The sequence below is a fragment of the Bufo bufo genome, chromosome 3 (assembly GCF_905171765.1).
Source record: "Bufo bufo chromosome 3, aBufBuf1.1, whole genome shotgun sequence".
Lineage (NCBI taxonomy): Eukaryota > Metazoa > Chordata > Amphibia > Anura > Bufonidae > Bufo > Bufo bufo.
In genome coordinates, this window is record NC_053391.1 from 6313620 (window position 1) to 6384816 (window position 71197).

General features: G+C 47.3%; 1 protein-coding gene across 1 annotated transcript; it reads right to left on the reverse strand.

Annotated features, from left to right (window-relative positions):
* Positions 1 to 20228: 20228 nt before the first annotated feature.
* Positions 20229 to 43387, reverse strand: FSTL1 (follistatin like 1). Its single transcript, XM_040422831.1, has 11 exons — positions 43316 to 43387; positions 43188 to 43244; positions 26108 to 26212; positions 25318 to 25447; positions 25081 to 25113; positions 24855 to 24985; positions 23540 to 23658; positions 23282 to 23394; positions 21567 to 21677; positions 21328 to 21386; positions 20229 to 21236 (listed from the first exon to the last, which is right to left on the reverse strand). The coding sequence occupies exons 1-11, from the start codon at positions 43316 to 43318 to the stop codon at positions 21192 to 21194; spliced, it is 906 nt and encodes a 301-aa protein (XP_040278765.1). The 5' UTR covers positions 43319 to 43387; the 3' UTR covers positions 20229 to 21191.
* Between the last annotated feature and the right edge of the window lie 27810 nt (positions 43388 to 71197).

Consider the following 71197-nt stretch of genomic DNA (forward strand, 5'->3'; position numbering starts at 1 on the left):
CTACAACGAGAACGGAGCCGGGGAGAGTTGTGGCTGGAGGACCCCGAGTTTCCCAGGATCCGTCCACCACCAGGCGCAGCTCCCCGCCTCTCCCATTGAAGTGAATGGGAGCGCACCGCGCATGAGCCGTTTTTTGCAGGAAAAGTTGACGTTTTTATTGGTTCCCTTTTTGGGTACATATGATTTTTTGATCATTCATTATTACACTTTATGGGGCAAGGGGACCAACAAATTGGTTGTTTTGGCGGTTTTATTTATTTTTACAGCGTTTACCTGGGGGATTATGAGAATCATGTGACTTTTTTATAGAGCAGATCGTTACGAACGTGGCAATACCTAATATGTCTACTTTTTCTTATTAATTTAAGTTTTACACAATAATAGCATTTTTGAAACTGAATGTCACAGGGCGCCGGTGGCAGTCCCGCTCGCCGTGTTCTTCTGTTGCACCGAGCGAGAAGCCGCTCGGTGTCGTGGTTGCCGGGGTAACGGGGGGCGGAGCCCGCCCGGCCGCACGCTTCATCTCTGTTCGTCCCGCGCCCCTCCGTCCCTATAGCTCCTACACTCAAAGGGGCTGAGCGCCGAGCTGGCCACTCGGCACTCGGCTACACACAGGGGGGAGGTCATGTGGCGCTGGCCACGTCACATGACCTCTGCTCTTCACTATTTAAACAGGCAACCTGCTAGCCACAGGTTGCCTGTGATTCATAGTCCAAGGCTAGTTGTTACTTTGTTCCATAGAAACATAGAATGTGTCGGCAGATAAGAACCATTTGGCCCATCTAGTCTGCCCAATATACTGAATACTATGGATAGCCCCCGGCCCTATCTTATATCTTACCCAGTGCTATTTGGATTTTGACCCGTGCCCGTTTTTGACCCTCTACTGTTTGCTCCTTTGTTCTAGACGTGACCTCTTGGCTTGACCTTTGGCTTGTGACCTGACCTGTTTGTGTTTATTCCTCTGGTACTGATTTACTCTCCTGGTATTTGACCTCGGCTTCCCCTGACTATTCGCTGCTTTCTCCATCTGTACTTTGTTGCCCTCTCGGTATTGACTCGGTCCGTTCACTATCCGTTGTTTGTCTTGTCTGTCCTCCCAGCACGTATTTTAAGCTAGGGACTGCCGTCCAGTTGTCCCCTGTCATCAGGACTTGTGTGGTAAGTAGGCAGGGCCAGGGGTGAGGGTGGAGCGCAGTGGTCACTATCCTTCCCCCCTGTGTGTGCGTGAACGCGACCGTGACAGAATCACAGGCCTATATACAGTACAGACCAAAAGTTTGGACACACCTTCTCATTCAAAGAGTTTTCTTTATTTTCATGACTATGAAAATTGTAGATTCACACTGAAGGCATCAAAACTATGAATTAACACATGTGGAATTATATACATAACAAACAAGTGTGAAACAACTGAAAATATGTCATATTCTAGGTTCTTCAAAGTAGCCACCTTTTGCTTTGATTACTGCTTTGCACACTCTTGGCATTCTCTTGATGAGCTTCAAGAGGTAGTCCCCTGAAATGGTTTTCACTTCACAGGTGTGCCCTGTCAGGTTTAATAAGTGGGATTTCTTGCCTTATAAATGGGGTTGGGACCATCAGTTGCATTGAGGAGAAGTCAGGTGGATACACAGCTGATAGTCCTACTGAATAGACTGTTAGAATTTGTATTATGGCAAGAGAAAAGCAGCTTAGTAAAGAAAAACGAGTGGCCATCATTACTTTAAGAAATGAAGGTCAGTCAGTCAGCCGAAAAATTGGTAAAATTTTGAAAGTAAGGGCTATTTGACCATGAAGGAGAGTGATGGGGTGCTGCGCCAGATGACCTGGCCTCCACAGTCACCGGACCTGAACCCAATCAAGATGGTTTGGGGTGAGCTGGACCGCAGAGTGAAGGCAAAAGGGCCAACAAGTGCTAAGCATCTCTGGGAACTCCTTCAAGACTGTTGGAAGACCATTTCAGGGGACTACCTCTTGAAGCTCATCACCTCGTAACCTTTCTCCTAGTTCCTGAACGATTTGCGCCAGGTTTTGTACATGGTCAGTAAGACTCTGTAAAGGGTCCATGATGATATACAGTACAGACCAAAAGTTTGAACACACCTTCTCATTCAAAGAGTTTTCTTTATTTTCATGACTATGAAGGCATCAAAACTATGAATTAACACATGTGGAATTATATACATAACAAACAAGTGTGAAACAACTGAAAATATGTCATATTCTAGGTTCTTCAAAGTAGCCACCTTTTGCTTTGATTACTGCTTTGCACACTCTTGGCATTCTCTTGATGAGCTTCAAGAGGTAGTCCCCTGAAATGGTCTTCCAACAGTCTTGAAGGAGTTCCCAGAGATGCTTAGCACTTGTTGGCCCTTTTGCCTTCACTCTGCGGTCCAGTTCACCCCAAACCATCTCGATTGGGTTCAGGTCCGGTGACTGTGGAGGCCAGGTCATCTGGCGCAGCACCCCATCACTCTCCTTCATGGTCAAATAGCCCTTACTTTCAAAGTTTTACCAATTTTTCGGCTGACTGACTGACCTTCATTTCTTAAAGTAATGATGGCCACTCGTTTTTCTTTACTAAGCTGCTTTTTTATTGCCATAATACAAATTCTAACAGTCTATTCAGTAGGACTATCAGCTGTGTATCCACCTGACTTCTCCTCAACGCAACTGATGGTCCCAACCCCATTTATAAGGCAAGAAATCCCACTTATTAAACCTGACAGGGCACACCTGTGAAGTGAAAACCATTTCAGGGGACTACCTCTTGAAGCTCATCAAGAGAATGCCAAGAGTGTGCAAAGCAGTAATCCAAGCAAAATGTGGCTACTTTGAAGAACCTAGAATATGACATATTTTCAGTTGTTTCACACTTGTTTGTTATGTATATAATTCCACATGTGTTAATTCATAGTTTTGATGCCTTCATAGTCATGAAAATAAAGAAAACTCTTTGAATGAGAAGGTGTGTCCAAACTTTTGGTCTGTACTGTATATCATCAGAGACCCTTTACAGAGTCTTACTGACCATGTACAAAACCTGGCGCAAATCGTTCAGGAACTAGGAGAAAGGTTACTGGCCCAAGAATCCGCTCAGACGCTCCCAATACCTTCTCCGACCGCTCTGCAGGCAGAACCTCATGTCAAGTTGACGGATCAGTTTTCTGGAGACCGCAAGTGTTTCTTGGCTTTCAAGGAAAGCTGTAAGCTATATTTTCGCTTGCGGCCTCATTCGTCTGGTTCTGACCAACAGAGGATCAGAATAATTATCTCCCTCCTCCAGGGGGACCCCCAGGAGTGGGCATTCTGCTTGCCTCCTGACTCTCCTTGCCTTAGATCCGTTGACGCATTTTTTCAAGCACTGGGGGTTCTGTACGATGAACCCGACAGAGCGTCCGTAGCTGAGTCGCACCTGAAGGCCCTCACTCAGGGTGATCGGCCAATTGAGGACTACTGCACCCAGTTCCGTAAATGGTGCGTACCTTCCGGCTGGAATGAACCGGCTCTTAAGAGTCATTTCAGGTCAGGCCTGGCTGAGAATCTTAAGGATATGTTAGTATGCTACCCCTGTCCAGAGACTTTAGAGGAGACCATGACCTTGGCCATTAGATTGGACAGACGTTGTAGGGAGAGACAGCGGGAACATCTGTTTTCTCCACAGAGTATTTCCAAACCTGAACCCATTCCGGCAGGACTCAAGTTGGAGGCACAGATGGACAAACCAATGCAGCTCGGTATGACTCGTAGAGAGCAACGTCGCCGACGGGGCACCTGTTTCTACTGCGACGACTCCGAACATTGGGTTCGTCAATGTCCCAAGATTCCTCCTTCCAGAAGAGCGTCCAAGTTTGAGGGAGCTAAAGACAAGGTACTTCCGGAGGTGGTAAGGAAGAGGTTATCGTTACCCATTTCTGTTGCCTTTGAGACCTTCAAGGGGTCAGATAGAGCGTTCGTTGATTCTGGTTCTGCCTTTAGTTTTATGGATCTTAAGTTTGCAGTACAGGTGGGAATACCAGTGTTGGATTTGTCTACTCCTTTCTATATTGTCGCCATGGACTCCACTCCTTTGCTGGGAAGAACTGTCAAGCTTTGTACTCCTGAAATAACCCCGTCGGTAGGAGTGTGTCACACAGAGGTGTTTGTTTTTTATTCTTGTAAATCTGCCAGTAGAAGTGGTCTTAGGGATGCCTTGGCTTCAGCTACACAACCCGGTCATTAACTGGACCAAGGGTGAGTTAGAAAAATGGGGTCCCAATTGTAACTCCTTCTTGACCTTTGTCCAGGCAGGGGTTTCCTCCGATTCTATATCGGTCCCTCCGTACATTGATGAGTTCCAAGATGTTTTTTCCACGTCCGAGTTCGTGACTCTTCCTCCCCATAGACCCTACGACTGCGCTATAGATTTAGTGGCAGGGTCTAGATTTCCTAAGGGACGTGTTTACAACCTATCTGGTCCAGAGTGCAGCGCCATGAAGGAGTATATTAGAGAGAGCCTCAAAAAGAGACATATTCGACCCTCCACTTCTCCCATGGGTGCAGGGTTCTTTTTTGTTAAAAAGAAGGACGGTGGTCTCAGACCCTGTATCGACTACAGAAGGTTGAACAAGATTACCATCAGAAATCAATACTTGTTCAACCAAGTTTTGGGAGCATCACCAAACTTGATTTGAGAGGGGCATATAACCTGATACGTATTAAAGAAGGAGATGAGTGGAAAACTGCCTTCAACACCCCAGAGGGACACTTTGAGTATTTAGTCATGCCGTTTGGACTCAGCAATGCCCCGGCAGTTTTTCAGAATTTCATGAACGATATCTTCAGGGAGTTTATCGGCAGATTTATAATCGTGTATCTGTACGGTATTCGGAACTTCTCTTCTAATTAGGAGTCCCATGTCTCCCATCTCAGACTGGTACTCGGGATCCTCCGGGAGTATCAATTATCGGTCAAATTAGAGAAATGCGTGTTTGGAGTACAGGATATTTTATATCTAGGGTATGTCCTTACTCCACACTCATTTAAAATGGATCTTAAGAAGATTCAGGTAATTCAAGACTGGGTCAGACCATCCTCCCTAAAAGCATTACAACGCTTTTTGGGATTCTCTAATTACTATCGTAAGTTTATAAAAAAAAAATCTGTTATCGCTAAACCTTTGACCGACCTAACCAGGAAGGGGGCGGATCTTGTCAACTGGCCGCCTGAGGCTCTCAAGGCTTTTGAGACTCTTAAAATGTGTTTTCAGAATGCCTCAGTCTTAAATCAGCCGGATCCAGAAGAACCCTTTGTAGTAGAGGTTGATGCATTTGAGGATGGGGTGGGGGCTATTCTCTCTCAGGGGTCTCCCAAACTCACTAATTTAAGACCCTGCGCGTTCTTTTCACGTAAATTCTCTCCCACGGAAAGGAACTATGACATTGGGAACCGCAAACTACTGGCCATCAAGTGGGAGTTTGAGAAGTGGAGACATTTTTTAGAAGGGGCCAAACACTGTGTCACAGTACTTACGGACCATAAGAATTTAGTGTTCCTTGAAGCCGCCAAACGCCTTAATCATAGGCAAGCCAGGTGGGCCCTGTTTTTCACTCCTTTTAATTTTTCTATTACTTTCAGGCCAGGAAGTAAGAATGTCAAGGCGGACGCCTTGTCCCAAAGCTTTTGTGCCTTCCAGCATCCTGACACCTCTCCTGAACCCATCCTTCCGACTTATATTATTTTGGCATCAATATCTGCAGACCTCTCTTCTGAAATCGCTTCAGCACAACATCTTGCCATGACTCTGTTTTATGCGGTCATCCCGGTATCGATGCCACGAAGGAACTTGTCTCGAGGTCTTTCTGGTGGTCCACGTTATCTAGAGATGTCCGTTCTTATGTGTCTGCTTGTGAGGTATGTGCCAGATCTAAAACTCTGAGAACGTGTCCTGCTGGTGAATTACGACCCCTACCCATTCCATGCAGACCATGGTCACATATTTCCATGGATTTTATTACAGACTTGCCAACCTCCGAGGGAAAGTCAGTGGTTTGGGTAGTGGTCAACCGATTTAGTAAAATGGTGCACTTCGTTCCTCTAATTAAGCTCCCTAATGCCAAGACTCTAGCATCCTTGTTTATTGACCACCTTGTACGTTTGCATGGAGTCCCCGAAAATATTGTCTCTGACAGGGGTCTGCAGTTCGTTTCTAAGTTTTGGAAAGCATTTGTCCAAGGTGCGAAATTTCTTTGTCCTTTTCGTCAGCCTTCCATCCTAAAACCAATGGGCAGACGGAACAGTTGAATCAGGCAGTTGAACAATTTCTGAGATGTTATGTGTCTGACAATCAGTATCACAGGGCGAGGTACCTTCCGTTGGCGGAGTTCGCCATCAACAATCGGGTGAACTCGTCCACGGGGGTGTCTCCATTTTTCTGTAACCTGGGCTTCCATCCTCGTTTTAGTTAGAGTCCTTCAGTATCCTCACTGAACCCGGAGGCAGATAGTTTTACTTCAGAACTATGCACAGTCTGGGCCCAGGTTCAAACGAACCTGGAAAAGGCCCAGGAAGTTCAGAGGGAGCAAGCTGATAAGAGATGCTCCAAGGGAGTTAATTTTGAGGTCGGTGACAAGGTGTGGCTGTCCACCAAGAATCTTTCCTTGAAAGGGGTTTCCAGAAAGTTTGCGCCGCGTTTCGTTGGAACCTATGAGATTATTGAGATTATTAATCCCGTCTCTTTTAGATTGAAACTACCTGACTCCCTTCGCATCCACAATGTATTTCACAAATCACTGCTAAAAAGATACATTTCACCCGTGGTACCTTCACAGGGACCTCCTTCTCCTGTGGGGGTAGAGGGCCAAGACGACAGGAGGATTCAGAACTCTTTACAGTACTTGGTCCATTGGAAGGGTTTCGGACCTGAGGAGAGGTCCTGGGTACCAGTGCATAGGATGCATGCGACTAATTTGATTTAAAAATTCCACCGTGAACACCCGGAGAAGTCGCTCCCTTGCTCCTTGGGTCCAGAGGCCCCTCGTGCAAGAGGGGGTACTGTCACAGGGCGCCGGCGGCATGCTTCTCCCCTCCTGCGCCGCCGGCATCCTGGGATGACACACCGGCAGTCCCGCTCGCCGTGTTCTTCTGTTGCGCCGAGCGGGGAGCCGGCGTCCTGGTTGCTGGGGTAACGGGGGCGGAGCGCGCTCGGCCGCACGCTTCCTCTCTGTGCGGCCGGCGTCTCCCGTCCCCATAGCTACACTCAAAGGGGCTGAGCTCCGAGCTGGCCACTCGGCGCTCGGCTACACACAGGGGGGAGGTCATGTGGCGCTGGCCACGTCACATGACCTCTGCTCTTCACTATTTAAACAGGCAACCTGCTAGCCACAGGTTACCTGTGATTCATAGTCCAAGGCTAGTTGTTACTTTGTTCCCAGTTGTCATGCCACGCTCTGACGATGTGCGGAGGTCGGCCAGGATAGCAGCACGAGTTTAGTGTTTGTTTTGGAGCCGTGCTGGATCCGCCTCTCATCAAGTGCACTGGGTGGGGTCATTAGTTTAAATAGTACACCAGTCCAGTGCTCTGGGCGGATTATACTAATCATTGTGGTCTTGGAAGCTAGGAAGGAAGGTTGGCTGTCTGCTCCAGCTCAGGAAGATAAGTGTTATTTCTAGTTTGGTTGTTTTGTGTCATCTATCCCATCCAGGTTCTGTGCGAGCAGGCTGCTCCTATTTCCCTACTTCACCATCTCAGGGAATTCAGGGTTTTGTCAGCCCAGGCACGGGGACATCTCATACCTACCTTAAAGGTCTGTAGGTGGGCTGAGCAGTGCAGGGAAAGAGGTCAGGGATTAGTTAGGAGGTGACCCTTCCCTGTCTCTCGCCCAGAGCCTGGTTGGTTCGTTATCTGTCACACTGAGTGCACGCCCGCCGTGACATTATAATCCGCCCTACTGTGGCTACCATCACTCAGCGCTTTTGTGATGGCGTCAATTGATGCACTGGTTGACCGCATGCAGGGTTTATCCCTAGAGGTTGCGGATCTGCGTAGTTCGGTCACACAGTCCTCCACAGATCCCCCATAACAGCGTCCTCCACAGATCCCCCATAACAGCGTCCTCCACAGATCCCCCATAACAGCGCCCTCCACAGATCCCCTATATCTATGTCATACCCAGCCGCGTCAGCGGCTCATATGGGAAAATCCAAGAAAATAGACCTCTAGCACAATTCCCTTAAAATATCGCATCGCATATCGTTATCGCAATTTTTAGGGCCCTAATCGCAATCGCACAAAATTCCCATATCGTGCAGCCTTAGAGGGTTGGTATCATCATGTCTTTGCTTAAAGGGGACGCGCAATCCTGGGCTTTTTCTCTGCCGCCCGGTTCTCTGGCCCTCCGGTCGGTGGAGGAATTTTTCAAAGCCCTGGGATTGATTTACGATGACCCAGATTGGGTCTCGATGGCAGAATCGAGATTGCGTAACTTACTACAGGGTAAACATACTGCAGAGGGTTACTGCACAGAGTTTAGGAGGTGGGCTACTGAGTCGGGGTGGAACGACCCCGCGTTACGTAGTCAGTTTTGTCAGGGGTTATCTGAAAGGTTGAAGGATGCCCTGGCTTTTCATGAGTATCCGGATACTTTAGAGAATGCAATGTCTTTGGCTATACGGTTAGATAGACGTATCAGAGAGAGGTGTAAGGGTCCCTCCGTGCAGGGGATCCCTCCTGCGTGTGGTTTTGTTTCACCAGCTGCCCAGGGTGATATTACTTATAACTCTGGGGTAGGGGAGGAACCCATGCAGTTGGGTCAGGTTTCTTGCCATTCTAATAGTAGAGACTTTAGAAAAGTGCACAAACTATGTTACTATTGTGGAAAGAGGGGTCATTCTGTTTTTTCTTGTCCTTATGTTAAATCACAGGTGGAAGAGAAAAAGAAAAAAAAACTTCCCTCACACTTGGTTGTATGAATGGTGTGGTGGAGCAGACAGGTATGCAAGCTCCCTGCAGTTCCCGTTTTCTCCTTCCAGCCATGGTGGCGCTAGAGTCAAAAAATGTGTTTGTTGATGTATTCCTTGATTGTGGTGCTGGGGTAAACCTGATTGACTTTCTTTTTCTTCAAGGCCTGGGACTAAGTACTTGCACGTTAGAGAACGAGATTCGTGTTTTTGCAATTGATTCTTCCCCTCTTTCTCAAAGGAGTCTCACTCACATTGTTCATGGTATTCATTTAAGGGTGGGTGATTCACATGCTGAAATTATTTCTTATTTTGTCATGAAGGATTTGCCAGCTGCTATAGTTTTGGGGTTGCCATGGTTGACTAAACATAACCCAATTATAGACTGGCAAGCGAAGCAAATCATTGGTTGGAGCGAGTTTTGTTCGGATAATTGTCTTGGCACATCTATCTCTGGTGTGTCCATTACGGCTTTACCTCAGTACCTCTTGGATTTTGCGGATGTCTTTTCGGAGGGTGGGGCTCAGGAATTGCCCCCTCATCGAGACTATGATTGTCCAGTTAATCTCATTCCTGGCGCTAAGTTGCCAAAGTCTCGGCTTTACAACCTTTCTCAACCCGAAAGAGGTCATGCGAAAGTATGTCGCCGAGAGTTTGGCAAAGGGTCATATTAGACCATCTAAGTCTCCAGTGGCTGTAGGTTTGTTCTTTGTGAAGAAAAAAGATGGATCACTGAGACCGTGTTTGGATTTCCGGGAATTGAACTGCATTACAGTCCGGGATCCATATCCCCTGCCTTTGATCTCTGATCTTTTTGATCAGATTGTTGGAGCCAAGGTGTTCTCCAAGTTGGATTTGAGAGGAGCCTACAATCTGATCAGAATCAAGGAGGGAGATGAGTGGAAAACGGCCTTCAATACGCACGAGGGTCATTTTGAGAACCTGGTGATGCCTTTTGGGTTGACGAACGCGCCAGCGGTATTTCAGCGATTCGTCAATGACATTTTTCATCACTTGGTGGGGAGGTTCGTAGTAGTTTACCTGGATGACATTTTAATTTATTCTCCTGATCTGAAGACCCATGAGGATCATGTGAGACAGGTTTTGACGATCCTTCGGGAGAATAAGTTATATGCCAAATTGGAGAAATGTTTGTTTGCGGTGCAAGAGCTTCCGTTCTTGGGATATCTGCTTTCTGACTCTGGTTTTCGTAGGGACCCTGAAAAGGTCCGGGCGGTTCTGGAGTGGGACCGACCAGAGAATCAGAAAGCTTTGATGCGGTTCTTGGGGTTTACGAATTATTATAGAAAATGTATTTCGAATTATTCTACCCTAGTCAAACCTCTTACTGATATGACCAAGAAGGGCGCCGACGTCTCTGTCTGGTCGGATGAGGCATTGCAGGCCTTTTCGGCTGTTAAGGAGCGTTTTGCGTCTGCTCCCATTCTGGTGCAGCCGGATGTGTCTCAGCCATTCGTAGTGGAGGTTAATGCATCAGAGGTGGGGGTTGGGGCGGTGCTGTCACAGGGTTCATCTCCTGGCAAGTGGGTCCCGTGTGCCTTCTTCTCCAAGAAGCTCTCGGTCGCCGAGAGGAATTGTGATGTTGGTGATAGAGAGTTGCTGGCTATCAAGTTGGCCTTTGAGGAATGGCGTCACTGGTTAGATGGGGCGTCTCACCCCGTTACGGTGTATACTGACCATAAGAATTTGGCTTACCTGCAATCTGCCAAGCGTCTTAACCCTAGGCAGGCCAGATGGTCACTGTTTTTTACCAGGTTCAATTTCGTGGTTACCTTTCGCCCAGGAGTCAAGAACGTCAAGGCAGATACCTTGTCTCGCAGCTTTCCTGGGGGAGGTGATTCAGAAGATCCGGCGCCGATTTTGGCGGATGGGGTGGTGGTCTCCGCTCTGTACCCTGAATTGGAGATGGAGGTGTTGGGAGCCCAGGAGGGGGCTCCTGGTTCTTGTCCCCCAGGGAGGTTGTTTGTTCCTGAGGGCCTACGATACAAGGTGTTCAAGGAACATCATGATACTGTTCTCGCTGGACATCCTGGTGGTAAGTCCACCTGTGATCTAGTATCCCGGAGGTTCTGGTGGCCAGGGTTACGTAAGAGCATTGAGAATTACGTGACAGCTTGTGAAACCTGCGCTCGGTCAAAGGTTGCTCATACTCGACCGCCTGGTTCACTTCTTCCATTGTCTATTCCATCTCGTCCTTGGACGCATTTGTCTATGGACTTTATTACGGATCTGCCGAGTTCCTCCGGAAGAACTGTGATTTTGGTGGTAGTTGACCGTTTCAGTAAAATGGCTCACTTTATACCACTAACTAGTCTGCCTAATGCCAAGACTCTTGCGCAGATTTTTGTGGATAATATTGTGAAATTGCATGGTATTCCTTTGGATGTGGTCTCTGATAGGGGCACGCAGTTTGTCTCCAGGTTTTGGAGGGCGTTCTGCTCTCGGCTTGGCATTCAACTTTCATTCTCTTCGGCTTTTCATCCGCAGTCGAATGGTCAGACGGAGCGTACTAATCAAAACCTGGAGACCTACTTGAGGTGCTTTGTGGCTGAGAATCAGGAGGACTGGTCCTCATTCTTGTCCTTAGCAGAATTTGCGTTGAATAACCGTAGGCAGGAGTCCACGGGTAAGTCGCCATTTTTTGGCGCATACGGTTTCCATCCTCAGTTTGGTACCTTTTCTGGGTCTGGTTCCTCTGGGATGCCAGAGGAGGAGAGATTCTTTTCTGCCTTATCCTCTATCTGGCGGAGGATTCAAGGGAATTTGGAGAGGATGGGTGAGAGGTATAAACGAATGGCTGACAAGAGACGTATGACTGGTCCGGACCTGTGTGTGGGTGATCTGGTGTGGTTGTCCACTAAGAATATCAAATTGAGAGTCCCATCTTGGAAACTGGGTCCAAGATTTATTGGTCCGTATAAAATTTCTGCGGTGATCAATCCTGTGGCGTTTCGACTGGATCTTCTGCAGACTTGCAGGATCCATGATGTGTTCCACGGGTCTTTACTAAAAAAATACGTGAGACCGGTGGAACCATCGCCATTGCCTCCTCCTCCTGTTCTAGTCGAGGGAAACTTGGAGTTTGAGATCTCCAGGATTCTCGACTCGAGAGTTCTTTGGGGTTCCCTTCAGTACCTGGTGCACTGGAGGGGATACGGTCCTGAGGAAAGGATGTGGGTTCCGGCATCGGATGTCAACGCCAGCCGACTGGTGAGGGCCTTCCATAGGTCCCATCCGGATAAGGTTGGTCCGGGGTGTCCGGAGGTCACCTGTAGAAGGGGGGGTACTGTCATGCCCCACTCTGACGATGTGCGGAGGTCGGCCAGGATAGCAGCACGAGTTTAGTGTTTGTTTTGGAGCCGTGGGAATTCAGGGTTTTGTCAGCCCAGGCACGGGGACACCTTATACCTACCTTAAAGGTCTGTAGCTGGGCTGAGCAGTGCAGGGAAAGAGGTCAGGGATTAGTTAGGAGGTGACCCTTCCCCTGTCTCTCGCCCAGAGTCTGGTTGGTGCGTTATCTGTTAGACTGAGTGCACGCTCGCCGTGACATAGTGCTATTTGGATTTTGACCCGTGCCCGTTTTTGACCCGCTACGGTTTGCTCCTTTTTTCTAGACGTGACCTCTTTGCTTGACCTTCGGCTTGTGACCTGACCTGTTCATGTTTATTCCTCTGGTACTGATTTACTCTCCTGGTATTTGACCTCGGCTTCCCCTGACTATTCGCTGCTTTCTCCATTTGTACTTCGTCGCTGTCACGGCGGACGTGCACTCAGTATAAAAGATAACACACCAACCAGGCTCTGGACGAGAGACAGGGGAAGGGCCACCTCCTAGTTTATCCCTGACCTCTTTCCCTGCACTGCTCAGCCCACAGGCAGACCTTGAAGGTAGGTGTGCTGTGTCCTCCAGCCTGGACTGACAAAACCCTGAACTCCCTGAGATGGTGAAGTGGGGAGATAGGAGCAGCCTGCTCGCACAGAACCTGGATGGGAAAGATGACACAAACAACCAAACAAGAAATGACACTTATCTTCTGAGAGCAGGAACTGACAGCCAACCTTCTCTCCAAACTTCCCAGACCAGAATGATCAGTATAATCCGCTCAGAGCACTTAGCTGGAGACCATTTAAACTAATGACTCCCCCCAGTGCACCTTATGAAAGGCGGATCAAGCACGGCACCAAAACAAATACTAAACTCGTGCTGCTATCCTGGTCGACCTCCGCACATCGTTAGAGTGGGGCATGACAGTCGCCCTCTCGGTATTGACTCGGTTCGTTCACTATCCGTTGTTTGTCTTGTCTGTCCTCCCAGCACGTATTTTAAGCTAGGGACTGCCGTCCAGTTGTCCACTGTCATCAGGACTTGTGTGGCAAGTAGGCAGGGCCAGGGGTGAGGGTGGAGCGCAGTGGTCACTATCCTTCCCCCCTGTGAGTGCGTGAACGCGACCGTGACGCCGTAATAATTATATTTTAGTGTATCCATAGTCTGAGAGCCATAGCTTTTATATTTTTTGACCAATTGTCTTAGGTAAGGACTCATTTTTGCGGGATGAGGTGACGGTTTGGTTGGTACTAATTTGTGGGATATATGCCTTTTTGATCGCTTGGTGTTTTTGGGATGTAAGTTGACAAAAATAGCTTTTTTTTTTACACATTTTTTTTTTTTTTACGGTGTTCATCTGAGGGGTTAGGTGATGTGATATTTTTATAGAGCTGGTTGTTACGGATGTGGCGATACCTAATATGTATAATTTTGTATTTATTTCACTTTAGCACAATAACAGCCGTTTTGAAGCAAAAAATAATCATATTTTAGTGTCTCCATTGTCTGAGAGTGATAGCTTTTTTATTTTTTGACCGATTCTCTTAGGTAGGGTCAAATTTTTTGTGGGATGAGGCGACGGTCTGATTGGTACTATTTTGGGGGGCATATGCCTTTTTGATCATCTGCTGTTGCAATTTTTGTGATATAATTTGACAAAAATGCCTTTTTTTATACATTTTTTTTTTTTTTTTTTACGGTGTTCACCTGAGAAGTTAGGTCATGTGATATTTTTATAAAGCTGGTTGTTACGGACGTGGCGATACCTAATATATATATTTTCTTTTATGTATTTCACTTTAGCACAATAATAGCAGTTTTGAAACAAAAAAATTACTGTATGTTTTAGTGTCTCCATGTTCTGAGAGCTATAGTTTTTTATTTTTTGGGCGATTATCTTAGGTAGGGGCTCATTTTTTGCGGGATGAGGTGACTGTTTTATTGATACCATTTTGTGGGACATAAGCCTTTTTGATCGCTTGGTGTTGCACTTTTTGTGATGTAAGGTGACAAAAATGGCTTTTTTTTTTGCACCGTTTTTATTTATTTATTTTTATGGTGTTTATCGGACAGGGTGGATCATGTGATATATTCATAGAGCCGGTCATTACGGATATGGCGATACCTAATATGTGTGTTTTGTTTTTTTTCAGTTTTTTATTATAAAATAAGGGGAAAGGGGTGTTTTTTTTTTCTTTTTTTACTTTATTAATTTTATTAAAAACACTTTTTTTAAACTTTTTTTTCTTTACTTTATTTCTGATGTTCACTTTTGGGGATCTGATCCCCTCTGCAATGCATTACAATACATCTGTATTGTAATGCATTGCCTGTTCGTGTACTACAGTGAGTAATACACTAACAGGTTGCCTAGGAGACGGGCCTGAGGCTGGACAGGTTGCCTAGGAGACGGGCCTGAGGCTGGATCTCCTCGGCACCCGTAGAAGGCAGGTCCCGATGCCGTGCAAGGCATTGGGCAGCCTCTGCACGGCATCGGGCTGCCTTCTGACACATCGAGTCCCCGCCACAGCAGCGCTATCCTATCAATCTTATTCCCGGAGCGAAGTTGCCCAAATCTAGGTTAAATAACCTTTCTGAACCCGAAAGAGCGGCCAAGTTTGAGTATATTGCTGAGAGTTTGGCTAAGGGACATATTAGACCTTCCAAGTCCCCAGTGGCTGCAGGGTTTTTCTTTGTAATGAAGAAAGCCGGAACTCTTAGGCCCTGTCTGGACTTCCGTGGGCTCAATCGGAATACGATCCGTGATCTGTACCCCCTTCCTTTGATTCCTGACTTGTTTAACCAGATTGTTGGTGCCAAAGTGTTCTTCAAGTTGGACCTAAGGGGGGCATATAATCTGGTCAGGATCAAGGAAGGGGATGAATGGAAGATGGCGTTTAATACCCCAAGAGGGTCATTTTGAGAGTCTGGTTATGCCCTTTGGATTAACTAATGCTCCTGTGGTTTTCCAGCATTTTGTTAATGACATCTTTCATCTGGCGGGCGGGTTTGTTGTTGTGTATCTGGATGACATACTAATTTATTCTCCAGACATGGAGACGCATCAGGATCACGTGAGACAAGTGTTACAGATCCTAAGAAAGAATAAACTGTATGCTAAGATGGCGAAGTGTGTATTTGCAGTTCAGGAAGTACAATTCCTGGGGGAACCTACTCTCATCTTCAAGTTTTCGTATGGATCCAGAGAAGTTTCTGTGCTGTGTTGGACTATGATCGACCCAAAAATCTGAAAGCGTTTATGCGTTTTTTGGGATTCACCAACTACTACCGTAAATTCATTTTGAACTACTCGACTGTGGTCAAACCTTTAACGGACATGACTAGGAAACGTTTGGATGTCTCAGTCTGGTCTGATGAGGCATTACAAGCCATTACAGCGGTGAAGGAATGTTTCGCTTGTGCTCCTATACTGGTGCAACCTGATGTGTCTCAGCCATTCATTGTGGAAGTTGACGCATCCGAGGTAGGGGTAGGAGCAGTCTTGTGGCAGGGCCCTTCACCTAGTAAATGGCGCCCTTGTGCTTTTTTCTCTAAAAACTCTTGGCTGCAGAAAGGGAATTATGACATGGGTAATAGAGAGTTGCTGGCCATTAAGTTGGCTTTTGAAGAATGGCGCCATTGGTTGGAAGGAGCAATTCATCCTATTACTGTAATTACCGATCACAAAAATCTGGATTACCAGGAGTCGGCTAAATGACTGAACCCAAGGCAGGCCAGATGGTCGTTGTTTTTTTACCAGATTTAATTTCATTATCACCTATTGCCCTGGGGTTAAGAACGTCACGGCTGAGGCTTTGTCGCGTAGCTTTCCTGGCGGGGGTTATTTGGAAGATCCTGGTCCGATATTGTCTGAGGAGGTGGTAATATCTGCCCTATATCCCAACCTTGAGGTAGAGGTGTTGGAGGCCCAGGGAGATGCACCGGATTCTTGTCCTCCGGGGAAGTTGTTTGTTCCTTCTGAATTATGACACAAGGTGTTTGAGGGACATTACTGTACGGTTCTCACAGGACACCCTGGGAGCAGATCCATGGTCGATCTCATCTCTCGTAGATTCTAGTGGCTGGGATTGCGTAAGTGTCTTGAGGACTATGTGTCGGCTTGTAGTAGTTGTGCACGTGCTAAGGTGACACATACTCGGCCTTCCGGAGCTCTACTTCCGTTGTCCATCCCCTCCAGACCATGGACTTATTTATCCATGGATTTTATCACAGATTTACCTAATTCTTCAGGTAAAACTGTGATTCTGGTGGTTGTTGATCTCTTCAGCAAGATGTCGCACTTTATAGCATTGCCAGGTCTACCTAATGCTAAAACTCTTGCACAAGTGTTTGTCGATAACAGTGTGAAATTACATGGTATTCCTTCTGATGTGGTGTCTGATAGGGGGACTCAGTTTTCAGATTCTGGAAGGTGTTCTGTACTCGTCTGGGGGTCCAATTGTCTTTTTCTTTGGCCTTTCATCCTCAGTCGAACGGCCAGACTGAACGCACTAATCAGAATCTGGAGACTTATTTGAGATGTTTTGTCTCGGACAACCAGGAGGAGTGGTCTTCATTTTTGTCTTTGGCCGAGTTTCCATAAATAACCGTAGAGAGGAGTCCACTGATAAGTCGCCGTTTTTTGGGGCATATGGGTTCCATCCGCAGTTTGGCACATTTTCTGGTGCTGAGACTTCTGGTATACCTGAAGAGGAAATATTTTCCTCTTCTTTGTCATCTATTTGGCGGAAAATTCAAAATAATCAGAAACAAATAGGCAACAAGTATAAACGTATGGCTGACAAGAGACGTATGAGTGGTCCGGACCTGAGAGTGGGTGATTCTGTGTGGCTGTCCACAAGAAACAGTAAGTTTCTCCCACGAGTGTTATACCTCTTTCAGACCCTTCCCATCAAACTACCCGCTAGTTTCTTCAACAGGATTCATGGGGACATATTTAGGTTTATTTGGGCAAAGGGTAGCCCGAGACTCGCCAGATCTCTCTTACACATACCGAGGGACAAAGGAGGGCTAGGTGTACCTGACTTACGTAAATATCATTCAGCCTCCCTGCTCCAAAGGATAGTGGATTGGTGTAGGCATTCACAGCTCAAGCAGTGGGTATCAATTGAACAACTATGCTCGAACTGTCCGTTAGCGTCCCTGCCCTGGGTGGCTTTGAAACCACCTTCAGCCCTGGATAATCATCCCACAATCGGACCCACTATCTCACAGTTCCATAGAATTAGAGATAATCCCCTGATCTCCCCCTCCCCCTCACATTTATTTCCCATCTTGGGGAATCCCACTTTCCCAGCGGGTTGCAAGGGCGGACCGTTCTTGCAGTGGAGGACTAATGGTAGGTCCTGCGCTCCCTTCTTCAGAACTTCAGGCAGATGGCGCACCTATGACGAGATTTTGAGTATAACAGATCCCTGCTCTTTGGGTTTCTGGAGATCCAGGCAACGGACGCATTTTTTATCCTCTATTCCGACCTCCACGTGGTATGACAGGGCTCTCACCTCGTTTGAAAAAATTTGTGTTGGGGTGGGCACCTATAGACATTCCCTTTCTGAATGTTATCAGTCCTTGGTAGCCCCTCGACAGGACTTTCTTCCACCGTTTGTGGCTAAATGGTCCCAAGACCTGGGAGTGAACAATCCCCCCCCCCCGATCACTGGTCAAAACTCTGCAGTCTGCTATACAGGTCATCCATAGCGAGTAGGTTCCAGGAGGCGGGTTATAAGATAATGTCCAGATGGTACTATGTTCCAACCAGATTGCAGAAAATGTTCCCATCCGCGTCTCCTATTTGCTGGCGCTGTGACTCCGGTATGGGCTCCATGATGCACATTTTCTGGGATTGCCCAAAAATTTGTCCTTTTTGGCATTTGGTCCATAAGACCTTTTCCTCAATTTTCCGATTTACGATACCACACACCCCTGGTTTCTTCTTATTATTTCTCTCGGATCTGCCAATCAATGCGCTCCGGAAGTCATGTTTGTGCTCCCTGGTGATAGCGGCTAGATCATGTATCCCTGCGAGATGGAAGCTCTCTGCGCCTCCGACTATCAGTTGTTGGATCCAAAAGGTGGAGGAGATCCGGAGAATGGAGGAACTCACCTCGCAGCTGAGAGCCAAGCATAAAGCCTTCCTTGATTCATGGGCCCCCTGGTTTTCTTTTCAGGAGTCTCAGGAGTTTCAGGACCTTTTGGCCTAAGCTGCGGATTTTACTCTGTACTCTTTAGGTTGCTCCTTCTAGTCTGTGTGCATTTATGCGCTTTACTCTTCCTGGTAACTTTGTTTTAATGCCAGGATTATGTTCTTATTTTTTTAGCCTGATGTGGTTATGGATCAGTCGAAAGGGTTCCTGCTCAGGCGAGGTTCCTATCATTATACCACAAGTGCCATCAGATATTGTTATGTTAGTTGATGTATAAGGTGATATCGTTGATGTGCTATATCTCTGATACAATGGTTGTACTGTATGACTTTGCTAATGCACGGTTGGACTTCCGTATTCATTTAAATAAAGAATAAAAAAAAATAAAAAAAATAAACAGTAAGTTGAAGACACCTTCTTGGAAGTTGGGTCCAAGGTTTATTGGTCCATATAAGATCTCTGCCATTATTAGCCCGGTAGCCTTTCGTCCTGAACTTCCTCAGGCTTTGAAGATTCATAATGTGTTCCATAAGTCGTTGTTGAAGAGAGATGTCCAACCTGTTGAACCGTCCTCCCTGCCTCCCGCTCCTGTCATGGTGAACGGTAATCTGGAATTTCAGATCGCCAGGATAGTGAACTCACGTATTCTCTGTAGATGCCTCCAGTATCCCGTTCACTGGAGGGGTTACGGACCAGAGGAGAGGAAGTGGGTCTCCAGCGGCCGACGTTAATGCTAGTCATCTTGCGAAAACCTTTCACAAAGTTCATCCGGATAAAGTCGGTCCTAGGTGCCCGGAGGCCACCCGTAGAAGGGGGGTACTGTCACGGTCTCTCCTGTGACAGGGGTCAGAAGATCTAAGAGACTGGCTGCACGTGATGTGATCTGACAGCCTCTTTGGTTTCACTTACTTCTGTGTTGTTGCTGGTAATGACCTCTGTCCTCAGGTGTAGCTTCAGTGGTCATTCCTTCTCGTTTCGTCTTTCCTCATCCATCATGCTATGCGGTTGACAGCTCCTTTCTGGTTTTGAAGTGTTGGTGTTTGGTTCTCCATTGAGTTCCTGCTCGTCCGCGTACTTCGGAGTTAAGTGTCTTTTCCTATTTTCTAGTTTGTTGTATTCCCCTATCTTTTGGTATTAGGCCTGACCTGAGGGAGACTCCTGTTCCTTCTGTTGGGAAGGAACAGGTCCTCTGTTGTCCTGACACTATCTCCAGGGCCCTTTAGGGTCAGATAGGGCTCTAGGTTACGGCATGTGAACATTCCTACCATTGAGGTCTGTTAATACTGATAGTAGTCAGGGCTCGGTCTAGAGATTCACTAGGTGGTGACTTTTCCCTAATCTCCAGGCCTAGTACCTTTTCCCTTCCCTCCTGTGTTTGGTGTGGAGTTTACTACCCCACACCGTGCCGTGACACTCACCTCCCACAGGATCAGCACACTCCTCTCCTGAAATACTCTGTGCTGCTGGGAGAATCCTGCTCCTTCCACTATGTAACTCTCATCCTGTGACCTCCACAGGATCAGCACACTCCTCTCCTGAAATACTCTGTGCTGCTGGGAGAATCCTGCTCCTTCCACTATGTAACTCTCATCCTGTGACCTCCACAGGATCAGCACACTCCTCTCCTGAAATCCTCTGTGCTGCTAGGACCCTGTTCCTTCCACTATGTAACTCTCATCCTGTGACCTCCACAGGATCAGCGCACTCCTCTCCTGAAATCCTCTGTGCTGCTGGCGATGCTGCGCCCTCCAGTGGCGATGACTGAATAACGACTCGTGGATCTTTTTTGTTTTTTATTTGGTTGTTACAGAATAAAAAAATACTGATATAAAACACGTTATGGGTGCAGAATACGCAGGATTGGGCAGCGCTCGGCAAACGGTGCGGCGGGTGGTAATACAATATTATCTATATATGTGTGCACTGGTCATAAGGGGGTGCCATAGGGGAGGGGCGGGGGGGCACCTAAAAGGAGAACCATGTCTGGTGGCTGCTCACTCCCAGGGACATACAGGAAGATGGAGCCCCCACCACCCCAGCATCACGGATTATAGCGCCCTCCCCTGCCAGGCGTGGGTATAATGACTGGACTATGCCAGAAGCCGAGCCGCGTGACGCCCAAAGCGCAGAGTGATACAGGGAGAGCTTGTGCCGCTACGTCTACAATATCACACCTAAATATAACACACAACATAAAATACAGTGTGGCCCCGGGGCCCGAAATCATAGCACCTTAAAGGGAGAGTCCAATGGGGGGATGAAACTATGAAATGTGGAGGAAGGGGTTAACCGGGTGCTGGAACGCTCATCGTAAAATATTCTGGTCTTTGGCAAAACGGAACAATCAAAGGGCTCCAAAGCGGCCGGTCTGTACCCAAAGCACATACCGCCCGGACACCCACCATCTATAGACTCCGCCCATGGACACGCCTCCTGCAACCTCGCGTATTACTGTAGGAGTAAAAGGGAGGAGGCGATAAGGCACTCAGTACTGGAGTCATGGCCGCCGGGCGCCTTATTACCCGCTACCTCAGGGAAGGAGACGGTCGTGATGTATCGGGAGAGTTTTTGGCGGGGGTCAGGGTCGCGGTTACACTCATAAGCCCCGCCCCCTTGCTTATTCTTTGCACCTATGCCCTACATATGGTTGATTGTTTCTCACTGATAAAAGATAAGAAGAGAATCTCCTGCCCGTCCGATGGCGGCGCGCGGGCCGAGCGGCGGGGGTCCGCTTCTCCTCCTTAGATGTCCTTGCTGCTCACAGACTTGGCTTTCACGGCCGTTTCCTGGAGGAAGAAGAGGAGGCGTCAGTATACATGTATACAGGAGGAGTGCTACCATATACTGAGTACATGACTGCGCAGGCGTTCTGTGTACCTGGTGCTTCCTCAGCTCATCCACATATCGGCTCACATCTCCATGCTGGTCGTCTTCACCTGGGAAACAGACATGACTGATGAGCAGAAGCCGACGAGGACACGCCCCCACCCCGCCAACACCCAGAGTGAACCGCCACATAGTGCACAGGACTGGACGGATCACACACATATCACATATCCCCTGTAAAGGTGGACACATATGTATCATGTGACTTCACTGCCTCCCGTGGCGCTCACCTTCACAGGACATGGCAGTGCACACCCAGTTCCCACAGGCGCAGACGCAGCGGTTGCACTGGACTTGTGTCTCTGCTCCGTCCTCGTAATTCTCATCTTCAAGGGCGCACTCTGTGGAACAGAAATGGGGTGAGAATACCGCAGTCACAGGGCGAATATACCGCAGTCACAGGGCTAATATACCGCAGTCACAGGATTAATATACCGCAGTCACAGGGCTAATATACCGCAGTCACAGGGCTAATATACCGCAGTCACAGGACCAATATACCGCAGTCACAGGACCAATATACCGCAGTCACAGGGCGAATATACCGCAGTCACAGGGCCAATATACCGCAGTCACAGGGCCAATATACCGCAGTCACAGGACTAATATACCGCAGTCACAGGGCTAATATACCGCAGTCACAGGGCCAATATACCGCAGTCACAGGATTAATATACCGCAGTCACAGGACTAATATACCGCAGTCACAGGGCCAATATACCGCAGTCACAGGATTAATATACCGCAGTCACAGGACTAATATACCGCAGTCACAGGGCTAATATACCGCAGTCACAGGATTAATATACCGCAGTCACAGGGCTAATATACCGCAGTCACAGGGCTAATATACCGCAGTCACAGGGCTAATATACCGCAGTCACAGGGCCAATATACCGCAGTCACAGGGCCAATATACCGCAGTCACAGGGCTAATATACCGCAGTCACAGGGCTAATATACCGCAGTCACAGGGCTAATATACCGCAGTCACAGGATTAATATACCGCAGTCACAGGGCCAATATACCGCAGTCACAGGATTAATATACCGCAGTCACAGGACTAATATACCGCAGTCACAGGACTAATATACCGCAGTCACAGGACTAATATACCGCAGTCACAGGACTAATATACCGCAGTCACAGGGCTAATATACCGCAGTCACAGGGCTAATATACCGCAGTCACAGGACTAATATACCGCAGTCACAGGGCGAATATACCGCAGTCACAGGGCTAATATACCGCAGTCACAGGGCTAATATACCGCAGTCACAGGGCCAATATACCGCAGTCACAGGGCCAATATACCGCAGTCACAGGGCCAATATACCGCAGTCACAGGACTAATATACCGCAGTCACAGGGTCAATATACCGCAGTCACAGGGCTAATATACCGCAGTCACAGGATTAATATACCGCAGTCACAGGATTAATATACCGCAGTCACAGGGCTAATATACCGCAGTCACAGGGCTAATATACCGCAGTCACAGGATTAATATACCGCAGTCACAGGGCCAATATACCGCAGTCACAGGGTCAATATAACGCAGTCACAGGGCTAATATACCGCAGTCACAGGATTAATATACCGCAGTCACAGGATTAATATACCGCAGTCACAGGGCCAATATACCGCAGTCACAGGGCCAATATACCGCAGTCACAGGGCCAATATACCGCAGTCACAGGGTCAATATACCGCAGTCACAGGGCTAATATACCGCAGTCACAGGATTAATATACCGCAGTCACAGGATTAATATACCGCAGTCACAGGGCTAATATACCGCAGTCACAGGGCTAATATACCGCAGTCACAGGGCCAATATACCGCAGTCACAGGGCTAATATACCGCAGTCACAGGGCTAATATACCGCAGTCACAGGATTAATATACCGCAGTCACACGATGAATCAATAGGGTTCCCCTTACTTTTCTCTGCGGGTCTGAATGAGGGGTTCAGACACTTCAGGAACTCATTGAAGCTCAGTTTCCAGTCGGCATTTTCGTCGGACAGCTCGATCAGCGCCTCCACACACAGACCCCTGAGAAGAAACGACCGAGGTTATTATATGTCCTCCTGTAATACTGTATTACACTACGGTGGACTACATGGTCCTCAGTGTGGGGACACCCACTAGAATTGGGGGCGTCACTGGCGTTTCCACATCCAGATTACAAGGCTCTTACTTGAGGATCCTGTTGGTCTCCTGGTCCTTGAAGGTGGTGATGTTAATGGCGGTCTGGTTCTGCTCCAGGAATTTCAGGAACTCGGAGGAGTCCAGCCGGGAGTCCCCATCGTCGTAGCTCTAACAGCAGAAAACACCAGAGAAAATACAGATTTACAACCAATAGAGAATTCCTCTAATCTGACAACTGCAGGTCCAATGAGACTCCTGACAAAAGCCTCATGGCTCCATCCCCCCTCTCCACCAGCCATGTCTTGTAATTTGGGCAACTAAGAAAGTGCAAGCTCTGAGGCCGAGTGTTCTTCATGTCTCAGCGTCTACCAGAATCCTTCACCTGCTCTTCTATGGACATCATGTTAGGGTCGCCACCTTTCCCAACAAAACTTCAATGAGGTTTGTCAGCAATGACTTAGCATTGAGCTCTAAAGCCTAGTGGTTAAGGTTTTTACCTGTAATGTAGAAGGTTGTGAGTTCGAATCCCCACAGAAACATTTTAAAAATACTGATTACACAAGTTAAAAAGGTTGGTGTGGGTTAATACGGGTGTTATTTGATCATATTTTACATTTTGCTCAATTTTTTTTCTCAATAAAATAAAACTTTTCACTGTTGGGGACACCCTGTGTATTTAAGTTTTATTTAGCCTGTATTTTTAAAATGTTTATGTGGGGATTCGAACTCACAACCTTCTACATTAAAAGCAAAAACCTTAACCACTGGGTAGAGCTCAATACATTGTTATTGCTGAAAAACCTCATAGAAGTTTCTTTTGATTTATACAAGAGAAACTTCTATGAGGTTTTTCAGCAATGCTTTAGCATTGAGCTCTATAGCCCAGTGGTTAAGGTTCTTGCCTTTAATGTAGAAGGTTGTGAGTTTGAATCCCCACAGAAACATTTTAAAAATAGAGTCTAAAATAGATTTATATACACAGGGTGTCCCTAAGCATAATGACCATGCTTGGGAATACCCCCTTCATGTTCATAACACTGACTTGATATATGGAGTCAGAGCAGGGACTCCTCTGGAGTCCTGACTGTTCAACCTTCTGCAGACTGAAGCAGGGGGCCCCTTAGAGGATCCGGGCCCTGGGCAATTGCCCAGTTTGCCCCCCCTAACTCTGGCTCTGACTATCAGAGGGATCACCCAAAAATCACTAGAGGTGGGGTTAGAATGGCGTATTGAGGGTGCTGCTGGAGACTAGATAGGCAGGATTACAGCACATAATGTGAATGCTCCTCTGTTGCTGTAGTGCGGTAGGGGACACTTCGGTACGCAGCTCCCTGCCGCTCCGTTGTCCGCAGAGCTGTCCGTACCTTGAAGTATTTTTCCAGGATCTCGCTGTAGTTGTTGCCCTTGGAGAACCAGCCGTCTGGGATGATCTCGGCCTCCAGCCACTGGATGACGCGTCTGCGCAGCTCATCGCGATCAGACTGGTAACACACGACTGGGCGGAGGGCACAGTAATAAGGGAAAGGGTTAATGAAAAGCTATTACAAGCAGAAAGAAATAACAGCTTGTGCGCAATAAAGAGGCCGGTACCTGGGCTGCTGGCGGCCGTGTCAGACGTCTTTTCTGTGCGAGAGAATAAAGTCACAAGTTTATAGGAGGAGCGATGATCTGCAGATTTATTATAATGCTACAGTCCATATGAGCATGAGGAGTATGATAAGAATTATAATCAGCCCAATGTCACCTTATAATGAATCCAGCAATAACAAGAACCCATCACAACACCACAAAAACATGGAGACTGGAAGGACATTATGTTCTTCGTACCTTTGCAGTGTCCATCATAGTCCACCTGTATCTTGGACCCCGTCAGACAGGCATCACGGTGAAGCTCGCAGTGGTTCAGGTAAGTCTTCCCATTGCTGCCGCAAACTGGTCTCTTGTGAGACTTACATTTCTGGAGAAGAAACAAGAACATCCATGAAAAAAACTGCAGATTCAGGAGAACATCCATGTATCATACACCAGACCAGAACATCCATGTATCATACACCAGACCAGGAGAACATCCATGTACCATACACCAGACCAGGAGAACATCCATGTACCATACACCAGACCAGGAGAACATCCATGTACCATACACCAGACCAGGAGAACATCCATGTACCATACACCGGACCAGGAGAACATCCATGTACCATACACCGGACCAGGAGAACATCCATGTATCATACACCAGACCAGGAGAACATGCATGTATCATACACCAGACCAGGAGAACATCCATGTACCATACACCAGACCAGGAGAACATCCATGTATCATACACCAGACCAGGAGAACATCCATGTACCATACACCAGACCAGGAGAACATCCATGTATCATACACCGGACCAGGAGAACATCCATGTATCATACACCAGACCAGGAGAACATCCATGTACCATACACCAGACACCAGACCAGGAGTACATCCATGTATCATACACCAGACCAGGAGAACATCCATGTACCATACACCAGACACCAGACCAGGAGTACATCCATGTATCATACACCGGACCAGGAGAACATGCATGTGCTGTATGTGCCATGTAATGGTGATGACTCACCTCGATGCACAGGCAGGTTGGTTCCCCCTTTTCGGTCACAGCACATTCTCTGCCCGCTCCACAGAACACATTGGCGCACACCTTCGATTTGCTTTTGGGCTCTTCCTGTTTGAAGAGAGAAATATGATGAGAATGAGAAATACCCTCCTGAGCCCCCAGGATGCAGTACCAGGAGCAGCCAGTGTGTGGCAACGGTGGGCCAGTATGTGCACAAGCAGTGCAGGGAATAGGGAGTGGAGCCGCCGAGGAGCAGGCGCCGCCTCTCACGGACTTCTTCCAAGAACTGCACTAGGACTTGCGTAATTTTCCCAGAGCCGAACAGAATGGACGCTGGAGCGGTTTTATACTGACCCAAGAATCTATACTGGGGGGCATCAGCGAGAGATGGTGGAAAACCTGGGGGAGGGGCTGAATATAACCGGTCTCCAAGGAGATTAGATTGTGAGCTCCTGGGGCAGAGATGATAGGAGTGATACAATGTGTCAGGGAGATTAGATTGTGAGCTCCTGGGGCAAAGATGATGGGAGTGATACACTGTGTCAGGGAGATTAGATTGTGAGCTCCTGGGGCAAAGATGATGGGAGTGATACAATGTGTCAGGGAGATTAGATTGTGAGCTCCTGGGGCAGAGATGATGGGAGTGATACAATGTGTTAGGCTGGGTTCACACTTGAGCGTTTTACAGCTCGTTTGAACGCGCTGAAAAACGCCCTACGCTCAAAAAAGTTCTTGAGCGTCTTTGGGGCGTTTTGTCGCGCGTTTGCGGCCATAGGATTGCATAGGAATGCGCAAATATGTTCTGTCAATCACACAAACGCGCGTAATACGCGCGTTGACTATGGACAAAAACGTGCGCAAAAACGCGCATATCAAATACGCTCAAGTGTGAACCCAGCCTTAGGGAGATTAGATTGTGAGTTCTTGGGGCAGAGATGATAGGAGTGATACAATGTGTCAGGGAGATTAGATTGTGAGCTCCTGGGGCAGAGATGATGGGAGTGATACAATGTGTCAGGGAGATTAGATTGTGAGTTCCTGGGGCAGAGATGATGGGAGTGATACAATGTGTCAGGGAGATTAGATTGTGAGCTCCTGGGGCAGAGATGATAGGAGTGATACAATGTGTCAGGGAGATTAGATTGTGAGTTCCTGGGGCAGAGATGATGGGAGTGATACACTGTGTCAGGGAGATTAGATTGTGAGTTCCTGGGGCAGAGATGATGGGAGTGATACACTGTGTCAGGGAGATTAGATTGTGAGTTCCTGGGGCAGAGATGATGGGAGTGATACACTGTGTCAGGGAGATTAGATTGTGAGTTCCTGGGGCAGAGATGATGGGAGTGATACACTGTGTTAGGGAGATTAGATTGTGAGCTCCTGGGGCAGAGATGATGGGAGTGATACACTGTGTTAGGGAGATTAGATTGTGAGCTCCTGGGGCAGAGATGATGGGAGTGATACAATGTGTCAGGGAGATTAGATTGTGAGTTCCTGGGGCAGAGATGATGGGAGTGATACAATGTGTTAGGGAGATTAGATTGTGAGCTCCTGGGGCAGAGATGATGGGAGTGATACAATGTGTTAGGGAGATTAGATTGTGAGCTCCTGGGGCAGAGATGATGGGAGTGATACACTGTGTCAGGGAGATTAGATTGTGAGCTCCTGGGGCAGAGATGATGGGAGTGATACAATGTGTCAGGGAGATTAGATTGTGAGCTCCTGGGGCAGAGATGATGGGAGTGATACAATGTGTTAGGGAGATTAGATTGTGAGCTCCTGGGGCAGAGATGATGGGAGTGATACACTGTGTCAGGGAGATTAGATTGTGAGCTCCTGGGGCAGAGATGATGGGAGTGATACAATGTGTCAGGGAGATTAGATTGTGAGCTCCTGGGGCAGAGATGATGGGAGTGATACATTCATACAGTCTTTTCCCGTCTCCCTGACGACAGGCGGTTATCGGGGAAGAATTCCCAGGAATCTGTAATGGGTTCCAGCTGCAAATACAACCCTGGGAAACAGGGGGACGTGGACCAATCAGAGCGCTGCGATCCGCCAGGATGTGACCAATCCCAAACTGCCAGCTGCAGACGCCATAAACGCCAGCACAGGAAGCAGACATTAACCCCTGCACTGCTGGGGGGACAGCGAGAACGAAATGTAACCCCCCCAAGAAACCAGATCCCAAGTGTCCTGCACCGGCCATAGAGAATTACCCCACATGTGGGCAGTTACACTTAAAGGGCCGGTAGCCTCCTGTCCTACTGTCAATGCCCCGAGCCCTGGCATCAGTGTAGTTAGGGGTCCCGATGGAGTTTACTGCCCTAACTCTGTAGCTAAATACCCCGGCCAGGGCAGAGGGGCCCTCAGTGCTCTAATCGAGCCCATATAATACTGCCACACTGTGCCCTGTACTGCTGACATCTAGAGAACACCCAACAGTACCATGCAGTGCCCAGTAAGACCCCTTGTGCGCTCTGCAGGGGGGGCTGTGGCCCCCCAGACACAGGGGCCCAGGTATGATTGTCACCCCCCCACAAGGTGACAAGGCTGAGGTCCCCATAAAGATTGGGTGGGGGGCAGGTGACACAGTGCAGACCCCCGGTGACACCGTGCAGACCCCCGGTGACACCGTGCAGACCCCCGGTGACACCGTGCAGACCCCCGGTGACACTGTAGCTCATTGTCTGGACTGAGCCGCAACCTGCGGCGCCACAAGACGTGAGATCATGGAAAACGTGAAGGACTCGGAAGCCGCCATGGAAGTGAAGGGTTAACCATTTACTGCCTGGACTGAATAAACCGAACTGTGCGGACCATCTGACCGTAAAAAAATGTCCCAGATGGCCGATCGGGATTGTGACGATAATTGCAGCAAACATCTTTCGATCGCAGATGAATCTGCAATAAAGGGGGGAGGGGCGGTGGGGGGTTACACCGCCATATGTGTGCACAAATTAGTCAGCGACCGACTATAGTGACAAAGTCCTGCAATCGGGTCACCTACAGGATGTACGCCAATCAGAAAAAGGCGACCGGTGACATGTCCCCGCCAATCCAGCGTTATCTTACATGCCCCCCCCCCCCATTATCTGCCGAGCGCCAGAATAGAACAGGAATCGCGGTGAGACCTCTCCACCATAATGGGCCTCCTCCGTCTAGACGTGGGGGAGGGGAGCGGCTCCAGAACTGTACATGCAGGATTGTTACAAAGTATCAGAATGTTGAAATGTGTCCGACATCCAGTAACAGTGTAACCTCTGGCGCTGAGTCCGCGGTGTCACCCAGCTTTGCCAGGGGCAGATGGGCCCGAATACTACCCCTGTGCCCCTATAGCTACCCCCCTGTGGGGGAGGATAAGATATATTACAATCAGAGCCCCCTCCCCCACCACCACATTACACGGGCGAGGGCCCAACATCACCACCCTGGGAAAACACTGCAACTTATAATGATGGAATGCTGAAGGAACATTAGCTCAAGAGCTGACAATCTACTAGTCAGCCTGGACACTAGACAGACCTCACTGTGCTGCCAATAGGTTTACTATAGGTGGAGGTTGTAAAGGGGGTCTCTGAATCCAGCAAATCTGTATGTAGTAATCTCCTGAGCTCCCTCTAGTGGTGGCTGTATATATTTGTATGTAGTAATCTCCTGAGCTCCCTCTAGTGGTGGCTGTATATATCTGTATGTAGTAATCTCCTGCGCTCCCTCTAGTGGTGGCTGTATATAGTTGTATGTAGTAATCTCCTGAGCTCCCTCTAGTGGTGGCTGTATATATCTGTATGTAGTAATCTCCTGAGCTCCCTCTAGTGGTGGCTGTATATATCTGTATGTAGTAATCTCCTGAGCTCCCTCTATTGGTGGCTGTATATATCTGTATGCAGTAAGCCCCTGAGCTCCCTCTAGTTGTGGCTGTATATATCTGTATGCAGTAATCTCCTGAGCTCCCCCTAGTGGTGGCTGTATATATCTGTATGTAGTAATCTCCTGAGCTCCCTCTAGTGGTGGCTGTATATATCTGTATGTAGTAATCTCCTGAGCTCCCTCTAGTACTGGCTGTATATATCTGTATGTAGTAATCTCCTGAGCTCCCTCTAGAGGTGGCTGTATATATCTGTATGTAGTAATCTCCTAAGCTCCCTCTAGTGGTGGCTGTATATATCTGTATGTAGTAATTTCTTGAGCTCCCTCTAGTGGTGGCTGTATATATCTGTATGTAGTAATCTCCTGAGCTCCCTCTAGTGGTGGCTGTATATAGTAAACTCCTGAGCGCCCTCTAGTGGTGGCTGTATATATCTGTATGTAGTAATATCCTGAGCTCCCCCTAGTGGTGGCTGTATATATCTGTATGTAGTAATCTCCTGAGCTCCCTCTAGAGGTGGCTGTATATATCTGTATGTAGTAATTTCCTGAGCTCCCTCTAGTGGTGGCTGTATATATCTGTATGTAGTAACCTCCTGAGCTCCCTCTAGTGGTGGCTGTATATATCTGTATGTAGTAATCTCCTGAGCTCCCTCTAGAGGTGGCTGTATATATCTGTATGTAGTAATCTCCTAAGCTCCCTCTAGTGGTGGCTGTATATATCTGTATGTAGTAATTTCCTGAGCTCCCTCTAGTGGTGGCTGTATATATCTGTATGTAGTAATCTCCTGAGCTCCCTCTAGTGGTGGCTGTATATAGTAAACTCCTGAGCGCCCTCTAGTGGTGGCTGTATATATCTGTATGTAGTAATCTCCTGAGCTCCCCTAGTGGTGGCTGTATATATCTGTATGTAGTAATCTCCTGAGCTCCCTCTAGAGGTGGCTGTATATATCTGTATGTAGTAATTTCCTGAGCTCCCTCTAGTGGTGGCTGTATATATCTGTATGTAGTAACCTCCTGAGCTCCCTCTAGTGGTGGCTGTATATATCTGTATGTAGTAATCTCCTGAGCTCCCTCTAGAGGTGGCTGTATATATCTGTATGTAGTAATTTCCTGAGCTCCCTCTAGTGGTGGCTGTATATATCTGTATGCAGTAATCTCCTGAGCTTCCTCTAGTGGTGGCTGTATATATCTGTATGTAGTAATCTCCTGAGCTCCCTCTAGAGGTGGCTGTATATATCTGTATGCAGTAATCTCCTGAACTCCCTCTAGTGGTGGCTGTATATATCTGTATGTAGTAACCTCCTGAGCTCCCTCTAGTGGTGGCTGTATATATCTGTATGTAGTAAACTCCTGAGCTCCCTCTAGTGGTGGCTCTATATATATCTGTATGTAGTAATCTCCTGAGCTCCCTCTAGTGGTGGCTGTATATATCTGTATACAGTAATCTCCTGAGCTCCCTCTAGTGGAGGCTGTGTATATCTGTATGCAGTAATCTCCTGAGCTCTCTCTAGTGGTGACTGTATATATCTGTATTCAGTAATCTCCTGAGCTCCGCTCCTCCTAGTGGTGGCTGTATATATCTGTATGTAGTAATCTCCTGAGCTCCCTCTAGTGGTGGCTGTATATATCTGTATGTAATAATCTCCCGAGATCCCTCTAGTGATGGCTGTATATATCTGTATGTAGTAATCTCCTGAGCTCCCTCTAGTGGTGGCTGTATATATCTGTATGTAATAATCTCCCGAGATCCCTCTAGTGGTGGCTGTATATATCTGTATGTAGTAATCTCCTGAGCTCCCTCTAGTGGTGGCTGTATATATCTGTATGTAGTAATCTCCTGAGCTCCCTCTAGTGGTGGCTGTATATATCTGTATGTAGTATTCTCCTGAGCTCCCTCTAGTGGTGGCTGTATATATCTGTATGCAGTAATCTCCTGAGCGCCCTCTAGTGGTGGCTGTATATATCTGTATGCAGTAGTCTCCTGAGATCCCTCTAGTGGTGGCTGTGTATATCTGTATGCAGTAATCTCCTGAGCTCCCTCTAGTGGTGGCTGTATATATCTGTATGCAGTAATCTCCTGAGCTCCCTCTAGTGGAGGCTGTGTATATCTGTATGCAGTAATCTCCTGAGCTCCCTGTAGTGGTGGCTGTATATATCTGTATGCAGTAATCTCCTGAGCTCCCTCTAGTGGAGGCTGTATATATCTGTATGCAGTAATCTCCTGAGCTCCCTGTAGTGGTGGCTGTATATATCTGTATGCAGTAATCTCCTGAGCTCCCCTAGTGGTGGCTGTATATATCTGTATGTAGTAATCTCCTGAGCTCCCTCTAGTGGTGGCTGTATATATCTGTATGTAGTAATCTCCTGAGCTCCCTCTAGTGGAGGCTGTGTATATCTGTATGCAGTAATCTCCTGAGCTCTCTCTAGTGGTGACTGTATATATCTGTATTCAGTAATCTCCTGAGCTCCGCTCCTCCTAGTGGTGGCTGTATATATCTGTATGTAGTAATCTCCTAAGCTCCCTCTAGTGGTGGCTGTATATATCTGTATGTAGTAATTTCCTGAGCTCCCTCTAGTGGTGGCTGTATATATCTGTATGTAGTAATCTCCTGAGCTCCCTCTAGTGGTGGCTGTATATAGTAAACTCCTGAGCGCCCTCTAGTGGTGGCTGTATATATCTGTATGTAGTAATCTCCTGAGCTCCCCCTAGTGGTGGCTGTATATATCTGTATGTAGTAATCTCCTGAGCTCCCTCTAGAGGTGGCTGTATATATCTGTATGTAGTAATTTCCTGAGCTCCCTCTAGTGGTGGCTGTATATATCTGTATGCAGTAATCTCCTGAGCTTCCTCTAGTGGTGGCTGTATATATCTGTATGTAGTAATCTCCTGAGCTCCCTCTAGAGGTGGCTGTATATATCTGTATGCAGTAATCTCCTGAACTCCCTCTAGTGGTGGCTGTATATATCTGTATGTAGTAATCTCCTGAGCTCCCTCTAGTGGTGGCTGTATATATCTGTATACAGTAATCTCCTGAGCTCCCTCTAGTGGAGGCTGTGTATATCTGTATGCAGTAATCTCCTGAGCTCTCTCTAGTGGTGACTGTATATATCTGTATTCAGTAATCTCCTGAGCTCCGCTCCTCCTAGTGGTGGCTGTATATATCTGTATGTAGTAATCTCCTGAGCTCCCTCTAGTGGTGGCTGTATATAGTAAACTCCTGAGCGCCCTCTAGTGGTGGCTGTATATATCTGTATGTAGTAATCTCCTGAGCTCCCCCTAGTGGTGGCTGTATATATCTGTATGTAGTAATCTCCTGAGCTCCCTCTAGAGGTGGCTGTATATATCTGTATGTAGTAATTTCCTGAGCTCCCTCTAGTGGTGGCTGTATATATCTGTATGTAGTAACCTCCTGAGCTCCCTCTAGTGGTGGCTGTATATATCTGTATGTAGTAATCTCCTGAGCTCCCTCTAGAGGTGGCTGTATATATCTGTATGTAGTAATCTCCTAAGCTCCCTCTAGTGGTGGCTGTATATATCTGTATGTAGTAATTTCCTGAGCTCCCTCTAGTGGTGGCTGTATATATCTGTATGTAGTAATCTCCTGAGCTCCCTCTAGTGGTGGCTGTATATAGTAAACTCCTGAGCGCCCTCTAGTGGTGGCTGTATATATCTGTATGTAGTAATCTCCTGAGCTCCCCTAGTGGTGGCTGTATATATCTGTATGTAGTAATCTCCTGAGCTCCCTCTAGAGGTGGCTGTATATATCTGTATGTAGTAATTTCCTGAGCTCCCTCTAGTGGTGGCTGTATATATCTGTATGTAGTAACCTCCTGAGCTCCCTCTAGTGGTGGCTGTATATATCTGTATGTAGTAATCTCCTGAGCTCCCTCTAGAGGTGGCTGTATATATCTGTATGTAGTAATTTCCTGAGCTCCCTCTAGTGGTGGCTGTATATATCTGTATGCAGTAATCTCCTGAGCTTCCTCTAGTGGTGGCTGTATATATCTGTATGTAGTAATCTCCTGAGCTCCCTCTAGAGGTGGCTGTATATATCTGTATGTAGTAATTTCCTGAGCTCCCTCTAGTGGTGGCTGTATATATCTGTATGCAGTAATCTCCTGAGCTTCCTCTAGTGGTGGCTGTATATATCTGTATGTAGTAATCTCCTGAGCTCCCTCTAGAGGTGGCTGTATATATCTGTATGTAGTAATCTCCTGAGCTCCCTCTAGTGGTGGCTGTATATATCTGTATACAGTAATCTCCTGAGCTCCCTCTAGTGGAGGCTGTGTATATCTGTATGCAGTAATCTCCTGAGCTCTCTCTAGTGGTGACTGTATATATCTGTATTCAGTAATCTCCTGAGCTCCGCTCCTCCTAGTGGTGGCTGTATATATCTGTATGTAGTAATCTCCTGAGCTCCCTCTAGTGGTGGCTGTATATATCTGTATGTAATAATCTCCCGAGATCCCTCTAGTGATGGCTGTATATATCTGTATGTAGTAATCTCCTGAGCTCCCTCTAGTGGTGGCTGTATATATCTGTATGTAATAATCTCCCGAGATCCCTCTAGTGGTGGCTGTATATATCTGTATGTAGTAATCTCCTGAGCTCCCTCTAGTGGTGGCTGTATATATCTGTATGTAGTAATCTCCTGAGCTCCCTCTAGTGGTGGCTGTATATATCTGTATGTAGTATTCTCCTGAGCTCCCTCTAGTGGTGGCTGTATATATCTGTATGCAGTAATCTCCTGAGCGCCCTCTAGTGGTGGCTGTATATATCTGTATGCAGTAGTCTCCTGAGATCCCTCTAGTGGTGGCTGTGTATATCTGTATGCAGTAATCTCCTGAGCTCCCTCTAGTGGTGGCTGTATATATCTGTATGCAGTAATCTCCTGAGCTCCCTCTAGTGGAGGCTGTGTATATCTGTATGCAGTAATCTCCTGAGCTCCCTGTAGTGGTGGCTGTATATATCTGTATGCAGTAATCTCCTGAGCTCCCTCTAGTGGAGGCTGTATATATCTGTATGCAGTAATCTCCTGAGCTCCCTGTAGTGGTGGCTGTATATATCTGTATGCAGTAATCTCCTGAGCTCCCCTAGTGGTGGCTGTATATATCTGTATGTAGTAATCTCCTGAGCTCCCTCTAGTGGAGGCTGTGTATATCTGTATGCAGTAATCTCCTGAGCTCTCTCTAGTGGTGACTGTATATATCTGTATTCAGTAATCTCCTGAGCTCCGCTCCTCCTAGTGGTGGCTGTATATATCTGTATGTAGTAATCTCCTAAGCTCCCTCTAGTGGTGGCTGTATATATCTGTATGTAGTAATTTCCTGAGCTCCCTCTAGTGGTGGCTGTATATATCTGTATGTAGTAATCTCCTGAGCTCCCTCTAGTGGTGGCTGTATATAGTAAACTCCTGAGCGCCCTCTAGTGGTGGCTGTATATATCTGTATGTAGTAATCTCCTGAGCTCCCCCTAGTGGTGGCTGTATATATCTGTATGTAGTAATCTCCTGAGCTCCCTCTAGAGGTGGCTGTATATATCTGTATGTAGTAATTTCCTGAGCTCCCTCTAGTGGTGGCTGTATATATCTGTATGTAGTAACCTCCTGAGCTCCCTCTAGTGGTGGCTGTATATATCTGTATGTAGTAATCTCCTGAGCTCCCTCTAGAGGTGGCTGTATATATCTGTATGTAGTAATTTCCTGAGCTCCCTCTAGTGGTGGCTGTATATATCTGTATGCAGTAATCTCCTGAGCTTCCTCTAGTGGTGGCTGTATATATCTGTATGTAGTAATCTCCTGAGCTCCCTCTAGAGGTGGCTGTATATATCTGTATGCAGTAATCTCCTGAACTCCCTCTAGTGGTGGCTGTATATATCTGTATGTAGTAATCTCCTGAGCTCCCTCTAGTGGTGGCTGTATATATCTGTATACAGTAATCTCCTGAGCGCCCTCTAGTGGTGGCTGTATATATCTGTATGCAGTAGTCTCCTGAGATCCCTCTAGTGGTGGCTGTATACATCTGTATGTAGTAATCTCCTGAGCTCTCTCTAGTGGTGACTGTATATATCTGTATTCAGTAATCTCCTGAGCTCCGCTCCTCCTAGTGGTGGCTGTATATATCTGTATGTAGTAATCTCCTGAGCTCCCTCTAGTGGTGGCTGTATATATCTGTATGTAATAATCTCCCGAGATCCCTCTAGTGATGGCTGTATATATCTGTATGTAGTAATCTCCCGAGCTCCCTCTAGTGGTGGCTGTATATATCTGTATGTAGTAATCTCCTGAGCTCCCTCTAGTGGTGGCTGTATATATCTGTATGCAGTAATCTCCTGAGCTCCCCTAGTGGTGGCTGTATATATCTGTATGTAGTAATCTCCTGAGCTCCCTCTAGTGGTGGCTGTATATATCTGTATGTAGTAATCTCCTGAGCTCCCTCTAGTGGAGGCTGTGTATATCTGTATGCAGTAATCTCCTGAGCTCTCTCTAGTGGTGACTGTATATATCTGTATTCAGTAATCTCCTGAGCTCCCTCTAGTGGTGGCTGTATATATCTGTATGTAATAATCTCCTGAGATCCCTCTAGTGATGGCTGTATATATCTGTATGTAGTAATCTCCCGAGCTCCCTCTAGTGGTGGCTGTATATATCTGTATGTAGTAATCTCCTGAGCTCCCTCTAGTGGTGGCTGTATATATCTGTATGTAGTAATCTCCTAAGCTCCGCTCCTCCTAGTGGTGGCTGTGGATGGACAGAGTTTGGAGCAGGGTATTTGGAGCTCTGTATCAGAACGTGTCACATATTTAGATTTGTAAAACAAAGTGGCAGTGTAGGAGAGAAAACTCACGTTATAACAGTCGCAGACATTATAATAATTCTGCTGGTCTGCACAGCTATAAGATTGCCATCATACAAGTTAGAACAGGAAATGACACAATGTGGGATCACAGACGCCGCCCGCCATCACCCTCAGGCCGCTCCTGCTCCGCATTCCTCTCCATCAACATCTGGTTGTAGTTAAAAGACTGTAATTAACCCCTTCACTCCCTGCTGCATTGCTTCGTGGGAGATGCTGTCTTTCATACATTAGGCTATTGTGCTCAGCACAGATCCTAAACCGGCAGGGGTAGCAGTACTGATGCTGAATTACATCATGTCTTCTGCTACAGTCACATCCAAAGCAGCATTTACAATTTCTGCAGGATCTGTCAGGAATGTGCTGACATGTGCAGCCCCTGAAATGCTGAGACCCCATAATGCATACATTTCATAGCACTACGGCAGATGTCATTTTGGGTCTTCCCCATCAGTGTTACACGAGCAGATGAATTATCGAGCAGTGAAAAAGCAATGAACAGTCGAACCAGCAGAATAAAGAATGCAACTTTGGATGTGACTGGAGTACAGGACATGACGTGCAGCAGAATAGTGACTACAGCTCTGGATGTGACTGGAATATAGGACACGACGTGCAGCAGAATAATGAATGCCGCTCTGGATGTGACTGGAGTATAGAACATGACGTACGGCAGAAGAGTGAATGCAGCTTTGGATGTGACTGGAGCATAGGACATGAATCTTGCCCCTGAGGTAAATGTATTCTTTTGTGACTGAGGCCGGATTAGAGCTGGAATGAGGGGCAGCCCCTGCTCGTCTCCTCCTGTCCCTGTCCACCCGCATGTGAGACCACAGGATACATTACATGTAGGACTACAAGTGACAGCAGGCCCAGGAGTGCACTTAGCTGTACACAGGGATGATATCAGGGCTGGAGAATGCGGACCCCCTGGAAGTGACGCCATCTCTGAGTCTGCTCGTGAGGCCCCATCCGGGAGAGGGAGCGGAGATACCCAGAGCCTGCCGATTATACAGGGACGAGCGGCGCCAAAAGCACTGCTTATCTCCATCTGATCTCCTGAGCCAAACACTCTACATATAAGAAGAGGTTCTGCAGCATCTGCAGCGTGCATTATACAGTATGCTTTATGAGAGGGCACGGGAAGCTCCTTCTGCCCTTCAAAAAGATGTTCTGCAGCAGCTGATGAATGTAATGGCCACCTCAGTGCTGTACACAGGTGACATGACCTCACAGGGACTGCTGCTGCCGCCAGGGCTGAGGACCATCCCCAGGTGTCCTCCTCTTGTACCGCTCCATTATAACTGGACATAATTAGGTTTCTGCCCCTTTAAGCAGGCTGTGGGGTGACAGCTGTGTTTGGAGGGCGACGCCTGGGCAGGAATTCCACACAATTACACGTTATACGGGTGACCACCCGGGGGTATTGACTCTGTAAACAGGTGTGAAGCCCCTTCAGATCCGGCATTAACCCCTGCACCACCAGATGGCTCTCAATGGGTTAACACGGCAGATTCCAGGCATACCCATGTACAGTGGACGCAATACCCAGGTGGGCAAACAGGCCTGTGCATCTGGGGTGGGCTGGAACCGCACCCTCCCGATGTCCCCCATCTGCGCAGAACGCAGGCCAGCGGCTGAGTCATCGGGAGAGGGGGATGGAGCCGGGGACACCCCACCCTGCGCTGTTATGTACAGATGTAGCAGAGCCCAGAACACAGGACACAATGATCATGAACTGAAGAGCTTACAGTCTAGCGGAGATGTAGCAGAGCTGAGAGCGCAGGACACAATGATCATGAACTGAAGAGCTTACAGTCTAGCGGAGATGTAGCAGAGCCCAGAACTCAGGACACAATGATCATGAACTGAAGAGCTTACAGTCTAGCGGAGATGTAGCAGAGCTGAGAGCGCAGGACATAATGATCATAACCTGAAGAGCTTACAATCTAGCGGAGATGTAGCAGAGCTGAGAGCGCAGGACATAATGATCATAACCTGAAGAGCTTACAATCAAGTGGAGATGTAGCAGAGCTGAGAGCGCAGGACATAATGATCATAACCTGAAGAGCTTACAATCAAGTGGAGATGTAGCAGAGCTGAGAGCGCAGGACATAATGATCATAACCTGAAGAGCTTACAATCTAGCGGAGATGTAGCAGAGCTGAGAGCGCAGGACATAATGATCATAACCTGAAGAGCTTACAATCAAGTGGAGATGTAGCAGAGCTGAGAGCGCAGGACATAATGATCATAACCTGAAGAGCTTACAATCTATTGGAGATGTAGCAGAGCTGAGAGCGCAGGACATAATGATCATCATGACCTGAAGAGCTTACAATCTAGTGGAGATGTAGCAGGGCTGAGCGCGCAGGACATAATGATCATCATGACCTGAAGAGCTTACAATCTAGTGGAGATGTAGCAGAGCTGAGAGCGCAGGACATAATGATCATAACCTGAAGAGCTTACAATCTATTGGAGATGTAGCAGAGCTGAGAGCGCAGGACATAATGATCATCATGACCTGAAGAGCTTACAATCTAGTGGAGATGTAGCAGGGCTGAGCGCGCAGGACATAATGATCACCATGACCTAAAGAGCTTACAATCTATTGGAGATGTAGCAGAGCTGAGAGCGCAGGACATAATGATCACCATGACCTGAAGAGCTTACAATCTAGTGGGGTGTAGAGCAGTTTTGCACACTCTTATGAGCATCTCTATTGCATACAATGGGATTCATGCTACGCAGGGTGTGAGGACTTTTGCACTGCCCTAGCTGCATACAATCGACCCTGCCAGCCTGTACACATTTATATTCTGCACAGAAAGAGTTACAGGGTGTGAGGAGTTTGTCACTGGTCTGCAGAGCTTACACTCTAATAGGACGCAGATACAGCGCAGGAGGAGCAGACTGTGGTGACACCGTTTATGGGGGCAGAGGACAGCTATTGTAAATCCCATATTGAGGGCCCTTATTAAAGGTAGTCGTGGGGCCCGAGGGCTTCATACTCCACCTCGGATGCTGATCACCAGGATCGGTACCGCTCATTAACCCTTCCTATGCTGCAGCTATGGACCGGGTGTCCTGAGTGCACTGTGTGTACAGCTGGGTGCACGCCCCCACTACAATGTCCCCGCTGTGTATATAACCCCCCTCCCATGACTACAGTCTGAGCTCACCTCCCCTCCCCCACTCCCTCCAGGTGGGAGGGGGTCTGTGCTGCACTGAGGGCCCCTCCATCACACAATGTTCTGCTGTTTTATGTTAATAGAAGTTTTGGTTATTCTTTTTCACGTTTTCGGTCACTATGTGTGTGCTGCCCCCGAGACGGACACTAAGGATCACTTCTCAGCAGTCTCTCATTATCATCACAGGCAAGATCACCTATATATAGATAATACACAAGCCACCATTCATAATTGTCACTGCTTATCTACTCCCCCTCCCTGCACAGGACACAGAGCATGCCCACCATACTCCCCAATAGAAGTCAATGAGCAACCTCCAGACTACAGGTTCCTATGGTCCGTGCAGCTGGGGCCCCGCCATGTTCTGTGCAATAACGGTATACAGAATTAACCCTCCACCTGCCAGAGAAAGGACACAATCCCCACAATATCTGGGCATCCTGTACATATATCCTAGGGTTAATGTAGATCACATGTAAAAATCACACATACAGGAGGTAATACACATCACATGTAACCTTCATACATACAGGGGGTAATACACATCACATGTAACCCTCATACATACAGGGGGTAATACACATCACATGTAACCCTCATACAAACAGGGGGTAATACACATCACATGTAACCCTCATACATACAGGAGGTAATACACATCACATGTAACCTTCATACATACAGGGGGTAATACACATCACATGTAACCCTCATACATACAGGGGGTAATACACATCACATGTAACCCTCATACATACAGGGGGTAATACACATCACATGTAACCCTCATACATACAGGGGGTAATACACATCACATGTAACCCTCATACATACAGGAGGTAATACACATCACATGTAACCTTCATACATACAGGGGGTAATACACATCACATGTAACCCTCATACATACAGGAGGTAATACACATCACATGTAACCCTCATACATACAGGGGGTAATACACATCACATGTAACCCTCATACATACAGGGGGTAATACACATCACATGTAACCTTCATACATACAGGGGGTAATACACATCACATGTAACCTTCATACAAACAGGGGGTAATACACATCACATGTAACCCTCATACATACAGGAGGTAATACACATCACATGTAACCCTCATACATACAGGGGGTAATACACATCACATGTAACCCTCATACATACAGGGGGTAATACACATCACATGTAACCCTCATACATACAGGAGGTAATACACATCACATGTAACCCTCATACATACAGGAGGTAATACACATCACATGTAACCTTCATACATACAGGGGGTAATACACATCACATGTAACCCTCATACATACAGGGGGTAATACACATCACATGTAACCTTCATACAAACAGGGGGTAATACACATCACATGTAACCCTCATACATACAGGGGGTAATACACATCACATGTAACCTTCATACATACAGGAAGTAATACACATCACATGTAACCTTCATACATACAGGAAGTAATACACATCACATGTAACCTTCATACATACAGGGGGTAATACACATCACATGTAACCTTCATACATACAGGGGGTAATACACATCACATGTAACCTTCATACATACAGGGGGTAATACACATCACATGTAACCTTCATACATACAGGGGGTAATACACATCACATGTAACCCTCATACATACAGGGGGTAATACACATCACATGTAACCCTCATACATACAGGGGGTAATACACATCACATGTAACCCTCATACATACAGGGGGTAATACACATCACATGTAACCCTCATACATACAGGAGGTAATACACATCACATGTAACCCTCATACATACAGGGGGTAATACACATCACATGTAACCCTCATACATACAGGGGGTAATACACATCACATGTAACCCTCATACATACAGGGGGTAATACACATCACATGTAACCTTCATACATACAGGAAGTAATACACATCACATGTAACCTTCATACATACAGGGGGTAATACACATCACATGTAACCTTCATACATACAGGGGGTAATACACATCACATGTAACCTTCATACATACAGGGGGTAATACACATCACATGTAACCTTCATACATACAGGGGGTAATACACATCACATGTAACCCTCATACATACAGGGGGTAATACACATCACATGTAACCTTCATACATACAGGGGGTAATACACATCACATGTAACCCTCATACATACAGGAGGTAATACACATCACATGTAACCTTCATACATACAGGGGGTAATACACATCACATGTAACCTTCATACATACAGGAGGTAATACACATCACATGTAACCCTCATACATACAGGGGGTAATACACATCACATGTAACCTTCATACATACAGGAAGTAATACACATCACATGTAACCTTCATACATACAGGGGGTAATACACATCACATGTAACCTTCATACATACAGGGGGTAATACACATCACATGTAACCCTCATACATACAGGGGGTAATACACATCACATGTAACCCTCATACATACAGGGGGTAATACACATCACATGTAACCTTCATACATACAGGGGGTAATACACATCACATGTAACCCTCATACATACAGGGGGTAATACACATCACATGTAACCCTCATACATACAGGGGGTAATACACATCACATGTAACCCTCATACATACAGGGGGTAATACACATCACATGTAACCCTCATACATACAGGGGGTAATACACATCACATGTAACCTTCATACATACAGGGGGTAATACACATCACATGTAACCCTCATACATACAGGGGGTAATACACATCACATGTAACCCTCATACATACAGGGGGTAATACACATCACATGTAACCCTCATACATACAGGGGGTAATACACATCACATGTAACCTTCATACATACAGGAGGTAATACACATCACATGTAACCTTCATACATACAGGAGGTAATACACATCACATGTAACCTTCATATAATCTGTGTGTGTGTGTGGGGGGGGTGATATATTTTACATGTAGTTGGGGGGGGTCTTTTACATGTAGTTGGTGCTGCTGGTGTCCTGAGGGGCAGATTCTGGGGTCCTTGCTACATCTCATCTGATTATACCCCCCACCTCCTATGTTTACACACAGCGGCTTCTCCGCTACAATGTATCAGTTCGAGCCCCAGGCGGTACTTACCAGAGCCTGGGAGCAGGCCAGGGCCAGCAGCAGCAGCAGGGGGGCAGTCCTCAGGAGCTGGGGGCAGACAGCAGGTTAGTGGGGGGCTCAGGCAGGGTGGGGGGCAGTAATGGGGGAGCAGCTCTTACCATGGCGGCCGATCTGTATCCTGCAGAGGAGAAGACTGAGGCTGTGGGGCTGAGCCGGCTCCTAAATGTCCCCCCTCCCCCAGCCTTGCTGTGTGCCGCCCCTCATCATCCTGCTGCCAGCCCCCAGTCTACACCTCACCTCCTCCAACCAGCACCCTCATCCTCCGCTAACAATCCACCATCACTCTCATCCTCCCCTGTCCCCCCCCCCCCCTTACTATCCACCATCACCCTCATCCTCCCCTGCCCCCCCCTTACTATCCACCATCACCCTCATCCTCCCCTGCCCCCCCTCCTTACCATCCACCATCACCCTCATCCTCCCCTGCCCCCCCCCCTTACTATCCACCATCACCCTCATCCTCCCCTGCCCCCCCCTTACCATCCACCATCACCCTCATCCTCCCCTGTCCACCCCCTTACTATCCACCATCACCCTCATCCTCCCCTGTCCCCCTTACTATCCACCATCACCCTCATCCTCCCCTGTCCCCCTTACTATCCACCATCACCCTCATCCTCCCCTGTCCCCCCCCCTTACTATCCACCATCACCCTCATTCTCCCCTGCCCCCCCTTACTATCCACCATCACCCTCATTCTCCCCTGCCCCCCCTTACTAACCACCATCACCCTCATTCTCCCCTGTCCCCCTTACTATCCACCATCACCCTCATCCTCCCCTGTCCCCCCCCCTTACTATCCACCATCACCCTCATTCTCCCCTGCCCCCCCTTACTATCCACCATCACCCTCATTCTCCCCTGCCCCCCCTTACTAACCACCATCACCCTCATCCTCCCCTGTCCCCCTTACTATCCACCATCACCCTCATCCTCCCCTGCCCCCCCCCCTTACTATCCACCATCACCCTCATTCTCCCCTGCCCCCCCTTACTATCCACCATCACCCTCATTCTCCCCTGCCCCCCCTTACTATCCACCATCACCCTCATTCTCCCCTGTCCCCCCCCTTACCATCCACCATCACCCTCATTCTCCCCTGTCCCCCCCCTTACCATCCACCATCACCCTCATTCTCCCCTGCCCCCCCTTACTATCCACCAGCACCCTCATCCTCCCCTGTCCCCCCCCTTACCATCCACCATCACCCTCATCCTCCCCTGTCCCCCCCCTTACCATCCACCATCACCCTCATTCTCCCCTGCCCCCCCTTACTATCCACCAGCACCCTCATCCTCCCCTGTCCACCCCCTTACTATCCACCATCACCCTCATCCTCCCCTGTCCCCCCCTTACCATCCACCATCACCCTCATCCTCCCCTGCCCCCCCCCCCTTACCATCCACCATCACCCTCATCCTCCCCTGTCCCCCCTTACTATCCACCATCACCCTCATTCTCCCCTGCCCCCCCTTACTATCCACCATCACCCTCATTCTCCCCTGCCCCCCTTACTATCCACCATCACCCTCATTCTCCCCTGCCCCCCCTTACTATCCACCATCACCCTCATTCTCCCCTGCCCCCCCTTACTATCCACCATCACCCTCATTCTCCCCTGCCCCCCCTTACTATCCACCATCACCCTCATTCTCCCCTGTCCCCCCCCTTACCATCCACCATCACCCTCATCCTCCCCTGTCCCCCCTTACTATCCACCATCACCCTCATCCTTCCCTGTCCCCAACCTTACCATCCACCATCACCCTCATCCTCCCCTGTCCCCCCCCCCCTTACTATCCACCATCACCCTCATCCTCCCCTCCCCCCCCCCCCTTACTATCCACCATCACCCTCATCCTCCCCTGTCCCCCCCCCCTTACCATCCACCATCACCCTCATCCTCCCCTGTCCCCAACCTTACCATCCACCATCACCCTCATCCTCCCCTGCCCCCCCCCCCCCTTACTATCCACCATCACCCTCATCCTCCCCTGTCCCCCCCCCCTTACTATCCACCATCACCCTCATTCTCCCGTTGTGTGATGGTGGTGGGTAAGTTGTAGGGTCCTGAGAGGATGAACCTGTCATGGGGGCTGCTGGCTGATAGGTGACCCATGAGAGACTCGCAGGTGGTCAGAAACTAGAGGGGGTGTTATAACTGCTGGGAGGAATCGTCATGGGGAATTGGGCTGCATAGAGAACAAAACAGGATGGGGGTCATTTACAAAGGCTGGCGTTTTACGAAGTTCTCTGCGCTGGTGGAAAATATAGTGACAGTATGGGCCGGTGTCCCAGGCTCCGTCAATCCCCTGTCACTGCCAAGTGGCGATCACAATACAAAGACGCCCGGGTGATAAAATATTGTTGCATGGGCATTTAAAAAATCCCCAAATTACGTCTTGCAACTTTTTATACACAAAAAACTAGCATAGCGCCCGTCGTAAATTACCCCCAAAAAGATCAGTTCCAGTTAGAAGTGAAATCACCGGTATGTGGATCTTCCTGTGTAGAGCCGCTATCTACCCCTATATGGTCACCGTGTGGCGGTAATATTCATATCTGGTAATCTGGGTTTTATTATACTGTCTGTTATCAGCCATTTCAGGGGATAGGATGACTGTAGGACAGGAGAATACAGTCTATTGCCCCCTGTTATCAGCCATTTCAGGGGGAGAGGATGACTGTAGGACAGGAGAATACAGTCTATTGCCGCCTGTTATCAGCCATTTCAGGGGAGAGGATGACTGTAGGACAGGAGAATACAGTCTATTGCCCCGTTATCAGCCATTTCAGAGGAGAGGATGACTGTAGGACAGGAGAATACAATCTATTGCCCCCTGTTATCAGCCATTTCAGAGGAGAGGATGACTGTAGGACAGGAGAATACAATCTATTGCCCCCTGTTAGCCATTTCAGAGGAGAGGATGACTGTAGGACAGGAGAATACAGTCTATTGCCCCCTGTTATCAGCCATATCAGGGGAGAGGATGACTGTAGGACAGGAGAATACAGTCTATTGCTCCCTGTTATCAGCCATTTTAGGGGAGAGGATGACTGTAGGACAGGAGAATACAATCTATTGCCCCCTGTTATCAGCCATTTCAGAGGAGAGGATGACTGTAGGACAGGAGAATACAGTCTATTGCCCCCTGTTATCAGCCATTTCAGGGGAGAGGATGACTGTAGGACAGGAGAATACAGTCTATTGCCCCCCTGTTATCAGCCATTTCAGGGGAGAGGATGACTGTAGGACAGGAGAATACAGTCTATTGCCCCCTGTTATCAGCCATTTCAGAGGAGAGGATGACTGTAGGACAGGAGAATACAGTCTATTGCTCCCTGTTATCAGCCATTTCAGGGGAGAGGATGACTGTAGGACAGGAGAATACAATCTATTGCCCCCTGTTATCAGCCATTTCAGAGGAGAGGATGACTGTAGGACAGGAGAATACAGTCTATTGCCCCCTGTTATCAGCCATATCAGGGGTGAGGATGACTGTAGGACAGGAGAATACAGTCTATTGCCCCCTGTTATCAGCCATTTCAGGGGAGAGGATGACTGTAGGACAGGAGAATACAGTCTATTGCTCCCTGTTATCAGCCATTTCAGGGGAGAGGATGACTGTAGGACAGGAGAATACAATCTATTGTCGCCTGTTATCAGCCATTTCAGGGGAGAGGATGACTGTAGGACAGGAGAATACAGTCTATTGCTCCCTGTTATCAGCCATTTCAGGGGAGAGGATGACTGTAGGACAGAAGAATACAGTCTATTGCCTCCTGTTATCAGCCATTTCAGAGGGGAGGATGACTGTAGGACAGGAGAATACAATCTATTGCTCCCTGTTATCAGCCATTTCAGGGGAGAGGATGACTGTAGGACAGGAGAATACAATCTATTGCTCCCTGTTATCAGCCATTTCAGGGGAGAGGATGACTGTAGGACAGGAGAATACAGTCTATTGCCCCCTGTTATCAGCCATTTCAGGTGAGAGGATGACTGTAGGACAGGAGAATACAGTCTATTGCCCCCTGTTATCAGCCATTTCAGGGGAGAGGATGACTGTAGGACAGGAGAATACAGTCTATTGCCCCCTGTTATCAGCCATTTCAGGGGAGAGGATGACTGTAGGACAGGAGAATACAGTCTATTGCCCCCTGTTATCAGCCATTTCAGGGGAGAGGATGACTGTAGGACAGGAGAATACAGTCTATTGCTCCCTGTTATCAGCCATTTCAAAAGAGAGGATGACTGTAGGACAGGAGAATACAGTCTATTGCTCCCTGTTATCAGCCATTTCAGGGGAGAGGATGACTGTAGGACAGGAGAATACAGTCTATTGCTCCCTGTTATCAGCCATTTCAGGGGAGAGGATGACTGTAGGACAGGAGAATACAATCTATTGCCCCCTGTTATCAGCCATTTCAGGGGAGAGGATGACTGTAGGACAGGAGAATACAGTCTATTGCTCCCTGTTATCAGCCATTTCAGGGGAGAGGATGACTGTAGGGCAGGAGAATACAGTCTATTGCTCCCTGTTATCAGCCATTTCAGGGGAGATGATGACTGTAGGACAGGAGAATACAATCTATTGCTCCCTGTTATCAGCCATTTCAGGGGAGAGGATGACTGTAGAACAGGAGAATACAGTCTATTGCCTCCTGTTATCAGCCATTTCAGGGGGGAGGATGACTGTAGGACAGGAGAATACAATCTATTGCTCCCTGTTATCAGCCATTTCAGAGGAGAGGATGACTGTAGGACAGGAGAATACAGTCTATTGCTCCCTGTTATCAGCCATTTCAGGGGAGAGGGTGACTGTAGGACAGGAGAATACAATCTATTGCCCCCTGTTATCAGCCATTTCAGGGGAGAGGATGACTGTAGGACAGGAGAATACAGTCTATTGCTCCCTGTTATCAGCCATTTCAGGGGAGAGGATGACTGTAGGGCAGGAGAATACAGTCTATTGCTCCCTGTTATCAGCCATTTCAGGGGAGATGATTACTGTAGGACAGGAGAATACAGTCTATTGCTCCCTGTTATCAGCCATTACAGGGGAGAGGATGACTGTAGGGCAGGAGAATACAATCTATTGCCCCCTGTTATCAGCCATTTCAGGGGAGAGGATGACTGTAGGACAGGAGAATACAGTCTATTGCTCCCTGTTATCAGCCATTTCAGGGGAGAGGATGAATGTAGGACAGTAGAATACAGTCTATTGCTCCCTGTTATCAGCCATTTCAGAGGAGAGGATGACTGTAGGACAGGAGAATACAGTCTATTGCTCCCTGTTATCAGCCATTTCAGGGGAGAGGGTGACTGTAGGACAGAAGAATACAATCTATTGCCCCCTGTTATCAGCCATTTCAGGGGAGAGGATGACTGTAGTACAGGAGAATACAGTCTATTGCTCCCTGTTATCAGCCATTTCAGGGGAGAGGATGACTGTAGGGCAGGAGAATACAGTCTATTGCTCCCTGTTATCAGCCATTTCAGGGGAGATGATGACTGTAGGACAGGAGAATACAGTCTATTGCTCCCTGTTATCAGCCATTACAGGGGAGAGGATGACTGTAGGGCAGGAGAATACAATCTATTGCCCCCTGTTATCAGCCATTTCAGGGGAGAGGATGACTGTAGGACAGGAGAATACAGTCTATTGCTCCCTGTTATCAGCCATTTCAGGGGAGAGGATGACTGTAGGACAAGAGAATACAGTCTATTGCTCCCTGTTATCAGCCATTTCAGGGGAGAGGATGACTGTAGGACAGGAGAATACAGTCTATTGCTCCTGTTATCAGCCATTTCAGGGGAAAGGATGACTGTAGGACAGGAGAATACAGTCTATTGATCCCTGTTATCAGCCATTTCAGGGGAGAGGATGACTGTAGGACAGGAGAATACAGACTATTGCTCCCTGTTATCAGCCATTTCAGGGGAGAGGATGACTGTAGGACAGGAGAATACAGTCTATTGCTCCTGTTATCAGCCATTTCAGGTGAAAAGATGACTGTAGGACAGGAGAATACAGTCTATTGCTCCCTGTTATCAGCCATTTCAGGGGAGAGGATGACTGTAGGACAGGAGAATACAGTCTATTGCCCCCTGTTATCAGCCATTTCAGAGGAGAGGATGAATGTAGGACAGGAGAATACAGTCTATTGCTCCCTGTTATCAGCCATTTCAGGGGAGAGGATGACTGTAGGACAGGAGAATACAATATATTGCCCCCTGTTATCAGCCATTTCAGGTAGAGGATGACTGTAGGACAGGAGAATACAATCTATTGCCACCTGTTATCAGCCATTTCAGGGGAGAGGATGACTGTAGGACAGGAGAATACAGTCTATTTCTCTTTGTTATCAGCCATTTCAGGGGAGAGGATGACTGTAGGACAGGAGAATACAATCTATTGCTCCCTGTTATCAGCCATTTCAGAGGAGAGGATGACTGTAGGACAGGAGAATACAATCTATTGCCCCCTGTTATCAGCCATTTCAGGGGAGAGGATGACTGTAGGACAGGAGAATACAATCTATTGCCCCCTGTTATCAGACATTTCAGGGGAGAGGATGACTGTAGGACTGGAGAATACAATCTATTGCCCCCTGTTATCAGCCTTTTCAGAGGAGAGGATGACTGTAGGACAGGAGAATACAATCTATTGCTCCCTGTTATCAGCCATTTCAGAGGAGAGGATGACTGTAGGACAGGAGAATACAGTCTATTGCTTCCTGTTATCAGCCATTTCAGGGGAGAGGATGACTGTAGGACAGGAGAATACAGTCTATTGACCCCTGTTATCAGCCATTTCAGGGGAGAGGATGACTGTAGGACAGGAGAATACAGTATATTGACCCCTGTTATCAGCCATTTCAGGGGAGAGGATGACTGTAGGACAGGAGAATACAGTCTATTGACCCCTGTTATCAGCCATTTCAGGGGAGAGGATGACTGTAGGACAGGAGAATACAGTCTATTGCTCCTGTTATCAGCCATTTCAGAGGAAAGGATGACTGTAGGACAGGAGAATACAATCTATTGCCCCCTGTTATCAGCCATTTCAGGGGAGAGGATGACTGTAGGACAGGAGAATACAATCTATTGCCCCCTGTTATCAGCCACTTCAGGGGAGAGGATGACTGTAGGACAGGAGGATACAATCTATTGCCCCCTGTTATCAGCCATTTCAGGTAGAGGATGACTGTAGGACAGGAGAATACAATCTATTGCCACCTGTTATCAGCCATTTCAGGGGAGAGGATGACTGTAGGACAGGAGAATACAGTCTATTTCTCTTTGTTATCAGCCATTTCAGGGGAGAGGATGACTGTAGGACAGGAGAATACAGTCTATTGCTCCCTGTTATCAGCCATTTCAGAGGAGAGGATGACTGTAGGACAGGAGAATACAATCTATTGCCCCCTGTTATCAGCCATTTCAGGGGAGAGGATGACTGTAGGACAGGAGAATACAATCTATTGCCCCCTGTTATCAGACATTTCAGGGGAGAGGATGACTGTAGGACTGGAGAATACAATCTATTGCCCCCTGTTATCAGCCATTTCAGAGGAGAGGATGACTGTAGGACAGGAGAATACAATCTATTGCTCCCTGTTATCTGCCATTTCAGAGGAGAGGATGACTGTAGGACAGGAGAATACAGTCTATTGCTTCCTGTTATCAGCCATTTCAGGGGAGAGGATGACTGTAGGACAGGAGAATACAGTCTATTGACCCCTGTTATCAGCCATTTCAGGGGAGAGGATGACTGTAGGACAGGAGAATACAGTATATTGACCCCTGTTATCAGCCATTTCAGGGGAGAGGATGACTGTAGGACAGGAGAATACAGTCTATTGACCCCTGTTATCAGCCATTTCAGGGGAGAGGATGACTGTAGGACAGGAGAATACAGTCTATTGCTCCTGTTATCAGCCATTTCAGAGGAAAGGATGACTATAGGACAGGAGAATACAATCTATTGCCCCCTGTTATCAGCCATTTCAGGGGAGAGGATGACTGTAGGACAGGAGAATACAATCTATTGCCCCCTGTTATCAGCCACTTCAGGGGAGAGGATGACTGTAGGACAGGAGGATACAATCTATTGCCCCCTGTTATCAGCCATTTCAGGTAGAGGATGACTGTAGGACAGGAGAATACAATCTATTGCCACCTGTTATCAGCCATTTCAGGGGAGAGGATGACTGTAGGACAGGAGAATACAGTCTATTTCTCTTTGTTATCAGCCATTTCAGGGGAGAGGATGACTGTAGGACAGGAGAATACAATCTATTGCTCCCTGTTATCAGCCATTTCAGAGGAGAGGATGACTGTAGGACAGGAGAATACAATCTATTGCCCCCTGTTATCAGCCATTTCAGGGGAGAGGATGACTGTAGGACAGGAGAATACAATCTATTGCCCCCTGTTATCAGACATTTCAGGGGAGAGGATGACTGTAGGACTGGAGAATACAATCTATTGCCCCCTGTTATCAGCCATTTCAGAAGAGAGGATGACTGTAGGACAGGAGAATACAATCTATTGCTCCCTGTTATCAGCCATTTCAGAGGAGAGGATGACTGTAGGACAGGAGAATACAGTCTATTGCTTCCTGTTATCAGCCATTTCAGGGGAGAGGATGACTGTAGGACAGGAGAATACAGTCTATTGACCCCTGTTATCAGCCATTTCAGGGGAGAGGATGACTGTAGGACAGGAGAATACAGTCTATTGCTCCCTGTTATCAGCCATTTCAGGGGAGAGGATGACTGTAGGACAGGAGAATACAATCTATTGCCCCCTGTTATCAGCCATTTCAGGGGAGAGGATGACTGTAGGACAGGAGAATACAATCTTTTGCTCCCTGTTATCAGACATTTCAGGGGAGAGGATGACTGTAGGACAGGAGAATACAGTCTATTGCTCCCTGTTATCAGCCATTTCAGGGGAGAGGATGACTGTAGGACAGGAGAATACAGTCTATTGCCCCTGTTATCAGCCATTACAGGGGAGAGGATGACTGTAGGACAGGAGAATACAATCTATTGCTCACTGTTATCAGCCATTTCAGGGGAGAGGATGACTGTAGGACAGGAGAATACAGTCTATTGCCCCCTATTATCAGCCATTTCAGAGGAGAGGATGACTGTAGGACAGGAGAATACAGTTTATTGCTCCCTGTTATCAGCTATTTCAGGGGAGAGGATGACTGTAGGACAGGAGAATACAGTCTATTGCTCCTGTTTTCAGCCATTTCAGGGGAGAGGATGACTGTAGAACAGGAGAATACAATCTATTGCCCCCTGTTATCAGCCATTTCAGGGGAGAGGATGACTGTAGGACAGGAGAATACAATCTATTGCCCTCTGTTATCATCCATTTCAGGGGAGAGGATGACTGTAGGACAGGAGAATACAGTCCATTGCCCTCTGTTATCAGCCATTTCAGGGGAGAGGATGACTGTAGGACAGGATAAAACAGTCCATTGCCCTCTGTTATCAGCCATTTCATAGGAGAGGATGACTGTAGGACAGGAGAATACAATCTATTGCCCCTATTATCTGCCATTTCAGGGGGGGGGGGGGGGGTGACTGTAGCACAGGAGAATACAGTCTATTGCCCATTGTTATCAGCCATTTCAGGGGGGGGGGGGGTGACTGTAGGACAGGAGAATACAGTCTATTGCTCCCTGTTATCAGCCATTTCAGGAAAGAGGATGACTGTAGGACAGGAGAATACAATCTATTGCCCCAGTTATCAGCCATTTCCGGAAAGAGGATGACTGTAGGACAGGAGAATACAGTCTATTGCTCCCTGTTATCAGCCATTTCAGGGGAGAGGATGGCTGTAGGACAGGAGAATACAGTCTATTGCCCCCTGTTATCAGCCATTTCAGGGGAGAGGATGACTGTAGGACAGGAGAATACAATCTATTGCTTCCTGTTATCAGCCATTTCAGGGGAGAGGATGACTGTAGGACAGGAGAATACAATCTATTGCTCCCTGTTATCAGCCATTTCAGGGGAGAGGATGACTGTAGGACAGGAGAATACAGTCTATTGCTCCCTGTTATCAGTCATTTCAGGGGAGAAGATGACTGTAGGACAGGAGAATACAGTCTATTGCTCCCTGTTATCAGCCATTTCAGTGGAGAGGATGACTGTAGGACAGGAGAATACAGTCTATTGCCCCATGTTATCAGCCATTTCAGAGGAGAGGATGACTGTAGGACAGGAGAATACAGTATTTTGCTCCCTGTTATCAGCCATTTCAGGGGAGAGGATGACTGTAGGACAGGAGAATACAGTCTATTGCCCCCTGTTATCAGCCATTTCAGAGGAGAGGATGACTGTAGGACAGGAGAATACAGTCTATTGCCCCCTGTTATCAGCCATTTCAGGGGAGAGGATGACTGTAGGACAGGAGAATACAATCTATTGCCCCCTGTTATCAGCCACTTCAGGGGAGAGGATGACTGTAGGACAGGAGAATACAGTCTATTGCTCCCTGTTATCAGCCATTTCAGGGGAGAGGATGACTGTAGGACAGGAGAATACAGTCTATTGCCCCCTGTTATCAGCCATTTCAGGGGAGAGGATGACTGTAGGACAGGAGAATACAATCTATTGCCCCCTGTTATCAGCCATTTCAGGGGAGAGGATGACTGTAGGACAGGAGAATACAATCTATTGCCCCCTGTTATCAGCCATTTCAGGGGAGAGGATGACTGTAGGACAGGAGAATACAATCTATTGCCCCCTGTTATCAGCCATTTCAGAGGAGAGGATGACTGTATGACAGGAGAATACAGTCTATTGCTCCCTGTTATCAGCCATTTCAGGGGAGAGGATGGCTGTAGGACAGGAGAATACAGTCTATTGCCCCCTGTTATCAGCCATTTCAGGGGAGAGGATGACAGTAGGACAGGAGAATACAATCTATTGCTTCCTGTTATCAGCCATTTCAGGGGAGAGGATGACTGTAGGACAGGAGAATACAGTCTATTGCTCCCTGTTATCAGCCATTTCAGGGGAGAGGATGACTGTAGGACAAGAGAATACAGTCTATTGCTCCGTGTTATCAGCCATTTCAGGGGAGAGGATGACTGTAGGACAGGAGAATACAGTCTATTGCTCCTGTTATCAGCCATTTCAGGGGAAAGGATGACTGTAGGACAGGAGAATACAGTCTATTGATCCCTGTTATCAGCCATTTCAGGGGAGAGGATGACTGTAGGACAGGAGAATACAGTCTATTGCTCCCTGTTATCAGCCATTTCAGGGGAGAGGATGACTGTTGGACAGGAGAATACAGTCTATTGCTCCTGTTATCAGCCATTTCAGGTGAAAAGATGACTGTAGGACAGGAGAATACAGTCTATTGCTCCCTGTTATCAGCCATTTCAGGGGAGAGGATGACTGTAGGACAGGAGAATACAGTCTATTGCCCCCTGTTATCAGCCATTTCAGAGGAGAGGATGAATGTAGGACAGGAGAATACAGTCTATTGCTCCCTGTTATCAGCCATTTCAGGGGAGAGGATGACTGTAGGACAGGAGAATACAGTCTATTGCTCCTGTTATCAGCCATTTCAGAGGAAAGGATGACTTTAGGACAGGAGAATACAATCTATTGCCCCCTGTTATCAGCCATTTCAGGGGAGAGGATGACTGTAGGACAGGAGAATACAATCTATTGCCCCCTGTTATCAGCCACTTCAGGGGAGAGGATGACTGTAGGACAGGAGGATACAATCTATTGCCCCCTGTTATCAGCCATTTCAGGTAGAGGATGACTGTAGGACAGGAGAATACAATCTATTGCCACCTGTTATCAGCCATTTCAGGGGAGAGGATGACTGTAGGACAGGAGAATACAGTCTATTTCTCTTTGTTATCAGCCATTTCAGGGGAGAGGATGACTGTAGGACAGGAGAATACAGTCTATTGCCGCCTGTTATCAGCCATTTCAGGGGAGAGGATGACTGTAGGACAGGAGAATACAATCTATTGCCGCCTGTTATCAGCCATTTCAGGGGAGAGGATGACTGTAGGACAGGAGAATACAGTCTATTGCTCCCTGTTATCAGCCATTTCAGGGGAGAGGATGACTGTAGGACAAAAGAATACAGTCTATTGCCTCCTGTTATCAGCCATTTCAGAGGGGAGGATGACTGTAGGACAGGAGAATACAATCTATTGCTCCCTGTTATCAGCCATTTCAGGGGAGAGGATGACTGTAGGACAGGAGAATACAATCTATTGCTCCCTGTTATCAGCCATTTCAGGGGAGAGGATGACTGTAGGACAGGAGAATACAGTCTATTGCCCCCTGTTATCAGCCATTTCAGGTGAGAGGATGACTGTAGGACAGGAGAATACAGTCTATTGCCCCCTGGTATCAGCCATTTCAGGGGAGAGGATGACTGTAGGACAGGAGAATACAGTCTATTGCCCCCTGTTATCAGCCATTTCAGGGGAGAGGATGACTGTAGGACAGGAGAATACAGTCTATTGCTCCCTGTTATCAGCCATTTCAAAAGAGAGGATGACTGTAGGACAGGAGAATACAGTCTATTGCTCCCTGTTATCAGCCATTTCAGGGGAGAGGATGACTGTAGGACAGGAGAATACAGTCTATTGCTCCCTGTTATCAGCCATTTCAGGGGAGAGGATGCCTGTAGGACAGAAGAATACAGTCTATTGCCTCCTGTTATCAGCCATTTCAGGGGAGAGGATGACTGTAGGACAGGAGAATACAATCTATTGCTCCCTGTTATCAGCCATTTCAGGGGAGAGGATGACTGTAGGACAGGAGAATACAATCTATTGCTCCCTGTTATCAGCCATTTCAGAGGAGAGAATGACTGTAGGACAGGAGAATACAGTCTATTGCTCCCTGTTATCAGCCATTTCAGGGGAGAGGATGACTGTAGGACAGGAGAATACAATCTATTGCCCCCTGTTATCAGCCATTTCAGGGGAGAGGATGACTGTAGGACAGGAGAATACAGTCTATTGCTCCCTGTTATCAGCCATTTCAGGGGAGAGGATGACTGTAGGGCAGGAGAATACAGTCTATTGCTCCCTGTTATCAGCCATTTCAGGGGAGATGATGACTGTAGGACAGGAGAATATAATCTATTGCTCCCTGTTATCAGCCATTTCAGGGGAGAGGATGACTGTAGAACAGGAGAATACGGTCTATTGCCTCCTGTTATCAGCCATTTCAGGGGGGAGGATGACTGTAGGACAGGAGAATACAATCTATTGCTCCCTGTTATCAGCCATTTCAGAGGAGAGGATGACTGTAGGACAGGAGAATACAGTCTATTGCTCCCTGTTATCAGCCATTTCAGGGGAGAGGGTGACTGTAGGACAGGAGAATACAATCTATTGCCCCCTGTTATCAGCCATTTCAGGGGAGAGGATGACTGTAGGACAGGAGAATACAGTCTATTGCTCCCTGTTATCAGCCATTTCAGGGGAGAGGATGACTGTAGGGCAGGAGAATACAGTCTATTGCTCCCTGTTATCAGCCATTTCAGGGGAGATGATGACTGTAGGACAGGAGAATACAGTCTATTGTTCCCTGTTATCAGCCATTACAGGGGAGAGGATGACTGTAGGGCAGGAGAATACAATCTATTGCCCCCTGTTATCAGCCATTTCAGGGGAGAGGATGACTGTAGGACAGGAGAATACAGTCTATTGCTCCCTGTTATCAGCCATTTCAGGGGAGAGGATGAATGTAGGACAGTAGAATACAGTCTATTGCTCCCTGTTATCAGCCATTTCAGAGGAGAGGATGACTGTAGGACAGGAGAATACAGTCTATTGCTCCCTGTTATCAGCCATTTCAGGGGAGAGGGTGACTGTAGGACAGAAGAATACAATCTATTGCCCCCTGTTATCAGCCATTTCAGGGGAGAGGAAAACTGTAGTACAGGAGAATACAGTCTATTGCTCCCTGTTATCAGCCATTTCAGGGGAGAGGATGACTGTAGGGCATTAGAATACAGTCTATTGCTCCCTGTTATCAGCCATTTCAGGGGAGATGATGACTGTAGGACAGGAGAATACAGTCTATTGCTCCCTGTTATCAGCCATTACAGGGGAGAGGATGACTGTAGGGCAGGAGAATACAATCTATTGCCCCCTGTTATCAGCCATTTCAGGGGAGAGGATGACTGTAGGACAGGAGAATACAGTCTATTGCTCCCTGTTATCAGCCATTTCAGGGGAGAGGATGACTGTAGGACAGGAGATTACAGTCTATTGCTCCCTGTTATCAGCCATTTCAGGGGAGAGGATGACTGTAGGACAAGAGAATACAGTCTATTGCTCCCTGTTATCAGCCATTTCAGGGGAGAGGATGACTGTAGGACAGGAGAATACAGTCTATTGCTCCTGTTATCAGCCATTTCAGGGGAAAGGATGACTGTAGGACAGGAGAATACAGTCTATTGATCCCTGTTATCAGCCATTTCATGGGAGAGGATGACTGTAGGACAGGAGAATACAGACTATTGCTCCCTGTTATCAGCCATTTCAGGGTAGAGGATGACTGTAGGACAGGAGAATACAGTCTATTGCTCCTGTTATCAGCCATTTCAGGTGAAAAGATGACTGTAGGACAGGAGAATACAGTCTATTGCTCCCTGTTATCAGCCATTTCAGGGGAGAGGATGACTGTAGGACAGGAGAATACAGTCTATTGCTTCTTGTTATCAGCCATTTCAGGGGAGAGGATGACTGTAGGACAGGAGAATACAGTCTATTGACCCCTGTTATCAGCCATTTCAGGGGAGAGGATGACTGTAGGACGGGAGAATACAGTATATTGACCCCTGTTATCAGCCATTTCAGGGGAGAGGATGACTGTAGGACAGGAGAATACAGTCTATTGACCCCTGTTATCAGCCATTTCATGGGAGAGGATGACTGTAGGACAGGAGAATACAGTCTATTGCTCCTGTTATCAGCCATTTCATAGGAAAGGATGACTGTAGGACAGGAGAATACAATCTATTGCCCCCTGTTATCAGCCATTTCAGGGGAGAGGATGACTGTAGGACAGGAGAATACAATCTATTGCCCCCTGTTATCAGCCACTTCAGGGGAGAGGATGACTGTAGGACAGGAGGATACAATCTATTGCCCCCTGTTATCAGCCATTTCAGGTAGAGGATGACTGTAGGACAGGAGAATACAATCTATTGCCACCTGTTATCAGCCATTTCAGGGGAGAGGATGACTGTGGGACAGGAGAATACAGTCTATTTCTCTTTGTTATCAGCCATTTCAGGGGAGAGGATGACTGTAGGACAGGAGAATACAATCTATTGCTCCCTGTTATCAGCCATTTCAGAGGAGAGGATGACTGTAGGACAGGAGAATACAATCTATTGCCCCCTGTTATCAGCCATTTCAGAGGAGAGGATGACTGTAGGACAGGAGAATACAATCTATTGCTCCCTGTTATCAGCCATTTCAGAGGAGAGGATGACTGTAGGACAGGAGAATACAGTCTATTGCTTCCTGTTATCAGCCATTTCAGGGGAGAGGATGACTGTAGGACAGGAGAATACAGTCTATTGACCCCTGTTATCAGCCATTTCAGGGGAGAGGATGACTGTAGGATAGGAGAATACAGTATATTGACCCCTGTTATCAGCCATTTCAGGGGAGAGGATGACTGTAGGACAGGAGAATACAGTCTATTGACCCCTGTTATCAGCCATTTCAGGGGAGAGGATGACTGTAGGACAGGAGAATACAGTCTATTGCTCCTGTTATCAGCCATTTCAGAGGAAAGGATGACTGTAGGACAGGAGAATACAATCTATTGCCCCCTGTTATCAGCCATTTCAGGGGAGAGGATGACTGTAGGACAGGAGAATACAATCTATTGCCCCCTGTTATCAGCCACTTCAGGGGAGAGGATGACTGTAGGACAGGAGGATACAATCTATTGCCCCCTGTTATCAGCCATTTCAGGTAGAGGATGACTGTAGGACAGGAGAATACAATCTATTGCCACCTGTTATCAGCCATTTCAGGGGAGAGGATGACTGTAGGACAGGAGAATACAGTCTATTTCTCTTTGTTATCAGCCATTTCAGGGGAGAGGATGACTGTAGGACAGGAGAATACAATCTATTGCTCCCTGTTATCAGCCATTTCAGAGGAGAGGATGACTGTAGGACAGGAGAATACAATCTATTGCCCCCTGTTATCAGCCATTTCAGGGGAGAGGATGACTGTAGGACAGGAGAATACAATCTATTGCCCCCTGTTATCAGACATTTCAGGGGAGAGGATGACTGTAGGACTGGAGAATACAATCTATTGCCCCCTGTTATCAGTCATTTCAGAGGAGAGGATGACTGTTGGACAGGAGAATACAATCTATTGCTCCCTGTTATCAGCCATTTCAGAGGAGAGGATGACTGTAGGACAGGAGAATACAGTCTATTGCTCCCTGTTATCAGCCATTTCAGGGGAGAGGATGACTGTAGGACAGGAGAATACAATCTATTGCCCCCTGTTATCAGCCATTTCAGGGGAGAGGATGACTGTAGGACAGGAGAATACAATCTATTGCTCCCTGTTATAAGACATTTCAGGGGAGAGGATGACTGTAGGACAGGAGAATACAATCTTTTGCTCCCTGTTATCAGACATTTCAGGGGAGAGGATGACTGTAGGACAGGAGAATACAGTCTATTGCCCCCTGTTATCAGCCATTTCAGGGGGGAGGATGACTGTAGGACAGGAGAATACAATCTATTGCCCCCTGTTATCAGCCATTTCAGGGGGGAGGATGACTGTAGGACAGGAGAATACAGTCTATTGCTCCCTGTTATCAGCCATTTCAGGGGAGAGGATGACTGTAGGACAGGAGAATACAGTCTATTGCCCCTGTTATCAGCCATTACAGGGGAGAGGATGACTGTAGGACAGGAGAATACAATCTATTGCTCACTGTTATCAGCCATTTCAGGGGAGAGGATGACTGTAGGACAGGAGAATACAGTCTATTGCCCCCTGTTATCAGCCATTTCAGAGGAGAGGATGACTGTAGGACAGGAGAATACAGTTTATTGCTCCCTGTTATCAGCTATTTCAGGGGAGAGGATGACTGTAGGACAGGAGAATACAGTCTATTGCTCCTGTTTTCAGACATTTCAGGGGAGAGGATGACTGTAGAACAGGAGAATACAATCTATTGCCCCCTGTTATCAGCCATTTCAGGGGAGAGGATGACTGTAGGACAGGAGAATACAATCTATTGCCCTCTGTTGTCATCCATTTCAGGGGAGAGGATGACTGTAGGACAGGAGAATACAGTCCATTGCCCTCTGTTATCAGCCATTTCAGGGGAGAGGATGACTGTAGGACAGGATAAAACAGTCCATTGCCCTCTGTTATCAGCCATTTCATAGGAGAGGATGACTGTAGGACAGGAGAATACAATCTATTGCCCCTATTATCTGCCATTTCAGGGGGGGGGGGGGGTGACTGTAGGACAGGAGAATACAGTCTATTGCTCCCTGTTATCAGCCATTTCCGGAAAGAGGATGACTGTAGGACAGGAGAATACAGTCTATTGCTCCCTGTTATCAGCCATTTCAGGGGAGAGGATGGCTGTAGGACAGGAGAATACAGTCTATTGCCCCCTGTTATCAGCCATTTCAGTGGAGAGGATGACTGTAGGACAGGAGAATACAATCTATTGCTTCCTGTTATCAGCCATTTCAGGGGAGAGGATGACTGTAGGACAGGAGAATACAATCTATTGCTCCCTGTTATCAGCCATTTCAGGGGAGAGGATGACTGTAGGACAGGAGAATACAGTCTATTGCTCCCTGTTATCAGTCATTTCAGGGGAGAAGATGACTGTAGGACAAGAGAATACAGTCTATTGCTCCCTGTTATCAGCCATTTCAGTGGAGAGGATGACTGTAGGACAGGAGAATACAGTCTATTGCCCCATGTTATCAGCCATTTCAGAGGAGAGGATGACTGTAGGACAGGAGAATACAGTATTTTGCTCCCTGTTATCAGCCATTTCAGGGGAGAGGATGACTGTAGGACAAGAGAATACAGTCTATTGCCCTCTGTTATCAGCCATTTCAGAGGAGAGGATGACTGTAGGACAGGAGAATACAGTCTATTGCCCCCTGTTATCAGCCATTTCAGGGGAGAGGATGACTGTAGGACAGGAGAATACAGTCTATTGCTCCCTGTTATCAGCCATTTCAGGGGATAGGATGACTGTATGACAGGAGAATACAGTCTATTGCTCCCTGTTATCAGCCATTTCAGGGGAGAGGATGACTGTAGGACAGGAGAATACAGTCTATTGCTCCTGTTATCAGCCATTTCAGGGGAGAGGATTACTGTAGGACAGGAGAATACAGTCTATTGCCCCCTGTTATCAGCCATTTCAGGGGAGAGGATGACTGTAGGACAGGAGAATACAATCTATTGCCCCCTGTTATCAGCCATTTCAGGGGAGAGGATGACTGTAGGACAGGAGAATACAGTCTATTGCCCCCTGTTATCAGCCATTTCAGGGGAGAGGATGACTGTATGACAGGAGAATACAGTCTATTGCCCCCTGTTATCAGCCATTTCAGGGGAGAGGATGACAGTAGGACAGGAGAATACAATCTATTGCTTCCTGTTATCAGCCATTTCAGGGGAGAGGATGACTGTAGGACAGGAGAATACAGTCTATTGCTCCCTGTTATCAGCCATTTCAGGGGAGAGGATGACTGTAGGACAAGAGAATACAGTCTATTGCTCCCTGTTATCAGCCATTTCAGGGGAGAGGATGACTGTAGGACAGGAGAATACAGTCTATTGCTCCTGTTATCAGCCATTTCAGGGGAAAGGATGACTGTAGGACAGGAGAATACAGTCTATTGATCCCTGTTATCAGCCATTTCAGGGGAGAGGATGACTGTAGGACAGGAGAATACAGTCTATTGCTCCCTGTTATCAGCCATTTCAGGGGAGAGGATGACTGTTGGACAGGAGAATACAGTCTATTGCCCCCTGTTATCAGCCATTTCAGTGGAGAGGATGACTGTAGGACAGGAGAATACAATCTATTGCTTCCTGTTATCAGCCATTTCAGGGGAGAGGATGACTGTAGGACAGGAGAATACAATCTATTGCTCCCTGTTATCAGCCATTTCAGGGGAGAGGATGACTGTAGGACAGGAGAATACAGTCTATTGCTCCCTGTTATCAGTCATTTCAGGGGAGAAGATGACTGTAGGACAAGAGAATACAGTCTATTGCTCCCTGTTATCAGCCATTTCAGTGGAGAGGATGACTGTAGGACAGGAGAATACAGTCTATTGCCCCATGTTATCAGCCATTTCAGAGGAGAGGATGACTGTAGGACAGGAGAATACAGTATTTTGCTCCCTGTTATCAGCCATTTCAGGGGAGAGGATGACTGTAGGACAAGAGAATACAGTCTATTGCCCTCTGTTATCAGCCATTTCAGAGGAGAGGATGACTGTAGGACAGGAGAATACAGTCTATTGCCCCCTGTTATCAGCCATTTCAGGGGAGAGGATGACTGTAGGACAGGAGAATACAGTCTATTGCTCCCTGTTATCAGCCATTTCAGGGGATAGGATGACTGTATGACAGGAGAATACAGTCTATTGCTCCCTGTTATCAGCCATTTCAGGGGAGAGGATGACTGTAGGACAGGAGAATACAGTCTATTGCTCCTGTTATCAGCCATTTCAGGGGAGAGGATTACTGTAGGACAGGAGAATACAGTCTATTGCCCCCTGTTATCAGCCATTTCAGGGGAGAGGATGACTGTAGGACAGGAGAATACAATCTATTGCCCCCTGTTATCAGCCATTTCAGGGGAGAGGATGACTGTAGGACAGGAGAATACAGTCTATTGCCCCCTGTTATCAGCCATTTCAGGGGAGAGGATGACTGTATGACAGGAGAATACAGTCTATTGCCCCCTGTTATCAGCCATTTCAGGGGAGAGGATGACAGTAGGACAGGAGAATACAATCTATTGCTTCCTGTTATCAGCCATTTCAGGGGAGAGGATGACTGTAGGACAGGAGAATACAGTCTATTGCTCCCTGTTATCAGCCATTTCAGGGGAGAGGATGACTGTAGGACAAGAGAATACAGTCTATTGCTCCCTGTTATCAGCCATTTCAGGGGAGAGGATGACTGTAGGACAGGAGAATACAGTCTATTGCTCCTGTTATCAGCCATTTCAGGGGAAAGGATGACTGTAGGACAGGAGAATACAGTCTATTGATCCCTGTTATCAGCCATTTCAGGGGAGAGGATGACTGTAGGACAGGAGAATACAGTCTATTGCTCCCTGTTATCAGCCATTTCAGGGGAGAGGATGACTGTTGGACAGGAGAATACAGTCTATTGCCCCCTGTTATCAGCCATTTCAGAGGAGAGGATGAATGTAGGACAGGAGAATACAGTCTATTGCTCCCTGTTATCAGCCATTTCAGGGGAGAGGATGACTGTAGGACAGGAGAATACAGTCTATTGCTCCCTGTTATCAGCCATTTCAGGGGAGAGGATGACTGTAGGACAGGAGAATACAATCTATTGCCACCTGTTATCAGCCATTTCAGGGGAGAGGATGACTGTAGGACAGGAGAATACAGTCTATTTCTCTTTGTTATCAGCCATTTCAGGGGAGAGGATGACTGTAGGACAGGAGAATACAATCTATTGCTCCCTGTTATCAGCCATTTCAGGGGAGAGGATGACTGTAGGACAGGAGAATACAATCTATTGCCCCCTGTTATCATCCATTTCAGGGGAGAGGATGACTGTAGGACAGGAGAATACAATCTATTGCCCCCTGTTATCAGACATTTCAGGGGAGAGGATGACTGTAGGACTGGAGAATACAATCTATTGCCCCCTGTTATCAGCCATTTCAGAGGAGAGGATGACTGTAGGACAGGAGAATACAATCTATTGCTCCCTGTTATCAGCCATTTCAGAGGAGAGGATGACTGTAGGACAGGAGAATACAGTCTATTGCTTCCTGTTATCAGCCATTTCAGGGGAGAGGATGACTGTAGGACAGGAGAATACAGTCTATTGACCCCTGTTATCAGCCATTTCAGGGGAGAGGATGACTGTAGGACAGGAGAATACAGTCTATTGCTCCCTGTTATCAGCCATTTCAGGGGAGAGGATGACTGTAGGACAGGAGAATACAATCTATTGCCCCCTGTTATCAGCCATTTCAGGGGAGAGGATGACTGTAGGACAGGAGAATACAATCTATTGCTCCCTGTTATAAGACATTTCAGGGGAGAGGATGACTGTAGGACAGGAGAATACAATCTTTTGCTCCCTGTTATCAGACATTTCAGGGGAGAGGATGACTGTAGGACAGGAGAATACAGTCTATTGCCCCCTGTTATCAGCCATTTCAGGGGGGAGGATGACTGTAGGACAGGAGAATACAATCTATTGCCCCCTGTTATCAGCCATTTCAGGGGGGAGGATGACTGTAGGACAGGAGAATACAGTCTATTGCTCCCTGTTATCAGCCATTTCAGGGGAGAGGATGACTGTAGGACAGGAGAATACAGTCTATTGCCCCTGTTATCAGCCATTACAGGGGAGAGGATGACTGTAGGACAGGAGAATACAATCTATTGCTCACTGTTATCAGCCATTTCAGGGGAGAGGATGACTGTAGGACAGGAGAATACAGTCTATTGCCCCCTGTTATCAGCCATTTCAGAGGAGAGGATGACTGTAGGACAGGAGAATACAGTTTATTGCTCCCTGTTATCAGCTATTTCAGGGGAGAGGATGACTGTAGGACAGGAGAATACAGTCTATTGCTCCTGTTTTCAGCCATTTCAGGGGAGAGGATGACTGTAGAACAGGAGAATACAATCTATTGCCCCTTGTTATCAGCCATTTCAGGGGAGAGGATGACTGTAGGACAGGAGAATACAATCTATTGCCCTCTGTTATCATCCATTTCAGGGGAGAGGATGACTGTAGGACAGGAGAATACAGTCCATTGCCCTCTGTTATCAGCCATTTCAGGGGAGAGGATGACTGTAGGACAGGATAAAACAGTCCATTGCCCTCTGTTATCAGCCATTTCATAGGAGAGGATGACTGTAGGACAGGAGAATACAATCTATTGCCCCTATTATCTGCCATTTCAGGGGGGGGGGAGGGGGTGACTGTAGCACAGGAGAATACAGTCTATTGCCCATTGTTATCAGCCATTTCAGGGGAGAGGATGGCTGTAGGACAGGAGAATACAGTCTATTGCCCCCTGTTATCAGCCATTTCAGGGGAGAGGATGACTGTAGGACAGGAGAATACAATCTATTGCTTCCTGTTATCAGCCATTTCAGGGGAGAGGATGACTGAAGGACAGGAGAATACAGTCTATTGCTCCTTGTTATCAGTCATTTCAGGGGAGAGGATGACTGTAGGACAGGAGAATACAGTCTATTGCTCCCTGTTATCAGCCATTTTAGTGGAGAGGATGACTGTAGGACAGGAGAATACAGTCTATTGCCCCATGTTATCAGCCATTTCAGAGGAGAGGATGACTGTAGGACAGGAGAATACAGTATTTTGCTCCCTGTTATCAGCCATTTCATGGGAGAGGATGACTGTAGGACAGGAGAATACAGTCTATTGCCCCCTGTTATCAGCCATTTCAGAGGAGAGGATGACTGTAGGACAGGAGAATACAGTCTATTGCCCCCTGTTATCAGCCATTTCAGGGGAGAGGATGACTGTAGGACAGGAGAATACAGTCTATTGCTCCCTGTTATCAGCCATTTCAGGGGATAGGATGACTGTATGACAGGAGAATACAGTCTATTGCTCCCTGTTATCAGCCATTTCAGGGGAGAGGATGACTGTAGGACAGGAGAATACAGTCTATTGCTCCTGTTATCAGCCATTTCAGGGGAGAGGATGACTGTAGGACAGGAGAATACAGTCTATTGCCCCCTGTTATCAGCCATTTCAGGGGAGAGGATGACTGTAGGACAGGAGAATACAATCTATTGCCCCCTGTTATCAGCCATTTCAGGGGAGAGGATGACTGTAGGACAGGAGAATACAATCTATTGCCCCCTGTTATCAGCCATTTCAGGGGAGAGGATGACTGTAGGACAGGAGAATACAATCTATTGCCCCCTGTTATCAGCCATTTCAGGGGAGAGGATGACTGTATGACAGGAGAATACAGTCTATTGCTCCCTGTTATCAGCCATTTCAGGGGAGAGGATGGCTGTAGGACAGGAGAATACAGTCTATTGCCCCCTGTTATCAGCCATTTCAGGGGAGAGGATGACAGTAGGACAGGAGAATACAATCTATTGCTTCCTGTTATCAGCCATTTCAGGGGAGAGGATGACTGTAGGACAGGAGAATACAGTCTATTGCTCCCTGTTATCAGCCATTTCAGGGGAGAGGATGACTGTAGGACAGGAGAATACAGTGTATTGCCCCTGTTATCAGCCATTACAGGTGAGAGGATGACTGTAGGACAGGAGAATACAATCTATTGCTCACTGTTATCAGCCATTTCAGGGGAGAGGATGACTGTAGGACAGGAGAATACAGTCTATTGCCCCCTGTTATCAGCCATTTCAGAGGAGAGGATGACTGTAGGACAGGAGAATACAGTTTATTGCTCCCTGTTATCAGCTATTTCAGGGGAGAGGATGACTGTAGGACAGGAGAATACAGTCTATTGCTCCTGTTTTCAGCCATTTCAGGGGAGAGGATGACTGTAGAACAGGAGAATACAATCTATTGCCCCCTGTTATCAGCCATTTCAGGGGAGAGGATGACTGTAGGACAGGAGAATACAATCTATTGCCCTCTGTTATCATACATTTCAGGGGAGAGGATGACTGTAGGACAGGAGAATACAGTCCATTGCCCTCTGTTATCAGCCATTTCAGGGGAGAGGATGACTGTAGGACAGGATAAAACAGTCCATTGCCCTCTGTTATCAGCCATTTCATAGGAGAGGATGACTGTAGGACAGGAGAATACAATCTATTGCCCCTATTATCTGCCATTTCAGGGGGAGGGGAGGGGGTGACTGTAGCACAGGAGAATACAGTCTATTGCCCCCTGTTATCAGCCATTTCAGGGGGGGGGGTGACTGTAGGACAGGAGAATACAGTCTATTGCTCCCTGTTATCAGCCATTTCAGGAAAGAGGATTACTGTAGGACAGGAGAATACAATCTATTGCCCCTGTTATCAGCCATTTCCGGAAAGAGGATGACTGTAGGACAGGAGAATACAGTCTATTGCTCCCTGTTATCAGCCATTTCAGGGGAGAGGATGGCTGTAGGACAGGAGAATACAGTCTATTGCCCCCTGTTATCAGCCATTTCAGGGGAGAGGATGACTGTAGGACAGGAGAATACAATCTATTGCTTCCTGTTATCAGCCATTTCAGGGGAGAGGATGACTGTAGGACAGGAGAATACAGTCTATTGCTCCCTGTTATCAGTCATTTCAGGGGAGAGGATGACTGTAGGACAGGAGAATACAGTCTATTGCTCCCTGTTATCAGCCATTTCAGTGGAGAGGATGACTGTAGGACAGGAGAATACAGTCTATTGCCCCATGTTATCAGCCATTTCAGAGGAGAGGATGACTGTAGGACAGGAGAATACAGTCTATTGCCCCCTGTTATCAGCCATTTCAGGGGAGAGTATGACTGTAGGACAGGAGAATACAGTCTATTGCTCCCTGTTATCAGCCATTTTTAGGGGATAGGATGACTGTATGACAGGAGAATACAGTCTATTGCTCCCTGTTATCAGCCATTTCAGGGGAGAGGATGACTGTAGGACAGGAGAATACAGTCTATTGCTCCTGTTATCAGCCATTTCAGGGGAGAGGAAGACTGTAGGACAGGAGAATACAGTCTATTGCCCCCTGTTATCAGCCATTTCAGGGGAGAGGATGACTGTAGGACAGGAGAATACAATCTATTGCCCCCTGTTATCAGCCATTTCAGGGGAGAGGATGACTGTAGGACAGGAGAATACAATCTATTGCCCCCTGTTATCAGCCATTTCAGGGGAGAGGATGACTGTAGGACAGGAGAATACAATCTATTGCCCCCTGTTATCAGCCATTTCAGGGGAGAGGATGACTGTATGACAGGAGAATACAGTCTATTGCTCCCTGTTATCAGCCATTTCAGGGGAGAGGATGGCTGTAGGACAGGAGAATACAGTCTATTGCCCCCTGTTATCAGCCTTTTCAGGGGAGAGGATGACAGTAGGACAGGAGAATACAATCTATTGCTTCCTGTTATCAGCCATTTCAGGGGAGAGGATGACTGTAGGACAGGAGAATACAGTCTATTGCTCCCTGTTATCAGCCATTTCAGGGGAGAGGATGACTGTAGGACAGGAGAATACAGTCTATTGCCCCTGTTATCAGCCATTACAGGGGAGAGGATGACTGTAGGACAGGAGAATACAATCTATTGCTCACTGTTATCAGCCATTTCAGGGGAGAGGATGACTGTAGGACAGGAGAATACAGTCTATTGCCCCCTGTTATCAGCCATTTCAGAGGAGAGGATGACTGTAGGACAGGAGAATACAGTTTATTGCTCCCTGTTATCAGCTATTTCAGGGGAGAGGATGACTGTAGGACAGGAGAATACAATCTATTGCCCCCTGTTATCAGCCATTTCAGGGGAGAGGATGACTGTAGGACAGGAGAATACAATCTATTGCCCTCTGTTATCATCCATTTCAGGGGAGAGGATGACTGTAGGACAGGAGAATACAGTCTATTGCCCCCTGTTATCAGTCATTTCAGGGGAGAGGATGACTGAAGGACAGGAGAATGCAATCTATTGCTCCCTGTTATCAGCCATTTCAGGGGAGAGGATGACTGTAGCACAGGAGAATACAGTCTATTGCTCCATGTTATCAGCCATTTCAGGGGAGAGGATGACTGTAGGACAGGAGAATACAGTCAATTGCTCCCTGTTATCAGCCATTTCAGGGGAGAGGATGACTGTAGGACAGGAGAATACAATCTATTGCCCCCTGGTATCAGCCATTTCAGGGGAGAGGATGACTGTAGGACAGAAGAATACAATCTATTGCCCCCTGTTATCAGCCATTTCAGGGGGGAGGATGACTGTAGGACAGGAGAATACAGTCTATTGTTCCCTGTTATCAGCCATTTCAGGGGAGAGGATGACTGTAGGACAGGAGAATACAGTCTATTGCCCCCTGTTATCAGCCATTTCAGGGGAGAGGATGACTGTAGGACAGGAGAATACAATCTATTGCCCCATGATATCAGCCATTTCAGAGGAGAGGATGACTGTAGGACAGGAGAATACAGTCTATTGCTCCCTGTTATCAGCCATTTCATGGGAAAGGATGACTGTAGGACAGGAGAATACAGTCTATTGCTCCTGTTATCAGCCATTTCAGGGGAAAGGATGACTGTAGGACAGGAGAATACAATCTATTGCCCCCTGTTATCAGCCATTTCAGGGGAGAGGATGACTGTAGGACAGGAGAATACAGTCTATTGCTCCCTGTTATCAGCCATTTCAGGGGAGAGGATGACTGTAGGACAGGAGAATACAGTCTATTGCTCCTGTTATAAGCCATTTCAGGGGAAAAGATGACTGTAGGACAGGAGAATACAATCTATTGCTCCCTGTTATCAGACATTTCAGGGGAGAGGATGACTGTAGGACAGGAGAATACAGTCTATTGCCCCCTGTTATCAGCCATTTCAGGGGAGAGGATGACTGTAGGACAGGAGAATACAATCTATTGCCCCCTGTTATCAGCCATTTCAGGGGAGAGGATGACTGTATGACAGGAGAATACAGTCTATTGCTCCCTGTTATCAGCCATTTCAGGGGAGAGGATGACTGTAGGACAGGAGAATACAGTCTATTGCCCTCTGTTATCAGCCATTTCAGGGGAGAGGATGACTGTAGGACAGGAGAATACAATCTATTGTTCCCTGTTATCAGCCATTTCAGGGAGAGGATGACTGTAGGACAGGAGAATACAGTCTATTGCCCCCTGTTATCAGCCATTTCAGGGGAGAGTATGACTGTAGGACAGGAGAATACAATCTATTGCTCTCTGTTATCAGCCATTTCAGGGGAGAGGATGACTGTAGGACAGGAGAATACAGTCTATTGCCCCCTGTTATTAGCCATTACAGAGGAGAGGATGACTGTAGGACAGGAGAATACAGTCTATTACTCTCTGTTATCAGCCATTTCAGGGGGGAGGATGACTGTAGGACAGGAGAATACAATCTATTGCCCCCTGTTATCAGCCATTTCAGGGGAGAGGATGACTGTAGGACAGGAGAATACAGTCTATTGCCCCTGTTATTAGCCATTACAGAGGAGAGGATGACTGTAGAACAGGAGAATACAGTCTATTGCCCCCTGTTATCAGCCATTTCAGGGGGGAGGATGACTGTAGGACAGGAGAATACTGTCTATTGCCCCCTGTTATCAGCCATTTCAGGGGAGAGGATGACTGTAGGACAGGAGAATACAGTCTATTGCCCCTGTTATTAGCCATTACAGAGGAGAGGATGACTGTAGGACAGGAGAATACAGTCTATTACTCTCTGTTATCAGCCATTTCAGGGGGGAGGATGACTGTAGGACAGGAGAATACAATCTATTGCCCCCTGTTATCAGCCATTTCAGGGGAGAGGATGACTGTAGTACAGGAGAATACAGTCTATTGCCCCCTGTTATCAGCCATTTCAGGGGAGAGGATGACTGTAGGACAGGAGAAAACTGTCTATTGCTCCCTGTTATCAGCCATTTCAGGGGGGAGGATGACTGTAGGACAGGAGAATACAATCTATTGCTCCCTGTTATCAGACATTTCAGGGG

Coding starts and splice junctions, on each gene's coding strand:
- FSTL1 (XM_040422831.1), bottom strand. Junction 25,114..25,317: donor CTATGATGGACACTGCAAAG/GTACGAAGAACA, acceptor TCTCTCGCACAG/AAAAGACGTCTGACACGGCC. Junction 21,237..21,327: donor ATGAGCTGAGGAAGCACCAG/GTACACAGAACG, acceptor TTCTTCCTCCAG/GAAACGGCCGTGAAAGCCAA.